This window comes from Paroedura picta, chromosome 9 (genome assembly GCF_049243985.1).
Source record: "Paroedura picta isolate Pp20150507F chromosome 9, Ppicta_v3.0, whole genome shotgun sequence".
In the NCBI taxonomy this organism is placed as follows: domain Eukaryota; kingdom Metazoa; phylum Chordata; class Lepidosauria; order Squamata; family Gekkonidae; genus Paroedura; species Paroedura picta.
The window spans coordinates 19,837,883-19,909,618 of record NC_135377.1 but is presented as its reverse complement, the minus strand read 5'-3'; the positions used below and the strand labels follow the sequence as shown (position 1 = coordinate 19,909,618).

The 71,736-nt window shown below is 46.6% G+C and overlaps 1 protein-coding gene and 1 long non-coding RNA gene across 2 annotated transcripts; one reads left to right on the top strand and one right to left on the bottom strand.

The window, feature by feature from the left end:
• Window positions 1-48,506: 48,506 nt before the first annotated feature.
• LOC143844199 (uncharacterized) lies at window positions 48,507-51,515 on the top strand. Its single transcript, XR_013233853.1, has 3 exons — window positions 48,507-50,986; window positions 51,106-51,225; window positions 51,357-51,515. It is a non-coding gene; the product is annotated as an uncharacterized LOC143844199 (long non-coding RNA).
• A 352-nt stretch (window positions 51,516-51,867) lies between these two features.
• Window positions 51,868-60,689, bottom strand: LOC143844522 (uncharacterized). The gene is made up of 4 exons (XM_077351770.1): window positions 53,631-60,689; window positions 52,987-53,070; window positions 52,724-52,807; window positions 51,868-52,444 (listed from the first exon to the last, which is right to left on the bottom strand). Exons 1-4 carry the CDS (start codon window positions 54,250-54,252, stop codon window positions 51,945-51,947), a joined length of 1,290 nt encoding a protein of 429 aa, XP_077207885.1. The 5' UTR covers window positions 54,253-60,689; the 3' UTR covers window positions 51,868-51,944.
• Between the last annotated feature and the right edge of the window lie 11,047 nt (window positions 60,690-71,736).

Sequence of the window (71,736 nt, the reverse complement as noted above, 5' to 3'; positions counted from 1 at the left end):
GGGCTAAAGCCACTCGAATCAGTTCTTGCTGGGGATGAAATTTTCTAACTTTCTTCTGGAGAGATGTGCCAAGCAGGAAACCTCTTTCCAGTCACACCCTTTGTTATGACTGGCACAAGCTGCAGCCCTAGCCAGGCTTTGAGCATTCTTCTCTGGTGCACAGGGCAGACTACGTTTTGCATCAAAAGAGCACATTTTTCACTAAGCACAATATTATATGCATCCATCTGTGGATGTGAGAAGTAAAGGACAAGGAGGCCGGCCCCACAGTGGTCTGAGAAAGAAGAGAGGCAAGTCTAAAACGGGCATCGGATTGAGAATTCATCAATGGAACTACAATTGTCGTCATATTTTGACAACTGTCTCCTTCAGTGACAATAATTCTGTGCATTATCCAGACTGGGAACGGGTCTTTTTTGAGCCGCTATAGATGCTGGAACATCCAACAGTGAAGCACTGCAATACACATATTAACGCTCTTAACAACCAAGTACAAAAACACCACTGAATTGAGAGGTGTTTTTTTTCACTCCTTTGTACATATGTCAGTGATTTTACACTTCCAAGAGCACATTAGAATAAAAATAAATTTGAGTTCATAGCTGGGGTTAGTTCCCTGCTGAGTCTCAGAGGGGGGTAGGCATGGTTTGCTGGAAACTGTATTTCCTGAGGAGACGTCCAAACTAACCCTGTGTCTTGTTCTAGCCAGGCTAAAGTGACCATGGAGTGCTAGACATAATCCAAGTGGAATTGGCAGCAAGCATCTAATAGGCGGTTTTTAGGCATCCAGTTATGGTCAGTTTTGCAGCACCTTGGAGAGCTCCTCAAGAGAACAGATGTTGCCCCAGGATCTCATTCGAGACCTTTCCCCAACCTTTTGGAGGCTGCAGACACCTTTGAAATTGCTGAGGACCACCCCAATATGGCCTCAACAGGAGACAGTGCCAAATGGATTATCTTCCTTTTCATACCTTTTGGAAAGAAGGAAAGCCTGAAGGCTGAATGGAATTACACAGTGATTAAGCAAAGACCAATTCTTACCAGCCCCCCTGATCCTTCAGTGGAAAACTCTTTCACCTGAATGACAGCAGCCAATAACAAGCCCTGTCTTACAATGGTCTTGCCCACTTTCTGGAAAGCTGGGCAGGCGCCAATCGATGTGGACACTGGTGGGCACCTATGGCTAGTACATTGGGGAATCCTGCTTTATAGTCCCTGGTGGCCTGATGATTGCCACATCAGACTGCCTGCATTGTAAGGAACTTAAAGACATGATGCTTTAGACTGGAGCCAAGTTCTGTGGCACTGCAGCATGGGATCATGGCACTTTTGTCTGCTCCAGTGGGGGATTTTTATGCCAATAAAGGTATTCTGATTCTGATTCAGTGGGGGATGAACAGCTTCATACAACAGACTGATCCATACTGATACCTGATCTGTCATTTGGATTAACAGGGACCAGGAAAGGTACCAGCACACTTCCAGTGGGGCTTACAAATGCATTAAATGTATTATGAGATTACTGTGTATATTCCTTTAACATAAAGGACAGTTTTGCCCAACAGCATTTGGGTATTTATTGATTATAACTCTTTCCGGAATAAAGAATATTCTTTTTTTCTCTGTTGAAGCAGATCTTCAGACAATATTTCTTTTGCTTCTTGCAAGATGTGTGTGTATTAAGTGCCATCAAGTCACCGCTGACCTTTGGCAATCCTATGAATTAATGTCCTCAAAAATATTCTGAACATCCTTGCTCAGGTCTTACAAACTGAAGACCATAGTTTCCTTTATAGAGCCAGCCCGTCTCATGTTCTTCCTCTCAGGGTCTCCCTCTTTTCCTGCTGCATTCAACTTTTCCTAGCGTTATTGTCTTTTCCAGTGACTCTGGTCTTCTCATAATGCCATCAAAGTATGACAGCCTCTAGTCATTTTAGCAGTCCACAGTATCCATGAGACTCTTCTCCAGCACCACATTTCAAATTCATATTTCTTCCTGTCAGCTCTCTTCATTGTCCAACTTTCACACCATACATACCATAGCATGAATTAACTATATCTTGGTCACCAGGAACCCATCCTTACTCTTCAGGCTCTTTTCTTGCTCCTTCACAGCTTCTCTCCCCAGTCTCAATCTCCTTCTGATCTCTTGGATGCAGTCTCTCTGCCAGTTCATGATGGAGCTAAGTAAATCTGGAACCATTTCAGTTTCTTCTTTGTCAGCCTTAAAGTTATGCAATTGCAAGACAGGGGAAATATAATAAATGCTGGGTTGTATTTAAAAAAAAATCATAGCCAAAGTCTAGAGAGAACACACAATAAATTAACTTCACAAGCATAAACGATGTATAAAAGCATGCAATAAAGCAGCCTCACATGACATAATAATTATTCATTACACTTATTGTGGTGCAGCCTAAAGACTAACCAAGAACAGGGCTTCTTTGTGCTAAGCAGTGGGAAAACCCAAACTAATTTATAGTCCCAGGCCCCCAGAAGGAACAAGACAGATCCAGGTTAAGGGAAAGACAGAATGAGTAATTTTATGATTTAGCCAATCAAATGTAATACTCATTCTGCATTTTATTACCACTGAAGAGAGGAGAAAGAAGGAAGCACAATGATGGGAATATGTGTGTGTGTGTATGCATACACTATATTCATTCTTTTTTCCTTAACCCGCCTGCTCCCCAATTTTAAACGCATTTAGTTGGCTATGTCTCATTGATCACAAGGCCTCCTTCCAAATAAGTGTGTTTAAGAGCCAAACCAGACATTACATGCAGATTCACACATCATTACACCGATGGCTCTTTTTAAACAGGAAAAGCTGCTTCCAAGGAACAAATAGGATTCTGAGAAGTGAACAGAGCAGGGGGTGCTTATGTTGCTTCCCTGGCCTGGGTCTTCCCACTCCTGGGGATACGCCCTTCGGTTTTCCCCACCTCGGACTTCTAATTATGTGTTGGCATGTCTGGGAAATAGTAAACAGGGAAGGTTTCAAGCACACACTCCCCTCAATCCCAATTAGCCTTTCAGAAGCATCCTTTTTCTTTTAGAAAACAAAGGGTGACAGGGCATTCCTATTACATCTCGTCTGGCTCTACGATCATATAGCCTTTGAGCAGTTTTTCCATATATAATGAGGAGGAAGGCAGGAAAAGGGGCTAGGGTGGACAACCATTTGTTAGAACTCCATTATAGAAAAATGGATATGAAGAAATGAGAAAGGAATTGCTTGTTTTCTCTTTGAACTTATCACCTGAGGTTGCCAACTCTGAGTTGACCAAGACCTGGAGATTTGGGGGGAACCATAGAAGGGTGAACTTTGGGCTTTGAAATGTGAACTCTGTGGCATTATGCCCTATTAAAGTGCCCATTTCCTCCAGGGAATCTGATCTTTGTTGCTTAGGGATCTGTTGTAAACCCAGATCTTCAAGCCACCACCTGGAGGTTGGCAACCCTACCCCTCTCAGAGTTGGCGTGGAAGTATAGAAAGGAAATAATAAGAACAAGAGTTGTTTTTTATACCTTGCTTTTCACTGCCCAAAGGAGTCTCAAAGCGGCTTACAATCACTTTCCCTGCCTCTTCCCTGTGAGGCAGGGGATGCAGAGAGAGCTCTGGCAGGACTGCTCTGCGAGAACAGCACTATCAGGGCTGTGATGAGCCCAAGGTCACCCAGCTTGACTGCATGTGGAGTCGTGGGGAATCAAATTGGGCCTGCCAGATTAGAAGCCACAGCTCTTAACCACTACATCATGCTGGCTCTCAAGTGGAAAACTTATTCATCCCCTTAGAGCAGTACTCAAAGAATTACTGGTCATTTGGGGAAATACAACCTCTATCTGATATTATTCAATTTATTCTATTTTATCAAATGTATATCCCACTGGAGTTTCCAGATCCCCCCTGGACACCAGCAGGGGATGGGGGTGGTGGTCCTGGTTGCCATATCCAGGTTGGGAAACTCCTGGAGATTTGGGGTGGAGCCTGGGAAGGAGAGGGACCTCAGTGGGGCACATAGAATCTACCCTTCAAAGCAGCCATTTCCCCCAGGGGAACTAATCTGTGTGGTCTTGGAGGGGGGGGATTCCCTGGTCACACCTGGGGGCTGGCATCCCTGTATCCCATCTTTCTACACCCACAATGGCCACCTACATGGTGAAATTCTTGAAACACCCATGACAAAAACACATTTTAAAATCATTAAATCAACCCTCCCCAAACCCCAAATCATTAAAGCAGTTGGAAACAGAGGGTGGATCCTGGGGGCATCATGGGGGATTGGGAGTCCCATTTCCTCCCACCAGGGAGACATCTCCTCCTTCCTCATCCGACCTCCTGGACTGTTCCCCACCTTCTCCACCCGCTCACCTGCTGGCTCACTTTGGTTTCCTTCCTGCTGGCCTGCCTGGCTGTTGGTTGGCTGTCTCCCCACTCCACTCCAATCACTATGGCATGGGGAAGAGAGAGGTGGAGGGGCAGAGGGAACTGGAAGACAAATAGGAAGTGGAAGACAAATGAGCAGGTGGGCAGGGAAAGAAATCTCAACAGTTCTGGCCCCCAAACACTGCCATTTTATTACCTGATCGATTGCTTTCATTTATTTAAAACATTTCTGTCTCTCTGGATGTAGGGTGGTAACTTGGAGCCTCCTGCACATGTGCAGAAGCCAGTTGTCTCCAGACTAAATTTTCCTTTGTGGAGTGGAAATTTCCTACATCCCTCTCCCATTGATCTCCCTGAGAAAGAGGGGGGAACCAGAAGGAATGACACAAGGGAGGGGTCTGCAGCAAGAAGGAAGAATAAGAAGAAATTGCCAATTTTGTCTGGGTTTTACCTTCAAATTATTCCACGCTGATAATTCAGAAAAACTTAGGTTTTCTCCATGTTTGCCAAAATATATCACTGTGTGTGTCCCTCTTGAGGCTTTATTTATCCATGCTGGGGACCATGCTTGGTCATTAGATTTGTACGAATCCAAATCCCTTGACTTGCCCAATCTTGCTAAAAGAGTAAATATGCACTTGGTCTTGGAGAATGTGTAGAAGAAATTTTTGCCAAAGGGATCTTTGACACTTTTCATAAGAACCTGTTCTTTGCCGGTGACATGCTAATTTTCTTTCCAGCCGATTTGTGTCAGAGGAGTAAATGGAGCACTGGAATAGGGATACGCTAATAGAGATGTCAAAATAATTACACGACTCTCTTAAACAGCCCTCGCTGAATTGAGTGTCCAGAGGAGCTGGTATTTTTCTTTTTTATAAGTAGCAATTTATCATTATAAAAACACATTTGAGATAACATTTGGAGAAAGTCTTCCAATGGCATATTTTTAATGCACAAATGCTGTCCATACTTTGGAAGTAACAAAGTAATGATCAAAGTGCATACCTACCTTATTTCTCTGAAGTAAGCCCTGTAGTGTGTAGGGAATTAAGGGTTTAGTTAAAATAGTTACATAAGCCAAATAATCATAAGTCTTAGTTGGGTGTGTTAGGGTGAAATCTCCTAAGGAAACCCCAAGTCAGCATTTTCACACTGGAATGTCACTTTGTGAGGCATAATAACAATCAAAAGAACTTAAAAGGGAATCTCCAGTGTGAAAAATGCTAAACGAGGATTCATTAAGAGGTTTCACGCTATAACCCTTTGAACAAACAGCTAGGATGTTTTACTTATTACAGCTCTCTCAGGAAAACCTCAGATTCCCACCCATCAGATATTAACAAGTTTAGTGTAACTATTGAATAGTCTATGTATATACATATATTGTATTAGATATTTGGGGAGAAGATGAAAAAGTTATTTCTATCCACTCTCTTTGCCCCGTCATAAACCTCTATCACAGAAGTCCCCAACCTTTTTGAGCCTGTAATCACCTTTGGAATTTGGACACATTGTGGTGGGTGCAGCCAGAAAATGGCTGCCACAAAATGGCTGCTTGAGAAGGTGGAACCTGCCAAAGAATGGCTGCCACAGCTCATCTTCAATCACACAGTAAAAATCTTTGTGCTGAGGTGACAGCTGCTGCCAAAGCAAAGGGTTTTTAAAAATTGTAATGCCAATCAAATCTCCAATAGCCAATCAGAAGACTTGCAGAGCAAAAGGCCTACCTGGCCCAACGACTTTCTAAAAACACGTGGTGGACACCAAGAAAGATGGGCACCACATTGAGCTCTATCATTATCCCTTCTTAGGTGTCTTTTTTCTAAACTGAAAAACTCTTTAGCCTTCCCTTATAGGGACAGTGCTCCAGTGATGGCAAAACCCAGCTATGAGAATGTGGGAAGCAGCTGTAGAGAGACAAATCCTAGTGTCGTATAGCCCAGAAGTTGCTTCAGGCTTGAGAACTGTAGTTTATACTCTGTGTTGTTCTTCAGATGAGCCTTAGGTACTGAAGATGCCTATTTTTTTTGTATATGTGCTGCCTAAGCGAGCACACTGAAGATGCCTAATTTGCTTCCTCTTTATATCTTGCCTATTGCTAAAGTGGCATGGTTACACGGGGAACCACTGGGGTTTGTTTAAGAAAGACGCCTAAAGATTCTGTCTCTTAACTATCCAACATTGGCTTTCGTTCTCACCAGGGATCATCGTGACATGACATAGCAAATTGTACAGCTACTTTGTCGGGTAAAAGAAATGTCTAAAAAAATCTCACTGTTCCGTGTGTTGTATATTCAAAGCTCATAGAACCTTCAATTAGCAGCAGCGAAAGAGTTTCATTTCATCCAGAGTACATAATTTAATTAGGGGGGAATACCACACATTTACGTGGAAGAGATACAACAGAGAGTCCATCGTGCAATTACCAGTGACGACGTCTTCCAGTTTCAAGGAGCCAGGTATGTTAATTTAGATTAATTTTAGTAGCTTGAACAATAGACAGTGTTGTGGCCAATGTGAATACTACTACAAGGCTGAGGAAAGAAGAGCTGAGAATGGCTGGTCCTGAGAAAGCACAAGGGAAGAAGAGGGTTTTAGACAAAGACACTGATGCATCTAATGACAAGTTACATTTCCCTCAGGTCATTCCCAGGTCCTAACAAAAATAAAGAAGGAAGGGTAGGACCCAGTGAAAGGCCAAACACGCAACAAGCAATAAAGTACTGGGACTCCAGTATGGTACCACAAGTTATTCCAATGTACTGAACAGATATCCAGGGAGGCTTCAGTCTTCGATTAATCATTTAATGAGCAGAATCCTACATGGAATAATTTGTTGTGCCATATTCGGGTCCTGGTACCTTATTGTTTATTCCCAACTCCTGGCAATCAGACCTGCACTGTGGGTTCCCTACTTGGAACTCAGGCCCCAGGTGGGATTGGGACCATGATGTACAGGAAAGAGGAGGTTTCAGCTGTTTGTCCTGTTGGGGAGACTTGTAGCTTCCTTATTCAAGCTTGGACACTCTGGATACGCTCCTCCCACAGGGGCGTTTTACAAATATATAGAGGAACCATGGATAAGGATATGGAACTCCTAGCATATATCTGGGTTGATAGGACTCAGGCAGACACAGTACAAGCTCATAAGCAGGGTTATGTATTGTTTGGCTGTTCAAAACGGCAAGGGGGGGGGAATCCTGCAAGAGGGAAAAAAGGATTTGTATAAATGCTGTAAGAGGCTGATGATTTCAGCTCCTACTCATATGCTGTGTTTAGGGCTCAACTACATGTTACACACAAATGTGAGTAACGGGGTCCCTGCTGCTGATTAAAAAAGAAAAAATAGCTCTGGGAAGGAATAATTTGGAGTGGAGAAGAACTTGGGGGGATTTAACTCTTTCTCTGCCCTGTACTTCTCCATTCCCAGTGGCTGATTTCTCTCCCCAGGCATTTCAAGTGTTTGCTTACATTTGAAAACAGACATTCGGAACCCACCAGAGCAGCATTCCTGGGATACTTGATCTTGTTCAAGAGGGCTGACTCTCAACCAGCCTTGAGAGCCAGTTTGGTGTAGTGGTTAGGAGTGCGGACTTGTAATCTGGCATGCCAGGTTCGATTCTGCGCTCCCCCACATGCAACCAGCTGGGTGACCTTGGGCTCGCCACGGCACTGATAAAACTGTTCTGACCGGGCAGTGATATCAGTGCTCTCTCAGCCTCACCCACCCCACAGGGTGTCTGTTGTGGGGGGAGGAATGGGAAGGCGACTGTAAGCCGCTTTGAGCCTCCTTCGGGTAGGGAAAAGCGGCATATAAGAACCAACTCTTCTTCTTCTTCTTCTTGGAGTGACAAACATTCAGTTCTGCCTAAAAGCGATAACGGATAGATTGTCTCTTGAGTCAAAACAAGCCATCCAAGACTCCTTAGAAGCACTCTCAAAACACTGTGTGCTTGATTTAAACCTTGAGGTCCATACAGCTCTCCAGCGGTTTGCAACTGGCCATACTATGTCATGATGCCTATTTGCAGTTTTAAGGTTGCCAACTCCAGGCTGGGAAATTCCTGGATGTTTGCAGTTGTCTGGGGAGGGGTTTCAGTGGTGCATAAAGCCGTAGCATCCACCTGCCATGGTCTCCAACAGAACAAATTGATCCCTGTAGTCTGGAGGTCAGTTGCCATTCCAGGAGATCTCCTGGCCCACCTGGAGATTGAGAGCCCTAACTTGCCTGCCATTTCTGGAAATATTAACTAGGTACCAGCACTCAGCACTTTAGTGAGCCCAACAAATGTATCCAAAAGGTCTGCTTTTAACAATTCCTGCTTTGCTTCTCTCCAACAAAAGATCAGTGTGATCCAGCGAGTTGAGCCCTTACTTTGTCAGCTTTTTAGGTCCCCCCCCCCCCAAATCCATAACCATTGTGTTTTTCACCCTTAAAATAGAACCTGGGAAAGAATCTCACATTTTAACAGGCTACATAATTTAATTAGGGAAAAAAAACCCTAGACTTAAAGAAGGTATTGCAGAAAGCTAAAGAAGGCCATTCTGCAAAAAATATGACTGGGAAGGTAAAAGAGAAAGCTTTGGGGAAAATAGTCAATTGCCGACAACTCACAGAAGACTTATTATGGCTTAGGGGAGACAAGTACTTTCCTTTAACAATTTGCACAACATTAAAAGAAATCCCCTTTTCTTAACCAAATGCATATTAATAGCCATGAACTTTCAAGGCGATTATACATCCTTTCAGGCCCCTGTGGTCATATGCGATGCATTTAAAGTTTTGTTTTTGGAAACACTGGTTTAATGGGATCTAATGGCCTTATGAATAGCTCTGGGGTCTTCTCTGCAGAGCTTTGGCTAATGGGTGTTACCCGTAAATGAATGGCTGCAATTTGGGTTGATTGCCTGAATAGTTCTATCAGAGCAAGGCCCTTTCTAGTCTCTGGTTGATTGCCAGCCATCTGGGATGTACCTGAAGTGCATAGAAATATGGCTGGGAATCACAGCTACCTACTAAACATAGATGGCACATTATGTTATGGGAGATATGCTTTTGGAATTTTTGTGTGCCTTGCTGCTGGGGATGGGGGACAAGCAAGTTCCCCTTTTCAGAATCTAGTCAGAAAAGCAAAAAACAGAGTGTGGTCTTACTGCTGCCTTATTTTGCGTCCCATAGTTGCTCTGTGCATGAGATAATATTACAAGCATAAGAGCATAAGTAGAGCCTGCTAAATCAGACCAGAGGTCCCATCTGGTGCAGCACCCTATTTCACACACAGTGGCCAACCAGTTGCTGTTGGGGGTCAAACAAACAGGGCCGAGGTCCTCCCCTGATGCTGCCTCCAGGCACTGGTTTCCATAGGTTTCCCGCCTCTGTATAAGGAGGCTCCATTCAGCCAATGCCACATCACATCTAGGCACCTGGAGTGATACCACCTTCCACTACCTTGGGACCTTCACTGGGACACTCCCCCTGGCCTCAGAATGAGAGCCAGATTCTCCAGACCACGTGGAGTCATCTCTTTCTCCCTGGCAGAGGGTGTGTTTGTATCCACAGCCCTGATACCATACTCCTGCCTGGATTGGATTCCATGGCCCCCTTTATATCCAAGGCCCCCCTCCCGATACCGCCTCTTCTTCACCTGCCCCACTTTCCCATTTGACGTCTCCCTTGCCTGTCTCCATACTTTCCCTTTATTCACCACGCCTGTCTGAAGCTGGTCTCTCCAGGTGAGTCTTGCTTGCTGAGTCAGCCTCTTGAGATCCCACTCACTGACAGCTGAGGTCTAGCCTGCCCTGTCAGCCTTCTGGGGCCTGGCTCACTGACAGCTGACAGCTCTTCCCTTGCCTGAGCTGGCTCTGCCTGGGTTGTTTCATCTCCTGCTGCTGCCCAGGCTGCTTCCCAGGCCCTTGGGTGAATTGACTCCCTGGATGGTTGACCACAAACAAAATGACAAGAGCACTGTGCATAGCATACTCTGCTGGTCCATGAGGTTGCAGCACCACAACTGTGACTGAAAAGGGCTGCAGGGATTCACATGTGCAACAGGGCTGGACACAAATGTTCCATGTCTTCAGGTTGCCCACATACACATGGAGGGTGTCGACCAGGGTCAGTTTATCCGCATAGCACAAGTAGCATGCGCTACAGGCTCCACACTTCCAGAGGTGCCGCACTGTGCCTTCTCCCCCCTGGAACAGGGCTGTAGCCTCTCTCCTTCCCACTTTCCCCTCTTTAAAGGTAAAGGTAAAGGTAAAGGTATACCCTGTGCAAGCACCGGGTCATGTCTGACCCTTGTGGTGGCGCCCTCTAGCGTTTTCATGGCAGACTCAATACGGGGTGGTTTGCCAGTGCCTTCCCCAGTCATTACCGTTCTACCCCCCAGCAAGCTGGGTACTCATTTTACCGACCTCAGAAGGATGGGAAGCTGAGTTAACCATGAGCCGGCTGCTGGGATCGAACTCCCAGCCTCATGGGCAGAGCTTTCAGACTGCATGACTGCTGCCTTACCACTCTGCGCCACAAGAGGCTCTTTTTCCCTCTTTAAGGACACTCAACACCCCTTTCCACTGTGGGGGGTCCCTATGCCCCCTGTCTGGCTACTCCCCGAGCAATTGTACTCTGCTAGGTGGGCCCTGCAAATCCTTAAAGCACTCCTGGTGTCAGCTAGAGGTCTATGAGTTCCCTTTCCCTTTTCAGAAGCACAACATCCATATTTAAAGCTGCTGTGACTAACAGAATTAGATTTGCATGCATCGTTCTGGATGATGTGCCTCTTTCTCCAGGCAAAGCACAGATTGACATGAGCCGAAGGACATTTATACGGAGGAACATCTGGGCAGTATGGCTGGCTATCAAAGGGGCAAGCTTCGTGTTACAGCATCCCTGGGCCTGACCCACAGAAGCGGATGCAATTACAGAACTGGGCTTGGCCATTTAAAAATGCCAAACAGGCCCACAGCATGGCACAGCCAGGTGATCTTGTCCGTCCATCATCTGCATCTTTTCAAGTGCCGAAACAGCAGTGGTGAGACCCCCAGATGCCATAACATCTATCATGTCCCTAAGATGAGCTTGATCCATTTGCCCAAAGTTCTTACCTGTGTCTTATCGAAGAATCGAAGCCATCCTGCTGTGCCACAGTCCGTGAAAGTGCTTCTCGACTCAGTGGTTTGTATCCAAGGTACAACATGTTTTGATGCATTCGCCTATCACTACCTGTGACTGAAGGAATATTTTTCATGCATGTCGCTGCATTTTGCAAACTACAACTATGCCTTCCAGAGTCTTTGAGTCACCGAGCCCCACCAACAGCAGGTTTATCCCCTCATTCTTTCAGTCAGCCAGAGATACAACTTGAGGGCTGATTCAAACCCGCGCATGCATCATTCAATGCCTCATCAATGGATGACAAAGTTATTGCTCTGTGGTTTGCAACCAGAAGTGTGAGATGGCTCTGATGAACAGCACAGGGTGCGGAGTGACGAGAAAGTTCGGCCTTTGGTTTTTGACCTGCAACGGAGGCTTGGATCGTGCTAGTCGTTGACTGACCAGAGCATCCTTAACACATTGTGCTGGCCCAAATGTGGCAACGGCAAGATAAACCGGGGAGATGCATGACTTTCCACATTTGCTCACCTCCAGCAGAAAGAAGGAAAATAGATATGCATAAAACCTCCAAGACACATAACTCATGGGAGACAGGTAAATGGCATGTGGGTAAAAGAGTATGCCCCCCTTTGCCCATTCCTAATCTGCCAGTTTGGTGTAGTGGTTAGGAGTGCAGACTTCTAATCTGGCATGCCGGGTTCAATTCTGTGCTCCCCCACATGCAGCCAGCTGGGTGACCTTGGGCTCACCATGGCACTGATAAAACTGTTCTGACCGAGCAGTGACATCAGGGCTCTCTCAGCCTCACCCACCTCACAGGGTGTCTGTTGTGGGGAGAGGAATGGGAAGGCGACTGTAAGCCGCTTTGAGCCTCCTTCGGGTAGGGAAAAGCGGCATATAAGAACCAACTCTTCTTCTTCTGAATAACCTTCCCCCCCCCCCATACACACACACTGTGGCTCCTGTTTAGAGTCAAAAGACACCTTTGGAGTTCTGATCATGGGCACTGTGAGGTGTGGGTGGATCCTAAGTGAGTCACCAGTCCGACACCATTCAATACTTTGTAGAGACCACATGCAACAAGATGATGAGTCCCAGAGGAACGGAACTAAGCCCTGACTCTGCACCATCTCCATTATAACAGGACTAGCCCTGGTTCCCCAAAACGAATGTCATTGATTGTGGCTGCTCTGGACTGGGTGAACAGCACTCTTGTTTTTCTGAACAGCGCAAGCGAGGGGGGTTTGCTCGCAAGAAGGAGCTTTGCAGTTGGCCTTGATTTCGCAGGAATCTGCTCTGTCTATTAGACCGAGACGGTTGCTTGACCTAATTTCTGTTGCATCTTCTGCTGAAAAGGGTGTTTAGTGAGGAAGCAGGGTTCAGATATGCTTGAGATGGCGAGAGAGAGGCTGAGCTTGCAAAATACATTTCTGGTCCCAACATAGAGGATCCAGGCAGGACTGGTCCTACAATATGTCTGGCTTAGGCAGCTGCCTTGGGCAAAAACAAGTTAGAGATGACCTTTGTATCAAGGGAGCTGGGATTGCCCCTTTGGGGGCATATCGGATTCTGGCTCATGGACAAAGAAGGCAACAGGAGCACGATCTGCTTGATACTTTACTGGGGAAGGAATGACTAGGCTAAAGTGAAGAATCCCAGTAGTATCAGTGGAGACCAAGGGTGTGAGATGAAGCATGAGGAGCAATCCACTGAAACTCTGGGAACCCAAGTGGTTCATGAATCGGGCAGAGGGCAAACTGGGAACCTCACAGAAGGACGGCCAGCAGTCTAGCCCTTTAGTTGGTGTTGGGCCAGGGTCCCTATATTGGCTGCCCTCCTTGCATCTCCTGGGTCTAAGTTGAGAGGACTCTGGGGGCAAAGCCACCACAGCAGGGGCTACTTAGCTCATCTTGCTCCAGAGCTGTCTAACAACCCTGTCAGCTCCTGTTGGTGGGCCACTGAAAGTGAGGAATTGGGGCATATAGCAGACTGCATGGGGCTGGTTCAACTTTCCAATTCATAAGGCTTTGGTAGGCTTTGAAGCACACCATCAAATAACCAGAACAAGTTTGTACCATATATCTCTGGATGCATAGGTTTCCGATGCTGAGTTGGTATAAATTGTCTTACATATGATTAGAAGCCTGGAATCATAGAACTGAGAGGTCCGTATGCACAATTCATCCCAGTCCTCCTGTCCTTTGGTCAGTCTTTCTCTCTTAGGGTTGCCAAGGCTATGTCAGTAGACGTGACAACAATCCCTCCCAAGGTTTGCTCTAGATCCAGCAACCACTTTCTAGCCACTGTCTTTTGACAAGCCTTGGGGTACAATACCATAGACGCCACCTCTAAAGCTGTCATTTCCCCCAGAGGAACTGACCTCTGTAGCCTGGAGCTCAGCTATAACTCTAGATCTCCAGGCTCCACCCGGCTATTAGTAACCCTAGTTTTGAAAAAGGTATGAGAAAAGCTGGGGACTCTAGGATATGCTTGTATGCACCATGATGCTGTGAGAAGGTGGGAACAAAACCCCACGTGCCAATGACATTGAGCCTGGAACAGATAATCTGTATGGGAATAGCCAGGAAGGCTGGCATGGAAGAGCCATGCCCTAAACTGGGCTACCTGTGCTTGGGCAATGGCCAAAGTAGCCAGTCTCCAGCAAACGTATCCTGCAGCAAGTGAGGGAATTTAAGCAAGCTGCATTTAGCAGCTTCAGACAGTCGGGGATATAGGAAATCAGGAAGCTGAAGTCCCTCGTGTTTCTGTGCTTCCCCTTCCATTCCCAGGGCCCTGGAAGTCCAAAGTGTCTGCATCTCCTCTCACATTGCCATGTTCCACCTGCATCGCTTCCTCCTCTTGCCGCTATCCAATGGCAGTTCTGAAAGGAAGACCTTCCCTTCAGGGACGTGGAAGGAGTGCCTTCTCAGGGCTGGTTCTATGTTTGGGGGGGGGGGGCTTCCCTAGGTAAAGACTCCCCAGGGACCTCTACCTGCCCATCACCAGGCCCCACTCATGCCTCCCTTTCTACCTCACCACTGGTGTGCCCCCCACATGCCTGTGCATCCTTCTGCCTGCGAGCCCTCCTATTGCCCGAACTTGCCTTCTTGTACTTCCTGCGCACCCTTTCCCAGACCGCAGTGGCCGAGGTACGTAGCTGGGAGTGCTGCTGCCCAGACTCCTTCCACTGTGTGCTGCCCACATGGCCTTCCCCAACGACACTGGGCAGCAGGGACCACAGGGTTAGGGCACGGGGAAGGGCATGCAGACAGGTGTGTGTGTATGTGGGGGAAGTGTGCGCATAGGGGGTAGGGGCAGCAGGCCCCAGCCGAAGCCCTGGGCCCCAGCAACCACCCCACACTGGCCCTTCAGTATCACTAAAGGCTTCAAGGCTCACTACGCTCCAGACGGGAAGCAGAGAGCGGCTAACTAGCCTAGGTGACCTCCGCTGAGTTGGAACCTGCCTCTGGTAGCAACAGCCTCTGTCCCTCCCCCCCACCTCAAAGGACTTAAAAAATAATCGCTCCCAGGCCCGTGTAAGTAAATTTCAGCATGAAGCAAACTCTGAACAGCCAGACATAAATCCCTGAAAGCCAGGATTTTATAACACAATCAGGGAAGAAATTTTCTTTCCCTTTGTCAGGTCTGCCAGTCGCCTGAGGGGGTCCCCGTGGCTCCTTTGGTCGCACCCCCAAAGAGGTGTCCTTCCGAGCCTGCCGGGCGTCTCTTGGGACTTTGCATGAAGACAAAATATTAATTAATTATCACCGCAAACCATGGCAGCGTACGCTCCTTGCTCGAGGAGCTTCGGAAGCCTGACGAATCCATTCCTCGAATCCAAGGCCTGGGGAGGAGAAGAGAAAAACAAGCCGCCGCTTTCCCCGACTGACAGCCAGGATGCTCTCCCAGCAGAGAGATAAGCAAACACGCACTTAATGTGCAGCACGCAGATAATTGCACTGGGAGGGAGAGAGGGAGGGAAGGGGGGGGGATAGTGTGGTACCCTCTGGCATGAAATATGCAAGAAGCGGCAATTCCACACCCTCCAGGCAATGCGGAACACCGCACGGCTTCCCTGTCACCCTGCAAAAGCTGCCGATTTATGGCAAGCCAGCTCTGAGGAAGAGAAGGCACTGCCAAGGGGTGGGAGCGAATCACACCCTCCCTGATGCCTTCTCCGTGGGCAGACTGGTGCCTCTGAGTGTCCGTTCAAGCCATCTAATGGGGGCAAAAGGGCATTTCCATTCTGCACGGTGCGGTGCGTGAGAGGCACCTTGGATGGAAATGCAGTTGCCGGGGAGATCTTGTGCATCTCCGGCGGAAAGCTCTAGCACACGGAGGCCGAAAGCATCTCTGCCCCCCCCCACGCTGATGAAGTATTAATGAGACGGAAGGCCGATTTCAGCATCAGGATGTTCGGAGGGCATCTCGGCATGCTGGGAAGAGGCAATAGGAAGCAATGGCCACGTTCGTTTGTACTATTTTTAATCCACTGAAACAAACCAGGATCGACTTTTCCTGGTGACTCTGACAGGCTGAAGCAGTCAGAGAAAGCATCCACTGTGTTGGGATTACGCTTCGCCATGCAGTTGAAATGTGGGTTGCATCAGGATACGGCAAGCTGTGACCGGATGCTGAAGATCGAGTCAGCACCCTGATTTGAGAACGAACGAAAAACAGCCCCATCGATTGGCTCTCGGTGGAAAGCAAAGATTGCCCAGTGGATCTCTTGGCATTTTTGACCTACACAATTGCTCTTAGTCATCTACTATGCCATGTAGCGCAGAGTGGTAAGGCAGCCGTCTGAAAGCTTTGCCCATGAGGCTGGGAGTTCGATCCCAGCAGCTGGCTCAAGGTTGACTCAGCCTTCCATCCTTCCGAGGTCGGTAAAAATGAGTACCCAGCTTGCTGGGGGGTAAACGGTAACGACTGGGGAAGGCATTGGCAAACCACCCCGTATTGAGTCTGCCATGAAAACGCTAGAGAGCATCACCCCAAGGGTCAGACATGACTCGGTGCTTGCACAGGGGATACCTTTACCTTTACCTTTTATGCCATGTTATGTACCTAAAAGTTAATGTGGCATTTGAGGAAGTGTTGCTGCAACAGGAAAATAAGATTGCATTTCTGGAATATCGCTGCACACATCCACATGTGCATTGTTGTGAGTTAGACCAATAGAGCAGTGGTTCTCAACCTTCCTAATGCCGCGACCCTTTAATACAGTTCCTCACGTTGTGGTGACCCCCAAACATAAGATTATGCAGGTGTTCTTTCACAGGAATTAAACTGAAACTGACCAATGGGATGAAGATCCATTGTTCATGATTGTATATAAATTGTTTTTTCCCCCAGGGTTTTTTAGTTCAGTTCTGCCTCTTGGCCCACCATGCCCATCTCGCTCTTTTCTGCTGCTCCAGACAAACGAACGCTCTATCTTGATCTACCCCGCAAGGCTGTTGTGTAGATGGCGCCCCCCGGCCAAGCTGCTTGCCCTCCACAACCCCTTTGAATGGGCCATTCGAGCCCCAAAGGGGTCCCAACCCTTAGGTTGAGAACCACTGCAATAGAGTATCCAAGATGTTTGGGATGCCAGACCAAAAACTGAACTGTTATTAACGCTGAATTCGGGGGGGGGGGGTATTTAAAAAATTCAGAAAAAATAATCCCGTGCAAGGGCTATCCAATTTCAACTGAAATTTCAACATAAGTACAATTTGCCAGGTACCCCCAGATGTCCCTCCAAAAATGGGACAATCTGGTCACCTTACCCAAGATGGCAGATGGTGGGCAAGCCAGTCCAGCAAAGGGGAAGAGATTATTGGCTCTCTGCTTCAATCAAGCGCTGTAATATCTAGCAATGGCAGCCCGGAAACCTTCTTGCAAAGTTCCTCATCATTTGGAAAAGAATTACTTTAGAATCTGGGGCCCCCACCCACTACCTTTTCCTCCGTGGCTGATTTGCCTGGTACAGTGCAGGGACCACTGGCACTGAGGCCAGAGTTTGCAGCACTCTCATTGGAGGCTGATACCTTTCTTCCCTCTGTCCCCCCTCCCCTTGAAATCAATGGGCAGCTGACAATTAATGACTGCAGCATTCCCCGGTTTAGGAATTGATCGGATGCAGATTGCAGGAATGATCTGGTCATAATCAAGCAGCCAGCTAACGAACACATGCCATCCTATTACATAAAGAGAGCAGCATTCTCTGGGAAGCAATAGGCACCACCGTTCATCCCCACTATTCGGTATGAGCACATTGAAGGATTTTGAATGTCCTGGAGAATGAGTGCAAATTCTAGCAATGCAACCTGCCCAACCCCATTTATTTGGGGGAGGGGAGGGGAAAATGAAAGGTCTGATTTGCACAGCAAGGTATTTGGAAAGGAATCATCCCTTTGGGTACAGTGCTTTGGACCGCTCCATGGTCGGTAACTTTATAACCGGGAAGACTGCCGAATGTGTGTCCACACAGCTTCGTTGCCCACCCACCCATCCATTCATGCTCAAGTCTTCTGTTCATCCTTGCTGCGACTCTTGCAGGCTTCCTTCCAGTCATCTCTGCAGATTTCCCTGCCATGTTGCCTGCAAGGGGCCACATGTCAGCCTGCATAAGGCTATGCCTGCATTGCATTCACTCCCTGAGTCTTGAGCAGGAAAACTTCCAAGGTGCTTGCATGGAGGCACGCCTAGGAACACGATCCCTCAGGGACAAGAAGACTCAGGCCCATTCCGCACAAGAATCAATGTGGCCAATTGTTTACACTGAGCAATTCCAAAATTTAAAATAGTGGAATTCGGCATTATGCATACCTACCTTTGTAGTTGAATTCAGTAGCGTTGCAATCATTTCCCACAGGTTTCCAGTCTCGCCAAAAATTGCTAGAAAGGAAGCGATTTTTTCTGTGCTTTGTCCCGCCCCTGGCCATCACTCAAATGAACAGCCAATGGGCGGCCGTTATCATGCTCCTGAAAAGCCCCTTTCTCTTTAAGACAGCTTTAAAAAAAAAACAAACACAAGTTGCAACGAAGAGAGACCCATCTAGCTGGCAGGTGGTGTATGAGCTGGCGATTCATCATTGCCACGCTCCCCCTAGTGAAAAAAAAAATCCCCCCCCCCCGTGCACGGGTGCAATTTTTGGCCGAAAATAAAGGGAACTTGCAAATGGGGCTGTGTTGTTCTTGGTGACTTAAAGCAGCTCTGTGGAGGGACTGCAGCCGGAGAAGCCTCGCTGGGTGAATGAAAGCTCTCCGGTTCGTTGCTCTCCGCTCGCTCCGAGAAAAAAAAATGGCGATCGCTTCGCCGGAAGTTCAGAGGAGAGAGCCAGGGGGAGGGACTTTGCTGAAACTGCAACAATGGGAACGCACGGTTCTTTTTCAGAACTGTTTCAGATGGCTTGCATAGCGCTTTTCAGAGGGTGAATCCACTTTTTGGGATTTCCCTTTAAGCGCTACAATGAAGCGCTTTTTGCTGATCATTTTCAGGAGTGTGGTAGATTGTGTGCGATGTCATGCATAACTGCAAATTAGTAGCGATTACATTTGCCACACTCCTGCTACAATAAACCTGTGCGGAATGGACCTCAGGTTCTATGGGGAGATCAGCCCTGCTCTAGGGAGATGGAAGGCACAGTTCTGTGGTCAAGCGCCTGCTTTGCATACAGAGTGGCTCACTTAAAAAGCTCTCGAGCAGTAGTGCTGGCAGCAGCAGTGGGGGAAGGATCTCAGCCCGAGAGCTTGACAAACGGATGCTGATCAGAATAGATGGGAGCTGCTTATGCTCGGAACTCCTCATTCTAAAGGATTCTTGAGCAAATTCCCATCAAACACACCGTCGCCTGCTAGATGCGACTTGGCGTGCATTAAACCCTCGCCAGCAAAAGCAAGAACAAAGCAAACTTCACCGACGCCCATCTGCCACAGAAGATTCTTGCAGCTGTGTGCAAGAAGCTTGCTATCTTTTAATAGGGACCTCATACCTACAAATAAATGTTCTTTGCAAATAACTGCACGGAATAAGGGTGTCATAATGTTAGAGTGACTAATGAAGTTTGGAACAGGGCTCTTTGCTTGCCGCCAGAGCCTCAATGTGGAGCGGCCATAAGAAAGCAGGAAAACCAGCCTGTGACAACGATGCCCAACTATCCGGGGGAAGCTCCATCTAAGGGTCCCAAGACAGGAAATCCAATTTCTTAAGGGATGGTCCTTAACCTGCCCCTCAATTATGCCACTCTGTCATCACGCTGCCACCCCTGCCAGTTTATTTATTTATATATTTGTTACCTATTTTGATTTACCTGGCTGTTGAAATCTCCCCCCATTCGCTGGCAGGGGCTCCTGGGAATTGTAGTCCATGGACATCTGGAGGGCCGCAATTTGACTACCCCTGATCTAAGAAGATTGGGCTAGCATGGGCCATCCAGCGTGGGCCAAATATATATATACTAGAAATAAAGCCCATTTATAAAAATGGGCAGAGGTCAGGCTTGAGGCGAGGCCTCCGTACCTGCGAGGCTGTTGGGCCGCTGTCGGGGGCGGGCTGCGAAGCGGCGCAGCGTGGAGTTGTGGTGGCGCAGACGACGGAGAAGGGAAGGAGGGCTCCTGTAGAGTCCGCGCCTGCGTGTTGTAGGCGAGGGCGGGAGGCGGGGCATCTGGCAGAGGAACCAGGCATGCGCGTGAGTCCGCGCATGCCTGGTTCATTCGGGTGCGTTGCTGGCTGGCGAGCAGGCTGGCTGGCAGCGTGGCTGGGAGGCTGAAGGGAAGAGAGGGACAGGGATCAGGAGAATCGGTAGAAGGTGAGTGCGGATCGGGGAGCAGGGAGCAGGCGGGGGAAGGGTCAGTTGTTGTGGGGGTTGGAAGCGCGGGGTGTGGGGAGGGTTGGGGGGCGGCGGGTGGGTGGCGGAGTGTGTGTGTGTGTGTCGGGAAGCGGCGTTGTGTTGGGAAGGGGTCTGGGGAGGGTTTGGGGGGTTAGCGGGTGGCGGCTGGGCGTGGGAGTGTGTGCGTGGGGGGGGGTCTTGTTGTCTTCGGGGCGGGAAGGTAGGTGGGGATGGAGCAGGGGGGGCATAGGACTGAGCGATTAGCGTGGTGTTGGGAGGGTGGCGGGAAAGGAGCAGGGACGCCGCCTCTTCGACGCAGCATCCCTGCTGCTTTCCCGAGGGCATTGGGAAGGAGTCCCTGGCGGGCGAGGCGGTGGGAAGCGGCTGATGGGGAGGCGCGCTTTGCCTCTCCATCAGCCGCTTGGGCCAAGAGTGGCACTCACAGCGGCGAATCAGGAGCCGCTTCGCAGCTCCTGATTCGCCGCTGGGAGAGTTTTTATCACGGACAGAGCCCGCCCTAACTCCTCCCCAGTAGCCCTTAGGGCTTTATTTTATCCGCTCCGCAGGAGCGGTTAAAGATACTGAATATAATTTGCCTGAATATAATTGGCAAACATTCATCACCTTCTCCCTTTCCCCATTTCATCCTCACAACAGCCCTGTGAGGTTGGTTAAGCCTGAGAGTGACTAGTCCACAATCATGCGGCAGGCTTCCACGGCTTCCTGAGCCCTTGAATCCCTCTCTCCCATATTAATAGGCCGTCTTTTAACAACAGCAACTCAAAACAATTTCCCAAAATATCCAACCCACAAGAAACAATTAGAATAAAATGGGGGGTGGGAGGGACAAACAAAACAGCAGCACTTAAACAACTTTTCCTCAAAATTATATCCTCCTTAGGAAATGAACTGTGAATGAGCCATACAGGTTTTATGGGAGGAGGATCGCATAGGGCAGGGGTCCCCAGTGGGGTTTTTGTGGGCGCCATGGTGCCAGCAAAGTGCTTTTAGAACATGGGCAGGACCACACGGGACTTTTGCCCAGCGTCTGATTGGCCCCTGGAAATTTGATTGGCTTTGCAGATTTGTTAAAAATGTTGCTTCTGGCAGCAGTTGCCACCACAGCACAAGGAAGGTGAGCCATGACCGCCATTTTGTGGCTGTGGCCACTATGTTGTGCCAGAATTCCAGTGGTGCCCACAGGCTCAAAAAGGGTGGGGACCCCAGCACAGGGGCTCCTTGCACTTCCTTAGAGGGGGGGGGATTCCACAACACTAGAACCACCATCAGAAAAGAACAGACTGGTGCTTTAGCAAACTGGAGAGCTCAGAGGGAAGGCTCTAGCATTGGGGTTCCCAAAGTGGGCAGTACGCCCCACCCCCCAGGGTGGTGGAAAGATCCAGAGGGAGGGGGAAGAATTTGGGGGCAGTAAGGGGACAGTGAGGAATTTTGGGGCAGTAAGGAGCAGCAGTCTGACTCTTCCTGCTATAGACGCATTTTCCTAGTGAGAGACATTTCAAGATGGCTTGCCATTGCTTGCTTCTCCTCCTCGTCTTCCTCCCCGGCTGCTGCCTCAGGGGCTGTCCTGCCACTCTGCCGCCGTCTCACCTTTGGTGCTCTCCGGCAGCCACCATAGCTGGGGCTCCCCATCGCCATGGCACTGCGCATCTGCTGCTGGCAGCGCCCCCCAGTGGGCGGCGGGAAGTCAGGGGCGCCAGCAGGAAAGCAAGTGGAGCAGGGGCTCAGGCAGCAGTGGCGACGTCACTCGGAAAAAGACTACCCCCCCTTCCCGGGCCTCAGTAAAATTGTCAAGCGTTGACCGGTCCCCGGTGATTGGAGACCACTGATCTATGGGACAATCTCTTCCGCTATGTCCCCAGAAGGATCTTAAATGATTAAAATCTGTTCAGAGTTCCTGGCCCTGATGTAACACCCTTCCTAGTGAGAGCAGGGCCTACCAGCACCTTAACAGCACCAGAGGGCTTGTAAGAAAGAGCTATTTCCCCAGGCCTATGGTTGAGGTCAGGATGAACATCACAAAACACCAGCCTCCCTGCTCAAGGATTCACCAACTGCCTATAGACTAACATCACCTATTCCCTCAGAAGATTTGAAAGCACAGAATAGGTAGGTTTTGTATGATTTTAAAATCTAAATTAATTCAGTCATTAAACTAGTGTATCTGTTGTGTATGTATTATATTTGTATTGTTCTAACTTCTTATTAAGAGCCTCTTGTGATGCAGAGTGGTAAGGAAGCAGACATGCAGTCTGAAAGCTCTGCCCATGAGGCCGGGAGTTCGATCCCAGCAGCCGGCTCAAGGTTGACTCAGCCTTCCATCCTTCCGAGGTCGGTAAAATGAGTACCCAGCTTGCTGGGGGGTAAACGGTAATGACTGGGGAAGGCACTGGGCAAACCACCCCGTATTGAGTCTGCCATGAAAACGCTAGAGGGTGTCACCCCAAGGGTCAGATATGACCCGATGCTTGCACAGGGGATACCTTTACCTTTACCTTCTTATTGATGCTACTTGCCCTAAGTCAATCAAGCATGGGATATAAAATTGTGGTTGTTGTTGTTGTTATGTGTCGTTTTATTCGTCAAAGGGATCAGATTAGTTCTCTGATGTCATGTGATCTCTCTGGCCAGGAGGATTATGGGCCATGGAGTGAAGATACCCTGCCACCACTGTCCATCTTTTGAACAGAGCAGGTAGCAAAAGAAATTGAGAGCTGGTGTCTGACTTGAGAAATTCCTGGAGATTTTAGAGGTGGAGCCTGGGGAGAGCAGAACTGGGAGGAGTGAATCTCAAAGGAGATGTAATTCCACAGAGTCCACTCTCAGAAGCTGTCGCTGTCTCCAGGGGAACAGATTTCCATCTTGTGGAGATCAGTTGTAATTCAAGGAAGATCACAGATTGCTACTGGAGATTGGCAACCCTATGTAGTCCGATGGTTCATCTCCTCATCCAGTTCATGCTACTAACAATGTTTCCTCTGCATTCTCCCCCCCTCCCTTTTTTTTTGCAAACTGTCCCTTTTTGAGTACTCTGGCAATTCAACTGTATTCTGTGGTTTTCCTTTTCATTCCAAGATCTATCTTTGACAAAACTGTTCAAATAAGAATCCAACTTATAATAAACAACAGAGGTTTGTTTTTTTTTCTTTTTTGGTGGTGGGCAGTGTATGCTGGAAGTCAAAGAAGGATTGAAGGATTGAAAATTAGAGCAGAGAGAATCCTGGGTTAAAAAAGTAATTACAGAAGGAAACAGATTTACAGGGTCAGTCTGAGGCTACCGTACTGTAGTTGTTAAAATGACTCATAGACATGCAATCCAACGTGGGTACTGTTCAGTTCTTGCAATGCGGGAAAGAACAGCAATTGTTCAGTTTCTCATCATTGGATGGTGACTCTGATTGTGCCATTCGTTAAACAGAGTCCAATCCTGGGAACCTGAACCTAAGCATCAAAACCAAAAACCCACACCCTGTGCAGAACAAGAACTAATTTGGCTGTGGTAAACAGATGAATCATTAATATCATTTTTCAATTACCTGTTCTCTAGAACCATCTTCCATCTCCCTCCTCTTATTGCTCGGGATGGGCTGTTCCAGGCAAGGTCCCTCAGTGGTCCCCCCTCCCCGAATGTGTCTCACTGGGAAGGGAGGGGATCCAGTTAGGCCTTGAGGTTTAGTCTCAAAAAGAATTTTCTGCAATTGTTCTGTATTCTGCACTAGGGTTGGGCGCTTTGGTGTCCGAAGCGGCCACTTGCGCCCGAAGCAGCCAGCCCCATGGCACAGGGTGGTGGTGGTGGTGGTGGTGGTGTTGAACGTAGGTTTACCAGCTTCCAAATGGGCTTGGGATGCTTCCAGGATTACAACTGATCTGCAGACTACAGTGATCTCCATCCCCTTGTAGGAAAAGGAGTATTTGGAGGGTGGGTTCGATGGTATTACATCCCTAATAATCTTCCTCCCCAAAGGGTATCCTCTCTGGGTTCTGACTCCAAATTTCCAGAAATATCCCAGCCTTGTGTCAACAGTCCTAGACAGGTGGCAACAGCAAGGGGTGTGAGAACTGGCATGTGTGAAATCATGTTATGTTTGGTGCTGTTTTATATTTGTGCAATGCCATCCTAATTATGGTTAATCAGCAATTAGTCCCACTGAATTCAGTGGAAATTACTCCTTAACAAGAGTGTTTAGGACTGCAACCTTAGAGTTGTAATTGGTAATCTAGGATCTGTTTCTTCTTCAAATTTCCTTTCTTTTAGAACTCTCATCAAAAACGTCACATATAAGGTCAGGCTGACCCACAAGGGAGCCATTGCTCCAAAGGACTTTCTGCCAGTCCATTATGACAGGCAGGCTGTTGAAAAAGGTCAGGAAAATATATGACCGTGGTATAAAGGCTCCCAATTAGTCTCACTCGGAATGTGTGCCTTCAAGATTCCATTAAAACAGACACACACCCCAAAAATATTTATATGGGAGTGGTTCACCAAAAAAGTTGACCTCACAATATCTCTGCATAAAAGCAATCAATTATGAATTATGGCGGTTTCTGTCTAAGGAGGAACACAGTGTGTTTCAATATTGTAGGGCAAGGTTGATCCAAACTATTTTCACTGCATTTTTTCCTGGTGTACAGCTCCTGTGGCTTTAATATGTGTATGATGGGGCTTGGCTTTCCTGTGGTCAAGGGCCGGTGTCCACACCATGCATAATGAGTTGTCCATGCCCAAAGCAAAACCAGAATCGATTTTGGAAAATGAACACATAAATACACACTGGCTTAGTCGGCATGTTCTATACCAGATGCAGTATTTCAGTCTCTTGCTGCACAATTTAATATGGCAAAACATATTGATTTTTTTTTAAGAACAAAGATCTGTTGAATAGCAAATAGGCTCCATTAAGTGTGGAATTAAGGCATAAAGTTAGGGCAAGCAAACTGGTTGTCGAACCATTAATGACAACTCAAGCAGTTAACTCTGGCCTGGAATATTCCTGGAGATTTGGGGACAATGCCTGTGAAGGGAAGGATGCTGGGGAGGAATATCACCTAGAATCTATGGCATCCCATAGAAGTTGTCCTCTGAAGTTGCTGTTTTCTCCAGTGTTTTCTCTATAGTCTGGAAACAGATATCACGTTGGAAGCATTCCAGGTCTCATCTGTAACTTGGCAATCTTACGCATCACAAGGAATAGCCTTAATGCAGTACAACAACATAAGAGGTGAAGGATGTTACCCCCAAAGCTGTTTTTATCTTCACTGCGGAAAATCATGGATACATCTATATAATGCAGCCTTTCTCAATCTTTTTACGGTTGAGAAACCCTTGAAACATTCCTCAGGCTTCAAGAAACCCCAGAAGTGGTGTGATTGGGCAGAATATGGTTAGGAAGCATAGCTGTGGACACATCCACCCAGGAACCCTCCCCTTCCCAGCCCCTCCAGGCCCATCGTGGGCCATTTGGGGAGTTGTGGGTAGGTTTATATGACCATATGATGATATATGGTCAGATACTCCAGGGTTTCACAAAAACCTGGGTGAGAAAGCCTGATATAATGTAACCTGTAACTGCAATCACCTGTGGCATTGTTTGTTGGATGTCTTGTGCTGTTCAACTGCATTATTTCCCCCTGCGTAATCCACCAAGAGTCTCAATGAAGTAGGCTATACATAAATGAAACAAGTCAATAAATCACCCAGTTTCTTTCACTGTACCCTTCTGTTGCTTTCCCAATGTTGATTGTAGTCCCGTTAAATGTTTACAGTTGCCCTGTGTTATCTTGCCTTTGGCAAGATTAGGGGGGCATTGGCAACGTCTACCTGATTCTTGAGAGCGTTTATTTAATGCATTGCGATAAATCTCTTACAATGCCCAATCAGAATGGGAGTCAGGACTGTGACTCTGTAGTTCTGTGAGTAGCCCTGCCACCCTGAGCAGAGTTATAATTTTGTAGGGAAGTCAGTGGGCTTTGAAGGGCTCATAGGAAAGTGCCTCCAACCCCCCTAATTGTGGTCGCCCTCCTTTGTTCTTTTTCCAGATGTGCAACATCCTTTTTGAGATAGAGAGACCCGAACCACACACAATGCTCCAAACAAAGATTCAAATGAGTAGCTGTGTTGGTCTGAAGTAGCACAATATAATCCGATTCCAGTAGCACCTTTAAGACCAACAAAGATTTATTCAAAGCGTGAGCTTTCGAGTGTTCCAAACAAAGTCAGACCGTACGTTTATACAAGGGAAACAATCTTTCCCCTATTTTCCATCCCTTTCCTAACAGTTCCTTGCATGGAGTTTGCCTTACTGCTGGGTGGACATTTCAGCTGGGCTTTCAGCTACTTCCCCAAGATCTCTTTCTGTCTCCGCTCAACCGATTCAGAGCTCGTCAGCATACATTTAAAATTAGGATTTTACAAACCAGTATGCATCACTTTTGACACTTGCCCACATTTGCCATGTTGTTGCCCGCTCCCCCAATTTATGGAAATCTCCCTTTAAAGCTTCACCATCTGCCTCCGTTTTCACAATCCTGAATAATTTTGTGCCACCTGCAAACTGCCACACGATTGCTCCCAGTGCTCACCAAATAATTTATGAGCCGCTTAAATAACTCTGGTCTCGGTACTGATCCTTGTAGGACTCCACTGCTTATTTTCCTCCATTGGAGAACTGTCCATTCATTCCTACCTGATGCTTCTGGCCATTTAACTAGATTTTAATTGAAAAGAGAACCCATCCTCTTACCCCGTGGGTCTTCTCAAAGACTCATAGAGTTGGAAGCGACCTCCAGCGGCACCTAGTCCAACCCCCTGCACAATGCCGTAAGTCACAACTACCTGCCCACCCACAGTGACCCCAATTTCATGCCACAGTGATCCCTCCACCAAAAATCTCCAGAATCCAGCCTGGCCTGGAGGAAATTTACCTACCCACAGTAGCAATTAGCAATTCCCTGGGTACGCAAGGAAGGGCTACAAGAGACAAACACTGGCATATCCCATGACCAGACCTGTGTGTTTTTTCTCTCCTATAAGTATTCGGGGAGCGTCAAAATTCTCTAACATTCCCCCCAAGAATAGGTATGTTAGCACCGAGGCCTAGGCTCAAGATGAGCTGATTAATTACCCTTCAGCATTCAGCGTAACGCACGGCAGGGCTCATTTGATGCCTTCCTATTGCTTTGCTGAAAGGAGCACATAGGGCTGCTGTCTGCTTTTCAAAGGGGTGGCTTCTTTGTCTCTGGAGGTTGCTGAATTTTAGCGACGGCTGCATTTAGACCGCATTACCCACTGCATGATCCTGGGCTCACTGTCCAGATGCCACAGGACAGAGCATGTGGAGGGTGGGTTCCACTGACATTTAAAACACTAGATTCAAAGCCCGTTCGCTCCCCCCCCCCCCGGCTGAAGCGGCGTGTCCTTCCCCTCGGGCTTAGGCCCGAGGGGAAGGCCTCCTTCTTTACTCATGGTGTCCTGCTGCTTCCCCGTCGCTTTCTGGCCTGCCCTGGTGAGGACTTAGAAGCCTGTCCTGGTGATGGCCTAGAAGCCTTTCTGTCCTGCCCTGGTGAGAGCCTAGATTGTACCCTCACCCGATTGGTTAGGCCTGCTGTCTCCGATTGGCCCCTCACCCGGACTGTTTCCACCTACTCTCCACCCACTTAGCCCTTAACAAATTATGAAGAAGGGAAAGATATCAAGCTAGGCTGACCTCTGCAGATTCCAGGGTGGAAATGGATGCTGGAGAAGGCCTAGCTTGTGGCAAGTCCTCCCGGGGCCCCTGGACTCCTGTTTTATTCTGCAGCCACGGACTAACAGAGCATAACTCCCATGTGGTACCAACGGGATTTACATGTTAACTGTGCCTCCCCTCAGGCTGTTTTTTATGCATGATGCTTCAACATTTGACCTGCTCACTCACCAGTTGTGGCAGGTATTAATTTTTACTGTGGGCAGAGAGAATCGACACAGAAGCATTTGTAAAAATCATTCATTTCTCAGCTATTGCAGATTTTACATTGGTTTTATAGATCACATGGGTAAAAGGTCCTTCTGGCACAAACGTCCCATATCCAAGCCTTTGCTTTAAAATCTGCTTAAGTCTGTCTGGAGTTCTTTCCTCCTTGCTTATTATCCTTCCCTTTCTCGCCTCTCTCCTCCCTCTATTGTCTCTCCTGGCATTGAAATTTCAGATTGAGAGTGCCTAGGGCAGGGGCTTGTCTCTTGCTTAGATGACTCTGTAAAAATGCCAGGCATGTCGATGCTGCTCCGTAAAGACTAGCCCAACCTCTGTTTCTCTGGACTGCAAATAATACCTTGGAGACCATGACTGCATTGCACTGTGGTCTTCTTCTTCCTGCCGTGGCTAGTGGAAGGTGCCAGAGCACATTAAGTGATTCCCACGTAACTGGGGCAGTGTGGTATGCTCCACTTGTGCAGCGCATTTGCACAGGCCAGATTGGATGCACAATGGCACATAGCCGGTCCAGAATCAAAGTGTGAGCACAGAATTCTTTTAAAAGCACTTTTTTTTTTCAAAAGCAAGTTTATAGTCCTCATTGCTGCAGAGAAAACCAGTGAGGTCTGTAAGGATTCATTCGCACAGCACTGACAGTGCTGTGCATGGTACAGTCCTGGGTATGGCTCACTTGCTAATAAGTGACTGTAGGATTCCAGCTTTCAGTTCTACAACCCAGATTGTAGTTTAGTTTGTGAATTCTATGCATCTGGGTAGCAAACATGAGATGCGCACATATTGGCTGGGGGATACACACTTCTGTGTAGCACTGTGTGTGAACAAGAGCTTGGGGCACGGGTGGACTGTGAGCTAAATATGACCATTCGGTGTGATGCATTGGTGAAAAAGGCCAATGAGGTTTTGGGATACACAGAGGTATAACGTTCAATTTGCAAGATGTCACGGTCCTATTGTACATCATGTTGTCCAGGCCACCCCTGGAATACTATGGGGGAGCCTCGATTCAAAAAGGAAGTGGACAGACGGAGCAGATAAGAAGAGAGCCATGAAGAGGATCTGGGGCCTGGAGACCAAGCCCTACAAGGAAAGGCTGAGGGGCTTGAGAAAGTTCAATCTGGAGAAGAGGGGGCCATGAGAGGCATGATTGTATTTGAAAGCCTGTCATTTAGGAAAGGGCAGGGAGCAGCTGCAGAAGGCAGGACTCGCAATAATGGGTTTAAATTAGTGGTGGAAAGGTACCAGCTGGATATTAGGAACAAAATTTTTATAGTAACACTAGCTCAGCCGTAGAATCAGCTGCCTAAGGAGGTGGGGAGCTCCCCCTCGTTAGCAGACTTCACGTAGCAGCAGGAGGAAGAAGAAGAAGAAGAAGAAGAAGAAGAAGAAGAAGAAGAAGAAGAAGAGTTGGTTCTTATATGCCGGTTTTCTCTACCTGAAGGAGTCTCAAAGTGTCTTACAGTTGCCTTTCCTTCCTCTCCCCACAACAGACACCCTGTGAGGGAGGTGAGGCTGAGCGAGATGTTTTAGGCTGATTCTGCACTGAGTGTGGTTCTCCAGATTTCCATGGACTTCCCATGAGCCCCTGCATTTTATGGGCTCATGGGAATTGTAGTCCATGAACACCTGGGGGACCACAGGTTGACTACCCCTGGACTAGATGGCCTCCACAGCCCTTTCCAATGCTATGATCCTATGTTTCTGCTCATGATGAAAGAGTTACCTGAAATATGTTTCACAAACATAGAGTACAATGTGGCATTCTGTTACCTAATCTGGCTTCAGAAAGTGTTGTGGTGGTATGCAAGGAATGGTTTCAGTGGCTTGTTTTCTGAATGGAACCCTTGCTCCAGAAAAAGCCACCACTTGGCAAATCGGTACCGGTGGCAGAGAAATGTTCTAGTAAGGAAACTGCAACAGGAAATTTGGACCAACCTAGACAATATGGAGAGTGGGGGGTGGAGTGGGGGGGGGAACACTAGCCAAATAATGACATTTCATTGCACATTGAGATTTACTACATGTTAACCAAGGGAAATTGAAGGAGAGGAGAGGAAACGAGAGAAGAGTCAGGGCGACTGCTTTCAGTGGCAGGCATGTTCTTTACAAACCTTCTGGAGAGCCAGTTTGGTGTAGTCTTTAGGAGTGCGGACTTCTAATCTGGCATGCCGGGTTCGATTCTGCACTCCCCCACATGCAGCCAGCTGGGTGACCTTGGGCTCGCCATGGCACTGATAAAGCTATTCTGACCGAGCAGTGATATCAGGGCTCTCTCAGCCTCACCCATCTCACAGGGTGTCTGTTGTGGGGAGAGGAAAGGGAAGGCAAGCTGCTTTAAGCCTCCTTCGGGTAGAGAAAAGTGGCATATAAGAACCAACTCTTCTTCTTCTTCTTCTTCTTCTTCTTCTTCTTCTAGAGCAACCTATAATTTATACCATGCAAAAGAAATCTCCCAGTTGCTAACATCTCAAATCTGACATGTCCAAACTGAACTAATCAGTCTTTCCCCTTCTTTTCTAATTTAGCACTGCTAGTTAAAAACAGTGACTTTTTATTTCTTTATTTGCAAAAAAAAAATGCTTGGATTCAGTTGCAGCACAAGTTAGTGTGTTATTTGTCTGCTGCAGTCTTCTGGCCCTTGTTAGCATGTTTTAAAAAAATCCCAAAGTCATAAATTAGTATATATCATCATGGTTAATTGGCAATCACCCCACCACACATACATATGCAGAGAAAGAAAGAGAGAGAACGCTGTAGGAGTATGACAAATGGTTTAGCACAAGTCTGAATTATGTTCTGTAAAAAAGGAGAGAGATCTGGAAAAACAGCTCCCCCTTCTTTCTTAAGAACTCTCAGGAGGCTCTGATTACAAAGGCAGAAAGCCATCAAATGGCTCACACAATGTATCTACTGAAAGGAATATTCTGAGGATATAACAGTTTCTGAGATAATTCGATGTTCTTTGTAAAAAGGAGCTGAAACAGCTGTGGCACCATGAAAGAAACTGCAGCTAGTTCAGAGGTTTTTTCAGAGGGAGGGCACCAGTGTGGTAGAAGGATGTTAGATAATGCACTTTTAGCGCATTTTAAAAGCAGATTTTCCTGTTCTGCACAGGAAAATTCTGCTGTAAAAGCACAATGAAAGTGCATTATTCAATGTGTGTGGAATGAGCTCATTTTCATGCAGCAGGGATCTGCAGCCTCTGAGCCTTGGAGGGAAGTGGAAGGAGGAGGGGGTGGTCAGGGATGGGGACGGAAGGCGATTGGCTGGCCGCTAGACAGACAGGCAAGCTGGTTAGAGGAGGAGGCACTCAGGGGTGGGACAGCGATTTTCCCTGTCCGGTGGCAGTGCAAATTCACTGTTCTGCATGACATCAGTGCCATCCCGGGGCCGTCCCTAGCCTAACCCAACTCAGACCCTCATTTTCCCCACAACAAGGGAACACATTCTCATTGTACCATTGTACAAATCAGGTTGTAATTTCAGGTTGAGGTTGGCAACCATACTTTGGAATGCAGACCTTGGATGCAAGGTGAGCCCAGCACTGAGTGTTTCCTGTGGCCAAGCCCAGGTCACCAACATGCTCGTCGTCATTGAAACCTGTTTGAAGTCGGTCAGAAATGTGACTTCTTATTGAAAGAGTAGGTCTAGAGCCAGACCAAATGAATGAAAGTCACTGCGGAGTTTCAAGAGGCCACTTGGAAACACAGCCAGATTTTGGCAGCAGGCCTGAGGTTGCCGGTCCTACCAGGTCCTACCAGCCAGGCCCTCTTGACTGCTCAGGGTTGATATGAATGTGAAATAAAAGCCAAATGAAGACGCATTGAGTTCCCTGCCACTGGAAACAGACACAGATAACAGCCCGGAACATGCTTACAGCTTCTTCACAGTATGACTTCAGACAACATGGAAATCAATGCCATTGCGTTGCATATAAAAGCCTTCCCCTTTCAAAATGCCTGAGGAGCAGGCTCTGAGTCGGTTTCCAGTCGCTGTTTGTGTGCAGGTTGAAGACGGCATTGCAGTTCACACACACAGGTACTCTTTTTCAGCTGCCTGCAATCTAGAGGCACTCCCCATTTGCACAAGGTGGGCCACATCTGCAGCCGAACGGCACACATCCGACGCCCCCCAGCCCCGCCTGTTGCATGTCCCTTTAAGCCCTCCTGCATCCCTCCCTGTGCAGCAAGGATGTCATGTGGTTCTCCGGTTGCCGTGGCAACAAGCCTTGCTTAGTGAGCAGTGCAGCTGAGTGAAAATCCCACATAGGGACCATCCTGTCAGATCTTTTCACAGGCAGCTCTGTGCAGGGGTTTTCTGAGGGATGCAGGCTGAACTCTGATCCTTCCCCGCTCCTTGCTCTGACAGTTCAGCGTTGAGCTTCCTTTTGTGTGCGTGTCCCTCTCTCCAGTTTCCTAAAAAATGGCATCCATGCCTTTATTCCATACTGTTTTGCTTCCAGTTTGGAATTACACAATAGAACGGGGGGGGGGGGGGGGCGGGGGCAGGGGAGAAAACCAGCAATGGATGCAAACAAGAATGTTTAACACATGTTTTACCCTTCTCTTTGCATGGAAAATGTCTCCCGCACGCAGGGCACCTTTCTCCTGTTAATCAGACCCTGTGGTATTTCGGGAAACATTAGCAACAGGAGAAAACCAATGGCAGACTGCTGCTGCTGCTAATAGACGGCTTTTGTGCTGGAAAGAACGAGACAGAAGTTCTTTGTGCTCCACACAGACGCAGTTCTGTCGGCAGAATACAGAAGCATGGTCTTGCAAGAGCACAGCTTGCCTCCCGCCTACACGGAGAGGAAATGGACCTATCTGGGAAGAGGTGGACCACATTTTGTCAAAGAGGCCTCTGGAGGTGCTTGCCTGCAGTGCATTTTCCCCCCTCCTGCTCAGTAACTTGCAAATGAAGTGGCTACTCATCGGTTGTCTTTTGTCTTTAGGCCGCTCTTCAATTGTGAGAAGTGGTATTTTCGGAATGCCCGGGCTGCATTCCATACATAACCCTGGATAAGAAGAAGAGTTGGTTTTTATATGCCGCTTTTCTCTACCAGAAGGAATCTCAAAGCGGCTTACATTTGCCTTCCCTTTCCTCTCCCCAGAGGAGGTGGGTGAGGTTGAGAGAGCCCTGATATTACTGAAGAAGAAGGTTGGTTCTTATATGCTGCTTTTTCTGTACCAGAAGGAGTCGCCAAGCCCCTTACAGTCGCCTTCCCATTCCTCTTCCCACAACAGACATCCTGTGAGGTGGGTGAGGCTGAGGGAGCCCTGATATTATAACTCTGTCAAAACATCTCTATCAGCACTATGAGGAGCCCAAGATCACCCAGCTGGCTGCATGTGGGGGAGCAGGGAATCAAACCCGGCTCGGCAGATCAGAAGCTGCCACTCTTAACCACTGCACCAAGCTGTGTCACAGTCTGTGAGCACAGGCCAACATGCTGACTGCAGCTGCACATTCCCATTTGCATTGCAATGCACACTCTTTACCGTACTTGTTTTTGTGTGACAGCAGAGAGGCTGCCACACTGATGACTCACATGTAGAAGAACACTGCAAATGTATATTGCATCAGGGTCCAGTCTGCAGGTGTGGATCTAATTAAATTTTTTTTAAAACCTCGCTGGGTAATGCATCGATTTTCTTTTACTGCTTAAAGGTAAAGGTATCCCCTGTGCAAGCACCGGGTCATGTCTGACCCTTGGGGTGACGCCCTCCAGCGTTTCATGGCAGACTCAATACGGGGTGGTTTGCCAGTGCCTTCCCCAGTCATTACCGTTTACCCCCCAGTAAGCTGGGTACTCATTTTACCGACCTCGGAAGGGTGGAAGGCTGAGTCAAACTTGAGCCGGCTGCTGGGATTGAACTCCCAGCTTCATGGGCAGAGCTTCAGACTGTATGTCTGCTGCATTACCACTCTGCGCCACAAGAGGCTCTTTTTTACTGCATAGATATCCTTATTCTTCCCACAGCTCGTGCTTTCCTGAGAGTTCATGTGGAACGTAGTAGTGTGACTGAGATGGGTGTGGTTCGATCTCATATAAACGGTCAGCTTTAGCCAACTGCTTGTAAAATAGTTTGTGAACTGTTGATTTCATTCTCAGCAGGGTTGGTGGTAGCGTGGTCAAACTGGGAAATTTCTGGAGGATGAAGTTCAAGGAGAGGAAGGAGCTTAGCGGGGATGTGAAGACATAGATACCACACTCCAAAAGTGCTGTTTTTCTCCAAGGAAACAGAGATCTCTGCAGCCTGGAGATCAGTCATAATTGGGGGAGGTCTCCAGGCTCCACCTGGAGGCTGGCAACCCTAGTTAATAGGGGGCCATAGAAGAGCATCTGCTTGGTGTCAAGACAATCCTCCAGTTAAAAGGATCAGGGCAGGTGCTATTGAAGGATTACTGCCTGAAACCCTGGAGAGTTGCTGACAGTCTCAGTAGACGTTACTGACCCTTATGGACCAATGGTCTGATTAAATATAAGGCATTTTTTCCGACCCTTTTGGTGATGTTTTTTTTTTTTTACAAAAACATACCTTTTGTCAGTGAGGTACCCTAATTGATATATGGTCTGTAATGGGAAGCCAGTAGGAAAAGTATTAATCATGCTCACGGGGTCCCCTGAGTAAAGCTTTAAAATGCTAAACGCGGAAGCTAGTAAGACACCAGCTAATAAAACACCTCCATTTTCTATCTAAACTCCCTTTGAAATCTACAGTCAAGGGTGTGGATCCATCCAACCATGGATTTTGCCAAGTGGGACTTCTCCTACTGCAGGCTGCTGATGCCATCAAATTTGGGGGAGGGGTGTCTGCACAGAGGAGTGGTTTAGGATCTGGAAATCCCAGGTTCGAATTCTGGTTCTGCAAGAAAACCTTGCTGGGCAACCTTGGCCAATCACATGTGCTATCCTATCTGAAATGAGAAGATAACACATTTTGCTGCTTGGGGTCCCCCATGGGGAGAAAGGTGGGGTATCAATGAAGTCGTGTCCACAGTGGGAGGGAGAACTGGTGCAAATCATTACCCGTCTTCTGAAGACCGAAATGCCGTTCTGTCGGAAGAACTGCATGGCTGGACACCTGCAAGGGGTTACATCACCACATCAGGCTTGATTCTAAACTGCTTGCATACAGGCACATTGCTGGAAGAGTAAAGATTAAACAAAGTCCGTGCTAAATTAAAATCTCATGTTTTAATTGTTGTTGGGCAAGCTTCTGTTATTACCTTTAAGCTGTAATTGTAAATTGATTTATAAATGGAAACAAAGATACAGATATTAAAAATTAAGTACCCAGGAGAATAAAAAGGGTTCTCCCCCCCCCCCCCCCCATTCTGTGTTCAAAAGCCATTACCGGAGTAGTTTGCCTGGGTAACTGATGTTGAAGGTACAACAATGCCTCTGGAAATGCTTTCTTCGAAGCTTCGCAAGATCATGAGACTATCATAGCCCTGCAGGACCAGCCCATCTTATCCAGCATCCTGTTTCTTACAGTGGCCAAACAGATGCAGCCAGAAGGTCAACAAGGAAAGCAAAAAATCCAACATGTCCTCCTGTTGTTGTCCCTAGCAACTGCTATTCAGAAGCAGAGTGTGCCTCTGAACATGGACTCTTGGAAGCTCATGCTCTGAACATTTTGTTGGTCTTCAAGCTGCTACTCAAGTCTAGCTCTTCTACTGCGGACCAACACTGCTAGCTTCTGAAACCATGTAAGCACGAAGGGTTCCATTTAGCCGTCAATGGCTAATAGCTATCACGGGACCTGTCCTCCATGAATTGGTCTTTCCAAAAGGGAGACCCTGAACAAGGCGTCTTTGGGTGGTTAATAGGAGAGGAAACCTTCCTGCCTTGTATGTCCTCATTACAAAGGCAGTATATTTGATAGAAAAATTACTTTCCCATTTCCCAGGGTGTGTGCTCTAGTTTAGTTATCTGTCGAGCCAAAGATAGCTCCCCGCCCTGTACATCAATGTGGAAGCCATTGAGAAATAGAATGTGCATAATGATCAGCAGCTTCTTATGAGTGAATTTAGTGGCTGACCTCACTATTGTCATGGTTAGTTAGTCCCATAAACGGAAATGATTCTGGAGCACTTTCTGCTCAGCAGAAGTTTGGATTGAGTGTTGTGCTATTGGGACCAAATGAACTCCTTCCAGGCAAGTCTTTGTGTAAATCATGCCTTGAATTATTCATGGTTGCAGAGGACATGACTCAGAGTTTTGTTAATACAAGAAGAAGTGTCATAGAGTTCTTTGGTGATGCCTAGAGCAACATGTGATGGGACGTCGCTTCCGGTTGTGCAAGAAGTCACGTTGCAGTGTGACTGTGATGTCACCTTTCCGCCCAAATTTCTCCCTCTGCTACATCAAACATCTGCAGAGGACCAGGGGCAAGGGGGAGGTCATAGGAGGACCTGGTTTCCCTAGTATAGCTCTTGTTACTGTGTGAAAGTGGAGACATTTGCAGTGCCAACTGAATCATTGTGGCAGTTTTCCTACACTTTTTTTTGCCTCAGTCCTTCCTGAACCCATTGCTGTTTCTCACCGTGCCATTGGAGAGCTATATAAATTAGCAATTGCTAGATAGCTATACTACAATAACATTTTAACAATCTATTGTTATGATACAGTAGTTTCTCTGAATTCACAGCTTTTATGTTTTATGTTGCACTTAATATCTTTGTAGTGCAAAGGGTCTATTTTTTTTTAATGAAAGGTTGGAATTCATACAGTGTATAGGGCTTTTTAAGGAGTATGTGTGCTACTGTACTAAAGATGAATTTCGCCAATAAGTAGTAAAAAAAGAAGTCTGGCTACAGGTAAATCATTTTCTTAGGAAACTGGTAATACTCACCAGACTTTTCCGGCTACCCATACGACAGTCTACAGAACTGATGTCTAAGGTTACACTCCTTATGGTGCTTTGAAAACACGGGATTTAGTGTATCTTACGTTTCTTATGTGTATCTGCATGCCTGAATCCCTTCTGACTTTTCCGCCTTACTCTGTTTTATAACCTTGAGCCTTGTTACAATTCATGTCCAAGAACAATACGCATGGACCAAACTGAACTGGTTGCAGAGGAAAGCAGGACTGAAAGAAAGAAAACTGGAAGCACCCAGGTGATTTGTCTACGCGAATGTGTTTTTATAGCACAACTTTAAAGCACACTTCCGTTTATGTGGGATTCTGGCCCGTTCTTTTGTGTATGCTTGCCAGCTGTACTGCAATCCACTAGCCAAAGGCAGCAGATCAGGATGGCAGCTGAGTTCATCTGTCCATAGCAGCCGAAAAAAGCAAGAATCCTGTAGCACCTTAAAGACTAGCAAAATTTGATGCAGGTTATGAGCATTTATGAGTCACTGCCCACTTTTTCAGCAACAGTGGAAGTAGCAAAATAGACGTTTATTTTATTTGCTTTGAAAAGAGTCTAGACCAGAGGTGCTGAACTCATTTGTTATGAGGGACAGATCTGACACAAATGTCACTTTGTCAAGCAGGGCCGTGTGTGCCATTAAAATGTAAAGTCAGGTACCAGAGATACAAACTTTATAAAGCAGGGGTAGTCAACCTGTGGTCCTCCAGAAGTCCATGGACTACAATTCCAATGAGCCCCTGCCAGCATCTGCTGGCATGGGCTCATGGGAATTGTAGTCCATGGACATCTGGAGGACCCCAGGTTGACTACCCCTGTTATAAAGGACATGGGCAAAGCCAATTGACAATATTTTTAAAGTCAAAATACAAACAAAAGCCATTGATTCCAAGTAATGGAAGTAATTGATTTACTGGGGAATCCACAAAAGGCCCAATATATATGTATTTAAGCATCCGCAAGATTAGGTCCCCCCCCCCAAGGGATACCATAATAGGTGGTGTGTGTCTTACATTTCCATACAAATTAATTAAATTTTGTGTAAATAGCACCTTTAGGAGGCGAGTCATCATCCTTGCAAGTAAATAATGTAGTTTTTTTGGCACTCCCTCCTCTCACGCTTAGCCTCAGCAGCAAAGAAGGACCATTATCCATCTCTCGCACTTTGGTTCTTTTCTTCCCCCATCCTACCGCTGAAGATCTTGAGAAGGCACACTGGATAACCCCCTCCACTGCCCTCTCTCCACCCGTGACAACAACCCTGTGAGGCGAGCCATGCTCAGCAAGCAGCCCCAGATGACAGGGTCCTGACTCAAGAGGGAGGGGTCTGAACCTGGTTCTCCCTCCCCATTTCTCATCCCTCCTGCATTTCCCACAGAAGCAGTGGGGCTGAGGTGGAGGCTTAACAGGGAGGCTGTTTCCAAAACTTCCAGGGGGTAGATTTTGTCCTTCCACAATACTTTCCCCCCATGGGCTGAGAAGGAGGGGGGTGAGGATGCTGTCCCCACCCCATTCTTCCTTCTGCCTCCCAGCTCTGCAGCTGTTCAGTCATGTGGCAGCAACACAGACACCCCTGTTCCCTGTTGCTCTTCCCCTCACTTCTGAGGTCAGGAGGTCTTCCCCCTCAAAGTGGCAGGCACAAAAAAGCCCAGTTGACTCCCAGCCACTGTGCTAACCCTCCTCTCTTCCTAGCTGTTCCTGTCCCTTTGAGGGGAAACTGCCAACCCCCTTCCTGGCCTCTGTCTTTAAAAATGTGAGGCCGATTGGAGTGGCAGTGGCAGTGGTGTTGCCAGCCACTTGGCTTCACCAATCCTCACTGAGCTGTGGTAAGAGGAGGCAGGAGGGGGGAAAAAACCCACCACAGTCCCTTTTTCTCTCCCTTTGCTGCCATTCCCTCTGCCTTTGCTGCCATTCCCTCAGTCTCTTAGCCCCGCCCCTAGCCACTCCCTCTGTATTTCTTGGCAGCATTGGCCACTCACACCTCACTCCATGCACCTGGTTGCCTGCTTGTGCCCCTGAGCAGCCTTCTGCCCTCCTTCTCTCACACCAGTTCTTTGCGGGCCAGGTAAGAGCCCAGGATGGGCCGATTCCGGCCCTGGGCCATATGTTTGACACTCCAGGTCTAGACCATCATGTTAGCAGAGATGCTCAAAGAGGATTACAGCAAAAATTAAAACGTAACATGAACCATGGCTGACAAATTCAAAACACTACTATCCAACAGCAATACCTATGAGAATGAAGGAATTTGTGTGGAATTAGCCAGAACAAACGTAGCAGATTCAGCCAGTCATCTACAGAAGATTGTGCTCTGGACATGTAGTCACACATGGGGAGCTGATTATGATTGCCCTCATTTGCTTGGGTCATCAGTTTCCTGTCTTCTTTCCATCACTGATCTGCTGTATTTGTGAAGAGGGAGCCCATGCACATAAGCGCCAGAAATAGGATTCTCTCACTGTAGTTTGTTCATTCATTCATTCATTCATTCATTCATTCATTCATTCATTCATTCATTCATTCATTCATTCATTCATTCATTCATTCATCTATCTACCAAGCTCTGACTGTGTGGCTCTTTTCCAGATACGATGGCCCAATGTGGGAGGAGGGGGGGAGCACCATGCACAACCCTGAACATCTGTCTAAGAATACTTTTGCCCTTGCCAAAAATTACGACAACAAAAATATTCATCCAGATGTATAGGGAACTCAAAGCTTGATCTGGAAGACTTTTTACAACTAAAGTCAGCTTTGTGGTAAATGTTGTGGTTTGATGCCACAAAAACTTAAACAGGAAATCACCCTCAGTGCCTTTGTCAGTGCCAGCAGTGGATACTCTCTGCATCACTCCTAAACTTTAAAACTCCAAATAGATAAAATTAGATAACTCCACAAACTCTGGAACCCTCCACCCTCGTCTGCTGTGTAGTTAAGTTGGGGGAAATTGGACAGTGTTCATGGTTTTACCTAATGTATTGTTTGTAATGTATTGTTTATAATGATATCATGATGATATTGTCACCCACCCTGAGCTGTATTAGAAGGTATTCTAATAGGGCAATATAATACCTTTGAATCTATGCAGTTCGAGTCACATCTAAGCAGATCCTTATTTCATAGAATAGAGTTGGAATAATAGAGTTGGAAGGGACCTCCTGGGCCATCTAGTCTAGTAAGATCTTTTAGAATGTGTAGTGGTTACAGTGTCAAACCAGGACTGGTTCAGATCCCTCTGCAGCCATGCAGCTTGCAGGGTGGCCTTGGGCCAGTCACCCTTTCTTGGCTTAATCTATCTCATAAGGTTGTGGTGAGGTTAAGATGGGAGAATTGTGAATATCACCCTGAGAGCCTGGAAGGAAGGGCAATAGGCCAGGGGAAAAAAAAGGCATAGCTCATGTGTGCCCGTGTCCTTATTGCCTGGAAGTGATCCTTCCTAACAAAGAAAAACAGGTGTACCAATCAGGCCGGTAGCCAGACATTTTTTTCTTGGGTGTTTGTGTGCAAATGAATACAGTGGTGTTGAGTGCATCATTATTTATTTACTTTGTTATGAATGAGCTATGGTGTTGTAGAAATTCTCTACAAGGGATCACTCCACAGAGGAGGTTAAACAATAATCCATTTTGCTTGAAACCAAATATCCCGTCCCTTTATTTACACATGATGAACAGACTATTGTAATGGCATGGAGGTGCCCATCCCCATATTATCTCACTTCCACTTTCCTGGGTTGCCGTGTGTCAAATGGGAATCCCCCAACCAAAGTATCACCATAAAAGTGTCTGTATCTTCCTCCGAGCATGAAATGAAGCTTTGGGAACAGAGATCACAGAAGAAGGTGTGTTTTCTTGAATGGATGGCCCCTTTGATGCACAACTCCATTTTCCATTGAATTCCCCCTTCCCAAATCTCTTCCTTAATGGCCAAGCCTGGGAGGATCCCAGCATCCTCTAGTGCCGATTGGTGGAGCATGAGAAATTGTTGCCCCCCCCCCCCACACCTTGGTGCACTACTGTGGCCATAGGCCTAGCACCAGTCTTATTTTAATTTAGAAAGATGCAGGTGGTGACTCCTCTTTGACCTCACACTGGGCTTTGGAAGCACTTAAAAAACATCACTGCTTCAGTATCTGTACAAGATAAGGCAACTATACCACAAGATAAGGCAAAATCTCCACATTTCTCTGGACACTCCCTGGCAAGGGGCTCTCCCTGGCCTCAAGCTAAGCTCCAGAGACATGTGGAAGTGGTGAGCTTTCTGATTTCTTCCAAGTGAAGCCCAGCTTGATACGAGATCCAACCCCTCTCTTTGTTGTGGTCTGTTGTAATCCCAACCTGTGCCTACATACCAAGGGCAGGCCAAATGTGCCAACTCCTGAAAATATGTGAGGACTTATTAATGGTAACTGAGGAATGAGGAAAAGACTTTCTGTGTGCAAAGGTTGGATATAGGGCACTTGTATGTTTTATAGGACCCATGCATAACAACACCATAGCATCTTACTCCTTAGTCAGGTCCTTGCTGTTAGAACAGGTGTCTCCAACCTTTTTGAGCCCATGGGCACATTTGGACTTCTGACACAAAATGGCCACCATGAGAGGTGAAGCAACACACAAAGGAAGCCCAAGCCCAGGGGAGCAATTTTAGGAAACATACTGGTGAAGACCAATGAGCAAAAGAATAGAAGCACTGTTTCCGTAATTGCCACTGAAACAATATTATATTTATTTGCATAGCTTATCAGTTCTCTCCTGGCAGGACAATCAGAAGTCCTGCCAGGTAGGAGACCCACCTAGTCCAACCCACTTTCTCAAAACACTTGCTGGGCACCACATTAGGGACCCATAAAATTTTGTTCCTGAGAGTCAGCAGACCCTCAAAGACAGCATGGGGAGGATCTACAAGGGGAGGAGGGAACTGGTAGAAGAAATTGCTGCCCCATCTCAAGAAAACTTAAATGCCCTTAAGTCTCCAAAATGTGGTTGGATACAGGCCAGGAACAATTAACTTGCTATTTACAGGTCACGAGAGCAGAAAATGAGCCCCAGTGGATCCGACCAAATGTCTATTTAATCCAACTTCCTATTTCCATTAGAGACCTGTCACTTACAGGAAGTTTTCAATCAGGGCCTTCCCACTATAATTATCTCAGTATCTGATGTCCAGAGTGGTACTGCCTTCCGCCAAATGCAGAGGTTCCATTTAGATGTCATAGCTAATAGATGAACGGATGTAGCTACCTTATATGGATTCAGACCACTGGCCGATAAAGTCAATATTGCCTACTGGCAGTCTTCAAGCAAAGGTTGGATACACACTTTTCTTGGATGCTTTAGGATGCTTAGGGCTGACCCTGCGTTGAGCAGGGGGTTGGGCTAGATGGCCTGTATGGCCCCTTCCAACTCTATGATTCTATGATTCTACTGCGACCGGCTGTGGCTCTCCAGGATCTCAGGCAAAGATCTTAGTATCATCTATGACTTCCACACGTAAAGCAAGGTCAACATTGTCTACTTTGACTGACAGCGGCTCTCCATGGTCTCAGAGTGTGATCTTTCATAATACTTGCAACCTGATTCTTTTAACTGCAGGTGGTAGGGATTGAACTGGAGACTCTACATGCAGAGTGGATACACAGAGCCCCTCCCTTTGGCTAAGAGCTGTTCATATCAATTTTAAAAAATGCCTTTGAGCTAGTGGCTGTCATCTTACTTCATGGCAGTGAATGTCATAAGTTAATGGTGCGTTTTCCTTTGTCCTGCACTTTCTGCCAATGCAGTGGCAAGGTGCAGATAATCACCTGCAAGAGCCAAAGAGATCAACCAAGTGGAGTGTCAAAAACAAAAGGACGTTTACTGCAAAAGCCAGTGGCTTCACTGTACCTGATGATGGGGGTGAGGCGAGTGCAGGAAAGGAACAATTAGTTGCGTTAAGGAGAGATCAGAATGGAGAAATCTAGGTCACAGAATGTCTCGTCATATGAATGAGCAGCCGGAGGGCTCAGTGTAATGTTTCATCGAAGAGGTGGGGTGTTTAAGGTTTTTTATAGCTCTGAATTAAGGTGGATCCTGGTGTTTGTTCAGCAAAGAGTCATCCCAAGGCAGTGTGGAAGAAGGCTGAATAAAGGCAGTAGAGTTTGGCCAATAATGGGAGGAGAGAAATTCAAAGCTGGGAAAAAAGCAAAAGGTGGAGTAGGACGGATTTTTGTCGTGTTTTGACTCACTGCCGAAGCAACTTGAATGTGGCTGGCGGTTCTTTAACAGACATTTCATCTTCTGCCTGCCAAGTATTATGGTCCTTTCAGATGCTTAATAATTTCTCATGGTTTTGCCGTTCCAGGCAGCAGTGTCATGGATCACATTGTGCAAACCTGCAGGGTAATTGGGCCATTCTCAAAGGTTCCATGTGGAACTTCCTTACACTGAGTAAGACTGTCTGGAGATCCAGGTTCAAATTCCCATTCTGCCATATAAGTTCACTAGGTCATGTGCCAGTAACTCTCAGCCTAACCTACCTCACAGAGCTTTTGTTTTGGGGGCCAAATGGAGAACTATATTAGAAGCCATTTGAAATCTATGATGGGAGGAAAAGAGGGCTATGAATAAGTACTTTGATTAGCATGGATTCCCAACCAGGGGCCTGTAAATTTCTGGGGGCCCCTGGGAGATCAGAAAGGGGTCCATGGCCTTTCTCCTCCTACCTTAATGGACTTAGCCATGAGCTAGGGAACTGGCTGCCTTTATCCAGAGGTCTTGGTGGTTAGCCCATAAGAGATTTAAAAAATCAAAGTGGGGAGAGATAGATTCTTTCAAGCCCATTTGAGGTGTAGCCACCATAGCAGTAGTATGTTCCCACCTGTAATTCTTTATTTTGAGTCAGGACATATTCAATCCCAGGATTTGTTTTTAACCCACTCTCCTGTTAACCTAGCCCTTTTCCAGACTCTCCCACCCCTCTCATAACTTCCAGACCCCTGTCAGATCTTGACCCTTTTGCCCAGTAAGCAGCTCCTCTTGACTGCTTCAGAATGCTACTTTCATTGGCTCCTCTGTTGCTGGGGTGATTTTCAGTGTCCCACCTGTCATAGCCACGCACCCTTTTAATAGTGTAAATGTACTTGTCTGTTTTTATCTTGAATCAGGATCGTTCATGGCAGGATACCTTGTATCTGAGTTTACCTGGGAATTATATAACTGCCACACTTCCCCTACCTGTTACTTTGCCTTGGACATCTACTGAACCTGAACTATACCTTGATGAGAGCTCCAGGTAAACTCCTCTACAGCTTTGGAGTTTTATAAAGCAAAGAAGACTAGTATAAATAAATCAAATAGAATGCATCCATTGTTGTTTTTAGACCAAACAATCCAGAGTCTGCAGTCTAAATGGAGTAAATGTGCTTACTATATAGCTATTAATCTGGTCGCTGCCTATGTAGAAGCAGATCCAGTTTGCACAGGTTAAAGTTCCCAGTTCAAGATTCATCTGTCAAGTCAGAGTACTTTATTAAGAGGGACTTAGAGAGGATGAGGAAACAATGATACACCTCTATTTCTGGTTCTCTATGAACAAGAGTGGTTAGGCTAGGATAACCTACCCAGAAGTTTTGGGTACCATGAATAGGTAAAATGCTGCCTCTAAGTGAGGTCAGTCTCACTGAACAGACTTTTGGGCTATCACAATTAATCTGCGCAAGGAAAGGGCTGAGCTGTATGCTCTTTCCCTTACCTTGGCATAACGGAGACAAAGGGACAGAGAGAAGTAATCTCTGTTTTCATGTTTGGGCTTCCTTGCACAAAACCCAGTTTGCAGGACAGACTGCTGCTCTTCTTCACATCAGTCAATAACTATAACTTTCTTTGACTCAAACTTAATGCCCTTTCAAATCCAATCACCTCTTTTGCTCTCCCTGTATGATTGTGTTTACTTTAAATTGTTGGGGACATTTATTTTGTTTTAATAAAAACGCTTTTCATTAATGTTTAAGACTGCCTCTGCCTGAGATTTTTGGCTAGATACCTTTTCTGTATCCTTCGGTGGAGTTTCTTGCTTGTTGCCCCTCCTACATAATTTCTTGTCACCTAGAATACCTAATTCCTCCATCATAAATTCAGGAGACAGATCTATTTCAGGTAACAGTGAAGTTAGGCAAAGATAAGCTTCACTGAAAGGCTGCAGTACTTCTAATGCTGTCAGGAGTCTCCATCCTTGACCAGCACTCATCGTAACTGGTGAGGAGGACAGTTTCAAGAATTTCCAGATGTGTTCAGTGTGTGGACACGTTTAGAATTTTGAGATCAAGAAGAGGATACTGCACAAAAATGGCTTCCATAAGAACTCAGTTCAATCACAATAAGTTAGAAGGTCCCAAATCAAGGATTCTTCTGTGATGGAGGCTATTTTCTCATTGTGTGCTCCTTGCAAACTCATCGATAGTGTCTGCTGCTGTTCCTACTCCAGTGAAACTGAGAAAATCCAGCTTTGGCTTGTTGCTTTCAGAGAGAAGCAAACAGGCATACCCCCCCACCCCAATCACTGCATAAGATTGGTAGCCTGTCATGTGATGATGTGACACTGACCTTCATTACAGTAGATCAACTTTCATTGTTACTGGCTGAGCCACTAAGGAGGAGAACATATGGCTATTAATAAAATGGAAGGGTTAATTTCCCCTGCTTCTGAGAACTGACCTTCTAGGAAGCAGTTTTCTCTTCTCTCTGATTCTACAATATTGCTTTGGTGTGAACACAGAAACATTTCCATGGGAGTAAAGGAAATCTAATTCTGGGCAGATTCTTCAAAATGCTATAGTGGTGTCAGCTCCTTTCTTTCAGCATGGAGTTCATTCTGTTTGGCACTTGAAAGGGGATCAGGCAGTTTGTCTGTCTTGGAGTTTCCACTTTTTTTCGATTCCCTGACAAACTCTTATGAATATTACTAATATCATCAGGAGGAAATGAAAATCTCTTATCTTTTCTCTCTAACCGTACCGTGCTGTCCTTATGAATAATACAGTACCTTTTAAGTCAAGCATTTACATTATGAAATTCCTTGTCTGCATGAATTAGAAGAATGGCCTACATGGGCTGTGTATAAAAATACCCGCCTTTTAGGAATTACCGGCCTACTTCAATCGCCTGTCAGAAGTCATTGGAGAAAATGTTTCTCTTTCTTTTATGTTCGCTGGCCCTGCACAGTCACATGACAGAAGATAATCTTAGAGAGGAACACGACACGGCTCCGGTGTGGCACTGAAACAGTTAGGAATGCAAACACTTCCTTCACCCTTTCCGTCAGTGACTCCCAGACAGTCCAAGTGTGCAGTGTTCTTTTAAATCTCTGGAACGTGCGCTCAGAATCTGATGAATCATGTCATGACACATTCTCCGAGGTTCGGCCTTTGAGGGCCCTAGCGATAATACGAAAGCACTCCTGGCCTGCAGTCCTGCCCTCATTCCACACCTTCTAGGGCCAGTTTTCTACCCCACCCCTGCCATAACTCTTTTGCACTGCCGTGTGTGGCTAGCCCTTGTTGCACTGCGGGCAGCTACACCCACCAACAGCTGCTGGTGCCAAACTCAGCATCTTGAAGGAAGGGTGGGATGGAGTGGTACTGGCCATGATTCAGCGATTCACTGCTGGATTATCTATACAGCAGGAGCTTTTAAATGAAATGGAATGAGAGGTGTAAAATTCGTCAAGCTGTAAGGGGATGCTGTTTAGTGACGACCATTGGTGAGCAAAACATATATGGCATTTTACAGCTGCCAGCTTCATATTGGGGAATACCTGAAGATTTTTTTTTTTTGGGGGGGTAGAGTCTGGGGAGGGGAAAAACTTCAAAAGGGTATAATGCTGTTGAGTCCACCATTTTCTCTTGGGGAACTGATCTTTGTGGCCTGGAGATCATCTGTAATCCCAGGTGCTCTCTAGCTCCCACCTGGAGGTTTGAAACACTAAGCTTAAAGCCAACGAGAATAGGCATTAGAATCTCATTTCTTCTAGAGTGCACTGTTTGACCTGCACATGAGGGAATTACACGATTCCATATTTTTAAGATCCTTTTGCGTAGAAAATTAGGGCATTAGCCGAGAACAGTTCTAAATTAGCAATGGAATTGGGCACACGGAGATTTCCTGCCACCAGATGACTGCACAGCTTACTACCTGAACACTCTCATTAGAACTGTGAACACATCAGTCTGGTGTTTGGGATGTCCAAATAATGAGTACTACAATCAGTAGTAATAATGAGAAACCAACTACCTTGTTATCTGCTGGGAAACAAATTCTGATATGCATGGAACACTGAAGAAATTCCTAACATACCTTGCTGCTAACTTCCTCTTTCAGAAAGCAGGGGAATGAGAAGCAAATTAATTTGAAGACTGGTGAAATGAAAATCAAGGGAACTTTAGGGAAATGACCACATAATACTGGAATGCTTGATATTGTGGAAAGCTGAAGATTACAGCAATCAAATGAGTTTTTTTAACACATGGAAAGCTGATTTAGCAAACTTAGAGAAACATTCAGTAGGATTTTATGGCTAGACAAAAGATTGGTGCGAAATCCGAACGCCTGGCTTGTTAAATGCACAATCATGAGCAATGCCAATGAAAAATCAGAGCTGTCTGAAGAAGCAAGCGAGGCTGCATAAACAGCTATGTGAGAAACAGAAATTCAAAAATGGACATGTGAAGGAGAGTCGGGTCATTGGGGATCTCTGCCAACAAGCACCTTGGTTGCATAGGGAGTACCATGAAAGCTAAAGCTTAAAATTGCCTCAGGCTTAAAATTGCCTCAGTGAGGAATCTTTTTCCAAGGGTCTTAATTGGGGGCCATTTCGCACAGAGCTCAAAGTTGCTATTTGGTTGCCGTTTGTGAAAGCGCTACTTCAAGTAGCGAAATGTAACTAGCCGTGCCCGTAACGCACAGCTGCGGTTTTTGCGGAATTTGGCACTTTCACTTCTCGCCACTTTCGTAACCCACAGGCTTCCGGTTCTCCGTCTTATCGCTACAAAGGAGGTCCCTTTTTAGCGCTTCTGGCCTCCCGTGCCCGTCAATCAAACTGCAGGCACACCTTTGACCTCGACCCTAAAGCCGAACTTGTCGGGGTTCCCTTTTTTTTTAAAAAACCCAGGAAACCCCGTAGCAACGCGTTATCGTCCAATCATTGGCGCCCTTGGAACGTGTTTTCTATTGTTTTCTAGGAACCAGATGCATTGACATGTTTGATTGGTTAATCCCCGCCCACAGTACACGCCCACAGGTTACCTGCTTATATGCACCTGGGCAGACACGCGGTCGGCCTCACTCTTTTGTTTGCGTAGCCTACTGCCCGCAGCACAGGTCAACGTTGCAATGGAGAGGCTTATTTTTCAATTGCTGGCTTACATGCTCGCGGTGGTCCAGCGCATGAATACCGCCTTGTCGCGTCGGACGTATGCTATCGCGGAGTACCGAGAACGGGTGGCCGGAACGCTGACCAGCAGCAGAAGACGTTCTGTAAGGGTAACCATGGCGGCCAAGAAACGCTGGCAAGCTCTGGCAGAGGTCCGGTTCCCCCCCCGGTTCTGGGTGGACGAACGATCCTCTGACTGGTGGGAGAATTTTGTGTGGACTCGCTGGGATGATGACCACTGGATTGCCAACTTCAGGATGTCGAGGGGGACATTTTTTGAACTCGTGGAGGCTCTACGTGGACGCATGGAGAGGCAAGTCACTGGCATGCGGCGCCCCGTTCCAGTTGAAAAAAGGGTGGCTGCCGCATTGTGGTACTTGGCCACCCCTCAGTACTTCCGGACAGTAGCCCAGCAATTCGGACTCGGAGTCACTACGGTTGGCGATATCCTTAAGGAGTTCTGCCTCGCCATGGAGGCGGAATTGTTCAGCAAAGTCGTGTGCCTCGGAGACCGGCTTGGAGCGGTGAGTGTCATTCTATTCCCTTTTGCCCTTTAAATTTTTTTTCTTGTTTGACAGGTCAGCAACGAAGACGCGATACACCCCACGCTGACATGCAATGGCTTATATTCTTTTCTTTCCCTTATTCCAGAGTATGGACGGGTTTGCCAGGCTTGGATTCCCGCATTGTTTTGCGGCCGTCGATGGAAGCCACATCCCTATCCGTGCCCCCGGGGGAAGCATAAAAGAGTACGGGAACAGGAAGGACTTTTGCTCTGTTCTCCTGCAAGGAACAGTGGACTTCTCCGGCCGGTTTATCGATGCCGAGGTGGGGTGGAGTGGCAGGAGGCATGATGCCCTTGTTTTCAGGGAATCCAACCTCAGGAAAGCCATGGACGAAGGGGTCTTTGTTCCAGGAAACCCCACCGCCACCATTGAGGGCGTGCGTGTGCCGGCGTTGGTCCTCGGGGACGGAGCCTACCCATTACGACGCTGGCTCATGACTCCCTACAAGCGGCCAAGGACGGACGTGCAGAGCCACTACAACCTCAGTCACTCCCGGGCAAGGAATGTAGTGGAGCGTGCCTTTGGACGTTTGAAGTCACGGTTCCGTTGTTTAATGTCACGACTCCATGTACATATTGACAATGTGACTCCGCTGATAATCGCATGTGTGATTTTGCACAACATATGCGAGGACAAGGGACATAACATCCCCTTCCCTGAGGACGAACCTGAACCTGTAGTCCTTCAGGATACACAGGACATCCCTGAAGCAAGGAGAAAAAGGATATATGCTGAGGGGTGCAAGGTTCGGGACGCCATAGCCACCCACATCTACAGAAACAGGAGGCGTGTTTAATTGTTTTTCCTACTCTGTTGTTGAATAAAGTTTTGTGTTCTTTGTTTAACCTTGTCTTGTGCGGTTTGTGTACTTTGCCAGCAAAAAAACGGGGATTCTCTGGTCCAAAAGCACTTTGACAGCCCTAAATGCTAACTCCCCACTGAAATTGACAAACACAATACGGAAGCGCTGAATGGGGAAAGTTCGGGGAGGCGGGTAGCCAGGAAGTATTGGCGACCCCTGTCAAACCGGAGGATCAATCCACTTATGTTCCAAGGAATAATTTTATTGGTGGGCAGCTTTGATACATTTAAAAAACGGGGTGGTCGATCGGAGCAACGCACGTTCGTTCCCTAACCGTCATTCCGAAGATGCCGAAGCCACGGAAGGGCTCCTTCTGGCAGCGCGCCGAGGCTGAGGCACTTCTGGAGCTGGTGCTACAATCAAAAAGTGTTGGCCGCCTAATGGCCAGCACCCACTGCCACACCAAGGGTGCCTACCTGGTGTTGGCTTCAAAGCTGAGGGAGAGGGGCTATGTCCGGACCTGGGAGCAGGTCCGGACAAAATTCAAGCGCCTTAAGCTGGACTTCCTAAACAGTCTGGAACAGTGGGGGGGGATCCCGCAGCCAAGTGGGAGGACGGTCTTCCACGACCAGATGGTGAAAATATGGGAGAAGGCTGGGAAGCCCCCCCTGGACATGAGGAGGCATATGGGTGAGTGCTGCCCTCGTTGTGTTTTGCCCTTAAACATGCATGGAATGACTAGCTGCCTCTTTCCCCTACTGTCCCCAATGAAATTCGAGAAAGTATTTAGATGCTGTCAACCCCCTCAGACTTAGCCAGCCAGTACTGTAGAACCACTTTGGTTATGCGCTTAGACTCTAACTGTGGTGTGTCCACCAGCTGTGTTTCATCTCTGTTTTGTGTGCTTTTAATTATGATTTGTCTTTTTCTTTGCCCAGCCACACAATCACCATCCAAGCTGGCAACAGCACCTGAGCGTGAGGAGGGGGAGGAAGAGGGACCTTCCACCTCGGGACAGGCTGCAGGTGAGAGTTTTATGTCTGTGAGGGAGACCCATGTGTGTGTACCCACACGGAGCCATATGGGAGCCTGATGTGATGCTTCCTTTTGGAGTGTGATCAAATTCTTTGTTTGATTTCTATAGCTGAAACTGTGGAGGCAAGGCTGCGTGCCATGGAGGCCAGAGTTACTTCCCTGGAGGCTCAAGTGGCGGAGCTGAAAGGGGAGATTGAGCAGCACAGGCAACAGAGGGAGGCGGAAGAGCGTAGGTTATGTTCCCCACTGCCCAACTCTTCTCACACTGTGGCTAAGGCCACTTAAAAGTGTATGCATGTAAACTAAAGAAATTTGAAAATATGTGTGGTACTAATGTGTACTTTTTCTCCCTCCCCACAGTTAAGAAGAAGGAGGACGAAGAGCTCTTCCGGCGCAAAGTTAGGGGGACCGTGGGACGGCTGTGCAGGAGAGTTAGGGCGATGGAAGGGGCTGGGGAGGGGAGCGGTGGGACCTGAGTTTTGTTTCCTGTTTGTGTTTTGGGGTAGGGGTTGGGGGGGGGGGCTCCAAGTTTCATTCCCCAATGTTTTTCCCCTGTTAAATGTACACTTTTGTTAAAAAAAATTGGTTTTCCAGGGGGGTGGGGGGTGGTGGTGCTGGTGGGGCTCCAAGTTTCATTCCCTAATGTTTTTCCCCTGTTAAAATGTTTTTTAAAATAAAATGTTATTGCAAATTGTATAACAAGACTCCAGTGTGACTTCTTAAACTCGCACATATTTAACCCCACACCACACTCCTAAAACTCCTTGAACTAACACCCCTCCAACCTCCAACCCACACAGCAGTACCACAATATACACAATCACTAGAGAGGCCGCTTTCAGCCTTGCAGATTCTACAGTAGGGTACACAGAGACAGAGTCAAAAATATAAACTTTATTCAACAAACAACAAAACACAGATAACATGAAATAGAAAAAGTGGGCAAAACTAGGAGGGGGAGTACTTGTCTGCTGGTTTTATTTTTCTCTTTCCGAGAATAGTCCTCCTTCTTGTTTGGGTGGAGGCATTCTGAGAGGGAGTCGGTGGGGTGGGTGCTGGAAGTGGTGGTGTTGGTGTGGGTGGTGGTGGGGGGGCGATTTGTGGAGGGTAGGCCCTTTCCATGACCGCTACAGCCCTCTCCATGAGTCTCCTTATCAGACGCACCTCCTCCACGCCTTCGCGTAGGATTTGGTTTGTCTCTCTAAGGACTGCCCTCAATTTTCTCCCCTCCTGGCCAATGAGTGTGAGCATGGCTTGGTCAGCGGCCGCGGCACGCCGTGACTCCTCATAGCAGTGCTCAAGGAGCCTCTCTCCCACGCTTGTCAAGACGGAGACGCGCCTCAGCCTGCCGCGTTCCCTCGTAAGCCTCTCCTCTGCTGGGAGCGCACCTCTAGGTGGTGGGCTGCCTGGAGCCAGGGGTGGTTCCTCCTCCTCATCTGAAAGAACCTCTGTTGGCAAAAAATGAGAAACAAAACTGTTAGTAACATCCAAAAAGTCAAAACACACCATGGTGGACATGGTGTTCTTTTTTGTCCCCGTGTTTTCCTGCCAAGAATTTAAACAATCCCCGGCGAGCACATGGCTATTGTTTGTTTGCCCATGGTGTGCTTTTACTTTTGCCTACTTTCACAGCAGGACTCTCAACAATTAAAAGGGAGCACATGGTTAGTGCCTAGCGACATTGTCCTGCAGCTATGGCTCGAAAGGAACAGGTCATGCACGCTCACCATCTTGAATCTGTATCCGCCTGCGCCGGGCAGGAGGTCCAAGCACCCTAGGCTGTTCCTCCTCCTGTGTTCCGGGTATGAAATCTGCAAAAAAAGGAAAAAAAACAGATCTAGGACCAAAGGGTGGCAAAGCCAGCTTCAAAGCCTACACCAGCAACGCAGAGGGACTCTCTTCTTTCTCTTAGCAGTGCTGCTGCCCTGCACAAACAGAAAAGCACAAAGCAGTTAAAACAGCCCCCCCCCCTATTTTTACTAATACCTACCAATGTTAGTTGATGCCCCCGAATCACTATCCACGTCAGGTGCTGCTGGAGACTCTAGGGGCCCCGTCCCTGGCAACTGTGTCTCTGTGGACAAGAGCAGAAAATAGTGAAAAACGAGCAAGCATACACCATGAACCACAAAGCAAGCTCCCAAAGTTGTGAGCCAAAGTACTGCAGAAGGCCTATGGGCGAGGCATGCTGCAAATATTTTGGGGCTGTTGGTTAAACATGACCGTTTCAAATACTAACCACATCAAGCACTCCACAGCCAACCATCTTAATAAATCTTTTAAAAATTAAAATTAAATTATAAAATTAAAACCGTTTCAAATAGTAACCACAGCAAGCACTCCACAGCCTACCTTCTTTTAAAATCTTTTAAAAATTAAATTATAAAATTATAAAATTAAAACCGTTTCAAATAGTAACCACAGCAAGCACTCCACAGCCTACCTTCTTTTAAAATCTTTTAAAAATTAAATTATAAAATTATAAAATTAAAACCGTTTCAAATAGTAACCACAGCAAGCTCTCCACAGCCTACCGTATTATGCGTTGCAACGAACACACGAGAAAACGATGCCCAAACGTCAGAACACACATTTGCTTAAAAGGAAATATAAAATAAAAAGAAAATCACTTACCGGAGGCAAGGGGCGTTTGCTCAGGAGCCTCCTCTGGCTCCCCAGGAACGATGGCGATCAGGTCCAGCGTTACCGATTCCGCGGCTCGTTGCTGGACGGGGGGTGGAGGGCGAAAGCTGGAGGAGGTTCCCTCGCCGGGATCCTCCTCAGCGGGTGGTTCCTCGACCGGGGCAGCCGGCTTCCGAACCACCTTAAGGCTCCGGCCGACGCGCTTCGGCCTGCCGGATCCTTCCCCGTCCCCGTACAGCTGGCGCTGCTCCTCGAAGTAGGGGCAGGTCACCTTTTCGTTGCCGGAACCCTTGTTATGGTTCACGGCTCTCATGTACTCTGCCCTCATTGTCTTGGTCTTCGACCGGCATTCAAGGCCGGTCCTGTTGTGGCCCAGGGCGCGCATCTTAATAGCCACTTGTTCAAAAACCTCCCTATTCCTGTGGGAGGACTGGAACGCGTCCTGGATTTTCTCCTCCGAGAAAATCCCGATCAGGTCCCTGATCTCCGCGTCCCTCCAAGTTGGGCCACGGCCGGTTGCAGGGACGGACGAGGCTTGAGAAGACGATTCCATGTTGCTTTTGCTAGTAGCTGAGCAAAATGGTGGTGGGAGGTGCAGGGTGCAACGGATCATATACCTTCCCGCACACAAAGACAAAGGGACTAGCCGGCTCCTGATTGGTGGAGGGCAGCAGGGGACACGCACATTGGCCACATCAGGTCACATGTCACGTTCAAAACTCCTCGCGCGGGAACAGGATCTGCTCCTAATGGCCAGATTGGCGCCCTTGTTGTTTGACTTAACGCATGCGCGTATTCGTTTACACGCGAGAAGAGCAGTTTGAACATGCAGCGGGAGCCATTTTAGGAAAATGTCCGCCATTACACAAACGCATGCCGGTGTTCAACCGAGAGCAAGTGCGGCAGTACTCGGCAGTTCCCCAATAATATTCACCAGCCACAGCATAAATCAACCAAACATGACATGTAACTGGCGTACGTTCGTTGGCACGCTCAGAGGAATGTTTTTTAAAATGAACGGGGGACGGCGACTCCGCTTGCCGGAGGTCTAGCCGCCAATGGAAGGGGTTGTCCGCACCCAAGCACAAGCACGCACCGGGAACCACACAAAGACCCACTACACATAAGCCGCCCCTCATGATATCACCTCGAATCATGTCTATTGAACCCCTGTAAGCTAAGCAGGAGACTGCGAGCGGCGACCGTTCGTTGGCACGCTCAGAGGAAAATTTTTTAAAATGAACGGGGGACGGCAACTCCGCTTGCCGGAGGTCTAGCCGCCAATGGAAGGGGTTGTCCGCACCCAAGCACAAGCACGCACTGGGAACCACACAAAGACCCACTACACATAAGCCGCCCCTCATGAAATCACCACGAATCACGTCTATTGAACCCCTCTAAGCTAAGCAGGAGACTGCGAGCGGCGAATGTTCGTTGGCACGCTCAGAGGAAAATTTTTTAAAATGCTCCCTGTACGTTGACTCCGCTAGGACTGGCCGATGGTAGACGGGGTTTTAAGCTTTGGGCAAATTTTGGGAACGTGACGGTGTGTGCCACTGTGCTTGTGAAAAACTCTTGTGGTGTCCGGGCAGAATTTCCGAAAGTGATCGTGCTTGAAAGCCAGTCGCTGTCCCGTTGCCTCGTAGATCCCCGCTCGCTCGGAGAAAAAAAAAATGGCGAACAGTTCGCCGGAAGTTTGGAGGACAGGCTCGGGAGGAGGGACTTTGAAGAACCCGCAACAATGGTAACGCACAGGTCTTTAGCGCTACTGTTGCAGATTGGTTGCAGGAGTGTATCGCTATCCGGAGGGTGAATCCAGTTTTCTGGATTCCCCTAGAAGCGCTACAACGAAGCGCTTTTTGCGGGTCGGTTTCAGGATTGTTGCAGATTGTTTACGACGTCGTGCGTTATGGCAAATTAGTAGCGTTTTCAATCAGCAACCATTGTGCTATTTTTAAGCCGTGGGAAATGCCCCTAGGTGTTTTTGAAAGGAGGAGATGCTTAGTGAGGTTGGAGAAATATTAATGGATGACAAAGGGAAGGCAGGATTGTTCCACTCTTATTTTGCTTCAGTCACCAAAGGGAAACTGTGTTCAACTTAGGAAAGGTAGTATTGAGGGATGGGATTGTAGCTCAGGAATAAGGAGCTACTTAGCTATCTGAAATGAGTACAGGTCTTCTAGGTTGGATGAATTGCATCCTAAGGTACAGAAAGAACTTGCTGGTGGGTCAGAACCAATCACATTGGCGACATGCTATTGTCTCTGTTTTCAGAAATGGAGACTGGGAAGGGGGGGAGGGAGGAAAATCTGAGAAACTACAGGCCAGTCAGTAGGACTTTGATGCCAGGAAAGATACTGATATACATGATAAAGCAGTTAGTGTATAAGCATCTTGAGAGAAAAACATATTGTAAAATTGTTTATCATGACTTGTGCTACCAAGATCAGGAAGGAAAAACAAGAGCCAAAAAAAAGATTCTTCCTCATGACCTGAGAATTTACAATCAACTCCTGGTAGTCTGTCCCACCTTGGGTGTATGGGCATCAACTGGGTCTTCCTGCTCCAAAAAAATCAGAGTCCAGTAGCACCTTTAAGAACAACAAAGATTTATTCAAGGCGGGAGCTTTTGAGTGCAAGCACCCTTCGTTAGACTGTATAGAATCATAGAATCATAGAGTTGGAAGGGGCCATACAGGCCATCTAGTCCAACCCCCTGCTCAACGCAGGATCAGCCCACAGCATCCTAAAGCATCCAAGAGATGCTGTGATCTTCTTACATGACAGGGAATATATAGCAAAAATCAATTCTGTCACATCAGTAGACTGTGTCACAACCAAATACAGCCAATGATAATTCTTTGTCAAAACAAGTGCTCCAAAAAGTTAGAGTTCACATTCAGCCATTTGGCTGTTGGCAGTCTTTATCCCTTTTAGGTGTGACTGCACAGTAGGCTGTGAGGCAGTAAACTATTGCCCTACTCTGGCCAGACTCATTAGCATAACAAAGAGCATGACTGGTCTGACCTAGGAGCTTGATGGGTCCTTTCTCCAGCACCCTCCAGCCAGCTAGTACTCTGCAGTTTGGCTCCTGTACATGGACAGAAAGCAGTCACAATGACTGAAATATTGGGTTGAATTCTTAGGTGGATGGATTTTTTCCACATAGACGAATCTGAACAAGTTCAGATGAGGGCAACAAAGATGGTTGGAAGCCTGAAAAATAAGTCTTATGAGGAAAGGTTGGAGGAACATGGTGTGTTTAGCCTGGAAAAGAAAAGAACGCGGGGCTGTCGCATGCAAGAGGACAACCATTTGTTCTCTGCTGCTCCAGAAGCCAGGACTACATCCAGTAGGCATACCTTACAGGAGTTTATTTTGGTTGAACATCAGAGGAAACTTCCCAATGTAACAGCAGTCTAACACTGGAATCAAGAATTTCCCTCAGTGGAGGTTTTGAGCCTATATCTGCCAAGAATGCTCTAGCTTTGGATATCCTGCACTGAGTGGCAAGTTGGCTTAAAAGATGCATTTCAGCTCTATGACTCAATGGCTTGGATCCGCCAGAGCATTTCCACCCACTGAGCATTACTTTCTTGTAGCAAAACAAAGGGCCTACGTTCAAAACTGAGATTCAACCTGCCAAAGAAAGCTTCAGAGTCTTGCTACCATTCTTCTAACAACTCAATCATGATATCGCTATATAAAGTAATTTTATTTACTAAAACTGGTTGACAAAGAGAGAACACTCTAATGAAAGGGCTAAGTGTATGTAATAGTATACGAAGTAAGTTTTAAATTATTCAATTCCCAAGATAGTTCAAGGTATACAACGCTTCCTAATGTAGAGAGTGTTTTGCGACCTTAATACTTTAGGAGAGCTAGTTTTCATTTTTCCTCAGGTGATGGGGTTTCCATCTCAGAAAGTCCTATCAGAACACAGAGGCTGGGCCTTAGATTGGGCCTTAGAGTATCCTTGGAGCCTCTATATCAGAGCCTAGTCTTCTCCTGGCATCTGTTTTCATTTTTTGCACATGCAGAAAAAGTGCTCTGTATGTATCTTTGTTTTGTATGAGGGAGCATTGCATCATATCATTTCTCACCTGTCATCTGAAGTGACCAAATAAGTTTCCCACTTCAGTGACAGCTAGGCCTCTCCTGAAGAGACCCACAGGACAAAATATAAAACCCAAGAGTAAGGTGACCAGATTTTAACATTGGTAAAGTGGGACACCATTGACCGGGGGTGGGGGGGGGGTGGTTCTTGATTTTAAAATTGGTCTATATGGAGCAACAAAAAGTTTCATAGAATGCATAGAACGCAAAAGTAGTATTGTAATATATATATATTTTTAATTTCAATATAAGTACAATTTGCCAGGTACCCCCAGATGTCCCTCCAAAAGTTGGACAATCTGGTCATCTTACCCAAGAGCTTCTCCCAGTCCCTGCTCAGGTAGAACTTATCATGAAAGGTAATCAGGTCAGCTTTACCAAATATATAGAAGGTGGTAGTAGAAGGTGAGGTTCTGAGGCTACAATTGATTTCCAGGAGACAAAGAGAAAATGGAGAAAATGGCTGCTTTGGAAGATGAACTTTATGGCATTATAACCTACTGAGATCTCTCACCAAATTCCTCTGTCCTCAGGCTCTACCCTCCAGATCTGTTTCCCAACCCAGACCTGGCACCTCTAGGTAAGGTTTATTGTTTTCTTGTCTTGCTTCTAAGTTTTCCAGGGAGATTTGGTTGACCACTCTGGAAAGTGAGAAAGTTGCTAGAAGGCCTTCTTACAGTCTTAGAAATTCTTCCATCATAATTTAATATAGAATCGGGGGAGTCGACTGAAGATGGCGCCATAAAAAGCTGGACTTCTGTTCAGCTCTTCAGCCATGCCGAGGGTCAGGGGCTTCTGCACCTGGCTGACCTGAGCAGATACGCAAATCTGCTCGCCGGTCGCCCCAGGAACCGGGAACGGCATCCTGAGGGTCCTACAGATCCGTGGGGGAGGTAGGAGGACCGAATTCCCCGGATTAATAGCGGCCTGTGCTCAAGGTCACGATGGCGTCCTTGTCGCAAACAACTTTACAAGCTTGAAACGACCAGCTGACCCTACATTCTTCCCAGACCATCTTTTATCAGTGCTGACAGAAGCTGAAGTCTGCAACAGTAAGAATTGAAAGCTTTCTGGCTCTTCCCTTTCTTTTTCCACAAGCTCTTCTCCCCCCCCCCTTCCTCAACCGATTTACAAGTGAATTCCTTCTTTCGCTGAGTGAGAGACTCCCAGCTAATTATACCCACTAACCAAACAAAGAAAGTGCTTTGAAGTTTTGTTGAAAAAAGTTCAGTGGGGGTAACTGACTTGATATGGAGATCGACAAACAGATAATTTGGGATCGCCCGTGCTCCCGCGAGACTGTACGAGACTTTCTGTTTCTAATTTGTGACTGCCTGGAACTATGGAGAAATTAACTAAGGCACAGCTTTTCCATTTGTTATGCGAAGGGAACTCAAAGATACTGAAAGCAGTCAATAAACTGGAAAAGGAAATCCGTGGGATTAAGGGGGAGCTTTTGGACGGAGAGAGAACAGCTGATACAGCTTTGCCAATAATAAATCAAACGAAAACTCAATGTTTGGAAGTTAATCAACAGGAGAGAGAGAGAGCCAGAGATGTAAAAACCCAAAGTACCTTTGAAGAACCTGGGAAAACAGATTCAAGGAAGGAAAGCACCGAAAACCTGGAAGTCTATTCAGAGCAGAAAATGACTTGGATCAGCAAAATAAAAAGAGTCTATTCAAAAGCGACAGCAACCAGGAAGCTATCAGGAGATATTCCTGTGCGACCAGAGGAAGAGATCCAGATTGATAAAGTCAGAGCCAACTCAAAGGCGACTGGCAGCAAGAATCAAGTAAGAGATTTCTCTGGCCCTGACAGAAGGACAATCAGAAACACAATTTCATTTTCTGCGACCACCTGAAGGATGAGTTGAACAATGGAGTATTCTCCTGACTTCCTGGGGGAAAGACAGCAGAACTTTTAGGACAGGACCAATATATGAAGGGAACTGACTTTATATCATCTAAGACAATAATAGAATATATCCTTATAATAGATTATACTCTCATATGTATCAACAACTACTTTGCTAAGAAAGATGGTAATAACTCCTAGATCAGGATTAATATGCGATGGGAATTGAATATGTATGTCAATATGTATGCTAAAAGTGGATGACAAACCATACTTCATAGGCATTAATATCATTTAGGATAATAACAGAATGTATTCTTATAACAGATCATACTCTCATATGTATTAACAATCACTTGGCTAAGCAAAATGGTAAAAACTTCTAGATTAGGAATAATATGTGATGGGAACTGAATATGTATGTTAAAAGAGATGGCAAACCATATCAGCTGGTTGCTTCTTCTTCTCAATTTTTCTGTAAATGCTTTATATAATAATAAACAAAATTATAAAAAAATAATAATAATTTAATATAGAATCCAAGGGTCCCTCCACAGCTATCAATCTGTACATCACACCAGTTTAGCAAGTGCACATATATTCACATTAAATATTGCTGTGAAACTGCTGGGATCTTGACAATGGTGGGAGTGATGGCCTGTGACGTATTTCTTCACGATCTTTAGTGTTCCTTAGTGGGTGCTAATTGCTAGAAGATTGTCCACTGACAGCTCTGTTCAAGCACCCCTAAAACCTTGAAAGAGGGAGATCTTCCCAGCTGAGCGGAAGGGACAGGTGTGTGTCTATGAAAAAGAGACTGAAGCAGACAGACAGCTGTGAATTAGCTGAGGCACTTTGGAGTATAGCTAGTAGTGTTAATATTATAGTTATTTATATGTATGTATAATTTCTTGTATTGTTCTCTGTTCTATGTAAACCACCCTGAGCCTTTTGGGAGGGCAGTATATAAATGTGAAAAATAAACAAATAAATAAATATGTAAATAAGAATCATCATTTTTTTGGATCTGAAGTGAGAAACAGCATATCTGATATCTTATAGGACAGGGGGAGTCAAACTGCGGCCCTCCAGATGTCCATGGACTACAATTTGCTCCTGGGAATTGTAGTCGATGGACATCTGGAGGGCCGCAGTTTGACTACCCCTGTTATAGGAGCATCCTTACCTCCACTAGTGCTGTCCTTCTATATTTGTCAATAAAGCAAATATCACCAAAGCAACCATCATGCTTACACTTTATCATCCAAAATCAAAACCTTGGAACACTGCACTACTCAGGAAAGTGAGGAACACATAACAATATGGGTTAATGTGCGGGTGATAGGGTACGAGGGCTGAAAGGACCCTGCAAAACATAGCGCTGTGAAACATAAGCCTCGATCTGGCCGACACTCGCTTCTGAACCAATCCTGGACTATCCAGCTCAGCTCTGACATCTGGAAAGATTATGGCCACCTCCCTGCAGGATTCAAAGTGCTAAATGCAAATAAGCTTGAACTGCCTGTTAAGCAGGAGGGGAGGGGCAGAGAAGCATTTGACAAAGGGGAATCCATGCGGGGCACCCCTCTGGACTAGTAACAAATCAACGCCTCATATTACAGTTTTGAATCAGAATTATTTCAATCGATGTGTACATATTTTCAGGAGTGTGAGTGTGTGTGTGTATGTGAAGATCCCCCGTTTCTTTCTAAGCTCCTCACATGGCTAATGCCTCACACTGCTGGAATTTAGTCCTTCCAGGAAGGCAGCCTTTGCTGTTTGACTCTGCAAAGTGCTTGGGCACATTATTGATTTTAAGACCATGAGAAATCCCGCTTAAAGGAATTGCCCAGCATATGTTAAGGCTGTGGCATGATTGAGCCAGAATGTCTCCCCCTGCACCTCCCCTGTCCTTAGCTGAGCTGAACTGGGATAGTTCCATTGCCTTTAGCTAAGGGGAAGAAATGAAACATCTGGCATGACTGCTTAGCCCCAATCTGACAAGCATGGGTTTGATTACTGTCCATACTAGACTCACAGACACATCAACAGTATGTTGCCATGTTCCTAATCTGTAGTTCACGCCACGCAAGACAGTACACTACAGCCATGCAAGACAGTAGCCAAGGAAAGTTATGGACCTTTCTACCCCCAGGAAACCATTGGGACAGAGTGGCCAACCTTAAGATGACCACTGTCCGATTGGGCATCTGGGGAGTCACTTTGCACCTTCCGATTGGCCCTTCACCCAGACTGGTTCTGCCTACTCTCCGCCCACTTAGCCCCTACCGAATTATGAAGAAGGGAAAGATACATAGGGAGGAAAAATACACAGGCAGCTTTTTCTCTTCTACAATACTGGAACTTGGAGGTATCCAACGAAGTTGTTGAGAAATAAGTTCAGAACAGACAAAGGAAATACTTTACTTAATGAGTGATTAAGCTGTGGAATTCACTGCCAGCGAAAATAGTGATGGTTTTGAGTATAGGCAGTGTTACAAAAGGTTTAGAAATGTCCATGGAGGAGAGGTCCATCAGTGGCCATAGAGACTGAAGGGAGCCTCCAGGAAACCCAGCTGCCAGCACTGAGGGGCAGTCTCGAGGGAAGGCCTCGGTCTCTATGTGCTATTTGTTAGGCCCTTCAGGACAAACAGTAGGCCACTGTGTGAAACAGTACGCTGGACTAGATGGGCTGCTGGTCTGATCCAGCAGGGGTTTATTGATGTTCTTGTGTTCTCCTAGGCCTGTGTGTCATAAAAATAAAAAATGAATATTCCAGGAACAGGTAGAGGACAGGCTCTTTTGTTTTGAGTGCAAAAAATGCTTCAGGCTGCTAAAAGTTTTAGGAGGTAAAATCATAAAACTGGTATCTTGGACACTGAACTGTTCAGATGTGTGTTAAGAACTTTCCCAAAAGTCTGACATGACATAAAGGTAAAGGTATCCCCTGTGCAAGTACCGGGTCATGACTGACCCTTGGGGTGACGCCCTCTAGCGTTTTCATGGCAGACTCAATACGGGGTGGTTTGCCAGTGCCTTCCCCAGTCATTACCGTTTACCCCCCAGCAAGCTGGGTACTCATTTTACCGACCTCGGAAGGATGGAAGGCTGAGTCAACCTTGAGCCGGCTGCTGGGATTGAACTCCCAGCCTCATGGGAAAAGCTTTCAGACGGCTGCCTTACCACTCTGCGCCACAAGAGGCTGACATGACATGCTCTGACCTATATAACATTAAAGAATCATTCTATTACAGTCACACAAAATATTCTAGCAGGTTAAACACATAGAGCAGGAGTGGCCAAACTGTGGCTCTCCAGATGTCCATGAACTACAATTCCCATGAGCCCCTGCCAGCACCCTCTGGAGGGCCACAGTTTGGCCACCCCTGATAAAGAGGTTAAATACCTTGAAAGGTATAACATGAATTTCAGTATAATATTATCAAAAACGTGGAAGGCTGCGGATTGTGGATGAAACTGACATTTCCTAAAGCACTTCAAAACCCAATTTAATATGAATTCCTTTTTAAGATGTAAAAAATCACTTACAGTCCTTAAAGGTATATCACATTATTATCAAAAATCTTAAACAATAAGTAAGATTACTATAGTAATCTTGCAGAGGAAAGAACGCACAGTAATGGGTTTAAACTACAAGTACAATGATATAGGCTAGATATCAGGAAAAAAAATTTCACAGTCAGAGTAATTCAGCAGTGGAATAGGCTGCCTAAGGAGGTGGTGAGCTCCCTGTCACTGGCAATCTTCAAGCAAAGGTTGGATACACACTTTTCTTGGATGCTTTAGGATGCTTTGGGCTGATCTTGCGTTGAACAGGGGGTTGGACTAGATGGCCTGTATGGCCCCTTCCAACTCTATGATTCTATGATTCTATGATTCTATTCTATTGAAGCTGATCCTGCATTGAGCAGGGGGTTGGACTAGATGGCCTGTGTGGCCCCTTCCAACTCTATGATTCTATGATTCTATGATTCTATTCTATTGAAGCTGATCCTGCATTGAGCAGGGGGTTGGACTAGATGGCCTGTGTGGCACCTTCCAACTCTATGATTCTATGATTCTAATCTTTACAAAAAATTGTTTACACACATAATCTCAAAGAAACTATATGAATTGCATTAATCATTCATATATAGTCAGTTAGTCTCATATCTCAGGCTGCTACTATTAACAGTAACAATTTTAGAAGCTAAAATTGTAAAACTGGTATCTCAGACACTCAACTGTTCAGATGTGTGTTAAGACAGAAGCACAAATATGATAACGTACTGGATCCAACCCCAGGATTCCTTTGTGAGTCCAATGAGCCAGAAGGCTTTCCTCAAGGGGAGCCCAAGGTCAGTCTCACTGGGTTGCAGAATTTTTCTCTGTCATTCTGTGAGAATCAGTAGAAGTGCTTCTTTGCCCATATATATATATATCTCCTGCAATGGCTTTATTTGCAATTATGCAGCTAAAGCTACTACAAGTGTAATGCGACCACTGGAACCAATCAGGCGAAATGGAGAGTGAGTAACAATCTATAATACCTACCCCTGCAATGATTGGAGCTTCTTTGTACTCTGCAATTAGAAATAGATCTAGATTCTGCACAAAAGTGATCCAGGTTTTGCACCAGGAAATGTAGCATTCTTTGACCTATATGCATTGTGCAAATAAAGCAGATTTGTACATAATTGCCACCTTTTGCATAATTCTATTTTGCTAGTAATTAGAAAAGGCAAAAGGCCAAACACAAAGCTGAAGCTCCCTTTCTCAATGACTGGAAGTCATAAGGAAGCACTGAGTTTTACCCTTTTTTCTTCTTGCTGTGAAGTCATAGCAGAATTATGGTGACCCCTTTGGGTTTTCAAGCAAAGAGACATTCAGAGGTGGTTTGCCATTGCCTGCCTCTGCATGGCAACCTTGATATTCCCCAGTGGTCTCCCATCCAAATACTAATGAGGACCAACCTTGTTTATATTAAGGTCTTACAAAATGAGGTTAGTCTGAGCTATCCAGGTCAGAGCAATCTGATATTACTCATTTTCCAAAACTTTCTTCACTGTCTTAAAGACTAGAGACTTTTAAAAAAGCTCATCCACCCCAATCCTCTCAGAATGGTGACTTTTTCATCCCGGCGTTTACCATATTCCACCCATGCACATTTGTAGAATACAAGCCTGTCAGTGACCCATTGATCATTCTCCTGCCCATGGGTTACAAATCTGATTTTGGACCAAACTATTCAGAGCCTCAGAACACATCTCTAAGTCTATGTGAGGAGAGGAAGGATAGGCAATTGTAAACCGATTTGAGTCTCCTTCAGGTAGGAAAAAGCAAGGGACATAAAAAAAAGAAGGAAAGAAAAAAAGCTCTTCTTCTGCAAATCTACATTAGGCCTCAGGAAAAAGTGGTTTGGGATAGAAGAGGCAGAGCACATTTGGCAACAACAGTGTCAGGCTTCTCTGGGCTCCTTTGATTTCAGTGCCATAAAATAAGTTTATGATGCTAACATTATGCTGCTTTTAATCTAATTGCTTCAGTAGCTCTGATAAATTGGAAGGTGACCAGCAGAGCCAAGTGCTACACCCATATTCCCCCCCACCGCAGTAAATAACACATAAACCAAGCATAGCACAGTAGGTGAGGTAGCTTGTGTGGGAGTTATGAGTCAAAACCCAACTTCCTACAGTCCTCAGAGCAGATCATCTTCCACAATAGCTTCAAAGGGAAGCTTTGCTCAGGAATACCTTCCCAACGGCTTTTAATGGGGATGTAGTTAATAGCAGGCATGCTGTTGGCACTCCACTTAGACATCATGTGCCTAAACATGTCTCCCCAATAGACACTTCTGGGTTCTGCCAATTATTGCTTCTACCCTTGAAGATGCAACCCATTCGTCCTGATGCCATCACAGATTCATATGGCCAAAAAATCCTGAAAACTTCCATCCCCAGAATCTTCATCTCTTCTTCCTGCATCAAGAACAACCTCCACCTCTAGAGAGGTCTGCTTGGGAGACTAGGGAAGTTTGGTTGCCTGGACCATCCATGTTGTTGGTTCTCAATGTGTCCGGTGGCAGTCAAACAATGAGTAACAGCTAGGAAATGGGGGATTAATATTATCCTTTCTCCAAGATCACTTAGAAGCATTGTTAAGTGTCAGGAAGCACCTCCTGGTTCTTTTGACGTACAGATTTCTTGACAGAGTAAGAAACCATCTTCCGACATCTACTGTACATCTGGTTGCCTTCAGGCTGCTTCCGTTTCTCTGCTCTGCCACAAAAACTTTGTTCATCTGAATAGGGGCTTTTATAGGTACCAGTCCGCCAATGGGCAAGCCCAACTGTCCTTTCATGTGCATTCTCAGTAGTGTCACAATTCCAAAAATACCTGCAGTTAAAAGGTTGGGAATCCCTGGCATGTAATACTACTATGTACATTGTTTGACATCACATTGCATACTTATGTCTTGTTTCAGATTTCTGCAACTAGATCACATGGTTTATTATGTACCACCTCAGCCTATCAACTACACCACCTTGGATCCCAGTAACAAAGTAATTCAAGGTAATCCACCTTGAATCCCAGTAACAAAGATAACATAGATAACATATGTAAAAAGATAAATTCTGGACATATGACTTCTTCTTTGTCCTTCAAATGGTCCCCGATCCAATGAATACCTCTGATGGAAAACTCTAATCAAATGTCACAATAAACCTAGCTGTCTTTAAGGCAGCATGGTGCTCCTTGTTCAGACTAGGCTAGATGTGGCCGCTCAAAACAATCTCATCCTAACACCCAACTGCCAAATGAGGGGGGAAAGGGAAAGGAAATTGGAGAGGGAGTTTGCACATACAGCAGACAGAGTACAGAAGACAAAACATAGTTGGGAACAAAAAGGACTTGTACACATAGGCATATTTTACTGCAGTGGGGCAGACACAGACTTAGAATCTTAGAATAATAGAGTTGGAAGGGACCTCATGGGTCATCTAGTCCAACCCCCTGCACTATGTAGGACACTCACATCCCAATCGCTCATCTACTTTAACTCTGCTCCATCCTCCATATGGCACCCTTTTAAATACTTAAAGATGGTTATCAAATCGCCTCTCAGTCATCTCCTCTCTAGGCTAAACAGACCAAGATCCCCCAACCTTTCCTCATACGTCTTGGTCTCCAAACCCCTCACCATCTTTGTTGCCCTCCTCTGGACACGTTCCAGTTTGTCAACATCTCTCTTCAATTGGGGTGACCAAAACTGAACAGTTATCTGCTCGTCAAAATTATCATGTGCCTTTAAACTGCTACCTGCAGCCTCAACAGTCAGCATTGCCAAATGACTTTTGGTGTCTCTCTGGCAATCACCACAGACACGGGTGATGAGAGTTTTGTTTTGTTTTTTTAAATACTTGCACAATGCAGATAAGAATTGGGTTGATGAGTGTACACATCTTCTGATCCCCAACAACAGCATGGGAAAGGCAAGCTCATCATCGTTATCTCCTCTCAGATAAAACATTTTCACAATGCAGAGCAACTATTTTGAGCCCTTTCTTTTGAAGCCCTAATTAAACAATTCACAGGCTGGCTGTGCAATGCCGTTATGGCAACGTGTGTGTCATGTCAGGCACAGGAAGCTGCCAGCTGCTGCATTGCTTAGCAGTGTTGGTTTTGGGTTTTGTTAAAAAAGGAAAAAAAAAAAAAGGCTGACATAGGCTTGTTTTTAATGGCATTGCGTGAATCCATGGTGGAGGAAGCTGAAACCTGCTGGGCAGCTTTGCAGCCTCATAAAAGGGTGTGGTTGAGTGAAACACTCAGGAAATGAGCTGTGAGACTCTGAGTCAGGTTGCAATTAGTTTGGTTAGCCAGGGCAAGTTTCTGCAGGTGCGCTTACATTGCTCGGAATGCACCTTCTGTGACTCAACCTGTCATTCGCTTGCTTTCCTCACTCAGGGTTAGGGGAAAAAGGATTCCTCACCCCTGACCAAAGAGTACTGCAGCCAGAGCCTGTTCCTGGGGCTCAGGCTGTCTCCCCGTCCAACTCAGAACAATCCACAGAAGTCCAGGTTCCAGAGGTCTATAGTGTTTGTCGGGACCTTCAGATTTGTACTTTCAATGGATCAATGGCTGGTTCATTTTGTGTCCTCCCAGGCAACATAATTTACTTTCCAGCCAGACTCATGGCAAAAACATCTTATTTGCATGCTTCATTTATATCATGCATTTCTCCCCAATGGAGACCCAAAAGTATGCATTATTCACTCTTCTCCATTTTATCTACACAATAACCCTATGAAGTAGGTTTGGCTGTGAGTGTGCAATTGGCTACCAAGCAAGCTTCCATGGCAGATTAGAGATTTGAACTTGGGTCTCTCAGATCACAGTCTCATATTCTAACCACTACACAACCCTGGTGCTCTGGTCTAGCTATCCTAATCCTTCTTCTCCAGACATTCTGGCCCATGAGCATCTTCCACAAGGCTAGGTTAATGTTTATGTCCTGGGAATTTGGGTGCTTCCCAAAGAATCAGCACTGTCCCTTCTACTGAGGTGCCAGTTTCATGGCTGGCGCATCTCTGTGCTCCAGCCACACTGGAGTTACTCCCAGAAAATCAGTTCCTACATGGCAAGTATAACGTTTAAAGGGCCTCCCACACAGTTTAACTCCATCAACAATGTGTTACAGCCTTCCTCTGTTCTTGGGTGTGTTGGCTGTGCACCATGACAGGTTTGGTGACAGGTCTCCCCAACAACTCCTACCCACATATTCACATACCACAGGACAATACAACCAAACAGCAAGCCCAGGCTTATAAACTGTTGCATACCCAGTTGCTTATGGTAAATAAAGACTGTCCAAATAATGAAGCTCTTGGAAGTAGACAGTGCCTATTTTTTTTCAGGATGTCAATGCATCATCCATGACTAACAACAGCATGAGGTGGTCATGAGAATTGCTGTGTAGACTTCTGTAGTAGCTGGGGATGCAACAGGGGGTTATTTAACCGGCTGCAGCCTCTTTACATGCCAGTCAGCTAATTTGTAGAAGCATCAATGATCAGGAGGCTGGATCGGACAGGGAATAAAAGGCGGAGGGAAGTGAAGGCACCATCCAGGAGCAGTCTGAATGACTCTGGGGTCCTGAGCTCCAGTCCAGGATGGGTCCCCAGAAGCACTGCCAGCTCCCCCAGCAGGACCAAACAAGGGTGGTCCACCTCCATGGCTGTGGGCAGGAGCTACCACAACCTTCCACCCAAGCTGCTGTAGAGCCCCAGCTGCAGTGGGCATGAGTGGCAGCAGAGGTTTGATTTGTCCCCCCCTCCTTTGGGGCGGGGCTTTAGGTGATTGGGACCTCTCCCATGGTTCAACATGCAGCCAGCTGGATGACCTTGGGCTAGTTTCTGAGCTGCATAGCTCTCTCAGCCCAACCTCCCTCACAGGAAGAGAAAGTGTTTGTAAGCCTCTGTGGGATTCCTTCAGATAGTGAAAAATAGGGTATAAAGAACAGCTCTTCTTCAGTGTGGGGTCCAGGTCGGCTGTCCATCGACACAGACCACCCTTGACACCTTCACACACCTATGCTTGACTAAGCTGGACCACTCCTCTCTTATCACAAGCAACATCTCTGTGAAAGGAGGATCCCTGAGTGACTTACAAATACACCCACACCTCGGCAAGGGCACAGAGAAGCCAATTAACCTTCTCCTCCCTCCTAGCCTTCATCACCACAAAAGATCAATCCAAAACTTTTTAATTCATAAATAAAAGGGGAAATAATTGTATGAAATTGGTTTTGAGTCAGCGAGCAGTACCAGATCCACCAACGGAGCTTAAGCTGCCAGTCAAGTTACGAGGGAAAGTTTATGGCTGGGCTTCCGCTCCATTCTCATTCATGACACAGTTGCCATGCTGATTAAAAAAAGAAAGATTTACAAAGCTGAGCTTGGCAATATATACAAATGTTCCCCTTTCTTGGCAGCTCATGTTCACAAAAGCTGATATTAAACTTTGTGGGTGCCACAGGACTCAAGCTTTGGTCTGTTGCTTCAAACCCACCTGGGTAACCTTGGTTGAGTTCCTCGCTCTCAGCCTCGCCTGACAGGGCTGTTGTGAAGATAAAAGGGAGGAGAAAACCATGTTTCCCTGAGCTCCTTGGGTGAAAGCCAGGAAAAATGTGAGAGAATAAAGGGATCATGCCAAAACCCTACATGGTTCATTAACCACCTCGAACCATTCAATGGATCACATCAGTTTACAATAACTCAAATAATACTGAAGACATTCTCCAAGAGCGGTCTTAACATTTCAATTATTTTTTTTTAATAACTACTTTCAGGAGCTTAAATGTTAATTGTAGAAGACAGGCTACGTTTAGGGGACTGCTGTGGACACACTGTTTTGCAAAATGGAAGACGACAAATGAAATTTGTATGGGAGGGTGGTATAAAAATCTAATAAATAAATAAATTTGTGGCCTAACATTTAACTTACCCAGGCCTGGCCTATACACGCAGCAGAAGAATGTGAGGCAGTGAATGGGCTGCATGTATCACTTCAGGATTTTTACTGTTCAATCCCATGTTTCAAGAAGTCCGTAGAAATAAAACACGAATAAACCAGAGGGAAGGGGTTTGATCTAGTGCTGCATTTTTGTTTGTTTTACCAACAGGGAATGGGGTAGTCAAACTGCGGCCCTCCAGATGTCCATGGACTACAATTCCCAGGAGCCCCTCGCTGGCAGGGGCTCCTGGGAATTGTAGTCCATGGACATCTGGAGGGCCGCAGTTTGACTACCCCTGGTAGAGGAACGTTGACAAATGCAACCCCCTTATCTGCACTATGAATCCTTTCCGCCACCTCAGCATTAGACAGCTCATCTCCCCCCCCCCCTCCCCATTTCTGCTGTGTGTGTAGACTGGGCCTCAGTCCCAGTGTTATCAGTCAGAAATGTATTGGCACCAGTTGGGGGTTGACTCAGTGCCAAACATGATGCTTCTCGTGTGGTTGCCATGGAGACCAGCAGCACTATCCCAGCAGTGCGCTCCTTGTGGGAACTCGGCTTAGCGGCACTGCTTCTAGGGTTGACAACTCTGGGGTGAGGAATGCCTGGAGACTTGGAGGAAGAGCCTGGAGAAGGCCGAGACCTCAGCAGGGGATAATGCTATGGAGGCCCAAAGTGGCCATTTTCTCTAGTGGAACTCATTGCTGTAGTTTTCACCTGGATGTTGGCAACCCTAGTTGTTTCTGGCAGAATTGTAGCATGGCGGGGAGGGGTTCCTGCCTTCCCTTTCCACTGTTTCCCTGACCCAAACATGGCACCGGGGACGAGTTATTTGCCTCTTGAAGGGCTGAACATCCAAGCATTCATTGCCCGTGCAGCCGCTGACAGGCCAAACACTTTCCTGATTTGGAAAATGAGACCAGGGAAAGGATAGAGCCTCTTCACCGAATCAGACCTCTGTGGTGCTTTTATATAGAGGTGCTACCAGTTCCTGTTGGGGACTTGTGTGGAACAGCAGGTCTAGTTTGGCTCTCTGCCATGAGGACTGGGACAGAGACTGGCTGAGAGCTCCTGGATTTTTAGGGATATCTGGGCTCCAGGTGGGACTAGGGGAGGTCCTGCTTTTGCAGCTCATCTTCAGATGACAGAGATTGGTTCTCCTAGATAAATGTTGCTTTGGCGGATAGACTCTCTGGAATTGAACCACATAGTTGAGGTCCCTATCTTCCTCAGGCACTGTCCCTGAACCTTCAGGAATTTCCCAACCTGGATCTGACAGCCCTGGTTCCACAGAGGAAGTAAAGTGTTGGGCGCTTTCCTGCTGTTGTGGAACAGGGATCCGACTTTGGGCCTCGCAACTGTGCCCAGAACACACCTGACGAAGCTGTGGCCTCAATCTTAAACAATACTGCTTCCGTTGGGTCCTGTTTCAGTTTGCCACCAGTTACTCTGGGCTAAACATTGCGCTCCCTTTAAGCCATTTTTCTGCTGGATGGCAGACTGCCACTTAGAATGAAGGCCTAGTTGAGACTCAGCAGCTCAGCACCTGGTGAAATTGATCTGGATTCCCAATCAGAGAAGTAGTCCTCCAAGGGGGGGGGGGACGGGACGG

Excerpts from the sequence above, each read along its gene's own strand:
- LOC143844522 (XM_077351770.1), bottom strand. The coding sequence starts at position 54,252 with ATGATCCGTTGCACCCTGCACCTCCCACCACCATTTTGCTCAGCTACT. Across the intron at positions 53,071-53,630 it reads GCAAACGCCCCTTGCCTCCG|AGACACAGTTGCCAGGGACG; the intron begins GTAAGTGATTTT and ends TCTTGTCCACAG. Across the intron at positions 52,445-52,723 it reads GCGGATACAGATTCAAGATG|AGGTTCTTTCAGATGAGGAG; the intron begins GTGAGCGTGCAT and ends TTTTGCCAACAG.